A 72,089-nucleotide genomic window follows, 5' to 3' on the forward strand; every position below is an offset into this window, starting at 1 on the left:
AGCACTAGGGCCTGGAGATCCCTTGATGCCAATTGTTGAGGTCTGCACGGGGCCGTGGGCCTGGAGCGCTGTGAGTGGTCCTCCGGGAAATGCAGGGAGGAAGGGGCGGAGCTGTGTCAGAGGATGAGCCCTTCTAGAGCCATCGGATCTCGAGGGGCTGCCGCTATGGGAAGGGGCCCCCGGAATCAGAAGCAAGCACAAGCTAATCTGGGGCGAAGAAGGAGCCCAGCTGACCTCCGGCGGTAGAACCTAGGGGACGAAGGAAAGGAGGCAGGGCCTTACACCCGAACCGCAGAGCAAGCCAAGGTTTGGATATTTTGCCAGAGGAAAGGGTTAAACGGTTCCCCAGGTAACGGACCAGGAAGCGCGCAAGACGTCTGCGGGAGGTTCGTAGGTCAGCCTCGAGTTTAAAGCTCCCGTGGGCCAAGCGGACTCTGACCAATGGGAATGCCGCTGGGCGTGGTCACGTGACGCGCGCGGCCATCCGGCTGGCAGCCCCGGAGCACGTGGGAAGGCTTGTTCCTGTTCCTTCTCTCCCGTTTAAAAAGCCCACCCACTTTTTGCGCGGGCTTGGTCGCGGAGTTCTTCTCGCGAGAGGCGGGGAGTCCTCTCGCGAGAGCGAGTGGGAGGCGTGAGGACTCTCGGAGGTGTTGCGGGGTGGACCTGTGGTGGCGGAAGCCGGGGGCGGGCGGGCCGGCCGCGGGGCGGGGAGGGGGGGAGGGCTGGGGGCCGCTGCGGGAGGGGGCGCCCGCCTCCTTGGCCGCTCGCGCCGCTGGTCGTTGCGGGCGGGTGTCATGCTTGTGAGCTGCGGAGGCTGCGGCCCCCCAGGTGAGCCTTGGCGCGGGTCCGCCAGCTGAGGTGAGCGGCGCCCGTTGGCTGGGGCGGCGGCGGGGCGTGGGGCCTCGCTGGATGGAGCGGCCGGGAGCGGCCCGCAGCCCAGGCTCTGACTGCGGGGCTGCCCGGAGCTGCGCCTTCGCACGGCGGAGGGAGGAGCGGGGCGGGGAGAGGCGAGGAGAGGAAGCCCGAGGCTCTGGGCCTGAGGAAACGGGGACGGGCGACCTCGGGCTTCCTGGGGTCTGAGGGCGGCGGCGGGGCGGCAGCTCTTTGGGTGACAGACAGGCCTAGTTTCCGTCCCCTAAGGTGGTCTTCAGAGCCGGGGCCCCGCCGTGCGTGCTGCTGCGTGTGCCTCGTTGGTGTGCGTGCTGCACGCACAGAAACCTTTGCGGGAGGAATAGGAGGATGCACTTTGTCCCCCGAACCAACAGCCATCCTCTGTCAGACCTCTTTGAGCCCTGGAATCGGGCACAGCCCAAATATTGTGACAAACGGAAAGCGTCAAGCAGCTCCTCGGCGTGCTACTTGGATTTATCCGCTCCCAGATTTCCTTCAGCGCTGTTAAACGGCTCAAATGCAGGCCACCACTCCTCATCTGAATGGACTGGGTAGACTTACTCTTTTATTCCAGGCACTTAAATTGCCTTATTAAAAAAAAATACGTGGGTGTGCCCAAAGTGTTAAAAACGTTGGCAGAATAACAATGGGAGTAGAATCTGAACCGCAGTGTATGACGTGGGGACAGGCTTTCTGGTTTCCTTCCACTGAAACCCCTGGTAAACTGGAGGTAGTTTAGCTTAAGATGCTAAGGAAATATCAGGGTGAGAAATACTGCTGAGACATATCTGATGGCCTTTTTGCAGCCTGGCGTTAAACATTCTGGTTCGCTTTTCAGCCTTGTAATTCCTAAGTCCCTTGCAAAACTCATAAGCTTTCCTTACCTGTTTTCCACCTTGTTAGGGATGATATATTGATTGATACTGATTTTGGTATGTCTGGAAATAGGAAATGTACTCAGAAAATTCAGGGTTCTCAGCAGTTATTTTAATGTCTTATTATTATTTATGGTTTTAGAGGAAATGGCATCCCAGTGCCCAGCACAATCACTATCAGTCTAGATGCTACCATTTTAATGAAGCTCTTTAAACTCACAGTTTTATTTTTCAGGAAGTACACTGATTATGCATACTTCTCTATGGCTCTTGTGGCAGAACTGACCCAAAGGTTGACAGTGCATTTCACTCTTGGCTGTAACAGAAGTTTATGAGAAATCTGAGAATGTAAAGGGCAGTCAGAACAAATTCCCCAAATTGAACTGGTACCTAGTGATGAATATCTGTACCCACTTAGCTGCTCTGTTAATAACGGCCTAGTGGTTTACCTCCAGGCTGATGATATCTCCCAGTTATTGAGGAGATGGGACCTGCCGAAGACCCTGAACCACAGTAAGAAATTATCTAGCTTTTCAACTCTTCAGAGAAGTCTAGAAGCTGAAGAAGTCTTCCTTTGCCTTTCAAGGCTGGAAGAAGGATGGTGCATTTGTTTTTCTTTTTTTTTTTTAATGAAAAATTCCAGGAACTTAACTGTCTGGAAAAGTAAACCAAATCAGATGATAAATTTTAGGTTATTCTTAGGGAAATTTCCACTAATGAGTAGGCTGTGCTGTTATTTGTACTTGGAGAAAACATGAAAAACTTCAGCAGTATCTTTCTGAGAATGGGCAAAAGAGACTTTTATAGATTTAAGAAGTTCTCTGCCATTTCATCTTGGGAAGCTGATTTTCAGGGATAGAAAAACTTTTTTTTTTTTTTTTGCTGGTTTTTATCACTTGTTGGCAATATTTTCAGGTTTAGGATGTAGATACTTGTTAATGAAGTCACTTTGGGTAGGGTGATTATTTGATAAGCTAAACTGTTCTTTTTCTGGCCTGCATTTTAGTAGTAAAATCAGTGATTTAGAGGAAATGAGGAATGGGACAGGTCAGGAAAAGATCTAAGCTGGCCTGGGCTTGAGTTAAGGGTTAGTGTATAAACTGGTAAAGTAAGGAAAGAAACATACTTCTTCAATTTAGGAACAAATCAGACAGCTCCAAGTGGCTTTATTCTGTCACTTATCTTCATATATTAAAGTTTATTATAAAGTATTAGCATCAAGGCATTTGAAATGTATAGGTTAGAGCCTGGACAAGAGAAAAGAAGACATTTTTGGACTAATCAGAGAATGTTTCATGGGAAAAAATAGATAAATGGCATAGAGGATTGGAACAGATTAGATATTACTTGAGTGAAAAAGAGGTACAGTGTAAAAGAAAAAAGTAAAAAGAGTTTGTGTTTGGGAATCCAGCAGATCTGTTCGTTGATATTACAAAGCCTCTTTTTCTTCATCCCTGACAGGAGAGTTTTTAAAACCTTAGTTACTGTGAAGCACATAGTAACTGCTTACCCAGTGTTTTTTCTTTGACCTCTTTTAATGTCTTGAGGATTATTTGCCTGCAAGAAACAGAAACCGTTTGAATTAACTTAGTTAAAAAGGGCATTTGTCAGACAGAAGCGTCTGAAGTCCAGCTCAGCGTTTGGAAACCAGAACAGGCAGTTAACCAGCCTGTTTTCCCCTGGGAAGCCATGACATGGGTCTTGTGTCTCTGTTACTCTGTAATGTCTTGTTTCGACTTCTTTCAGACTGACTCTTTCAAGTTCTTGGTTTCTGTTTCCCCGTACCTTTGGTTTGTATGAGACTTTGGTTTGCTTTAGTGCCGACACAAGATGTTTTGATTTTGCAGTATGGTTCTCTAGAGATATCTTCATGTCTTAATTCCAAATTTCTGGAGAAATAGATAGTCCAGTTGGTCAGGTACCTACTTGTAGTCCTGTTGCCTGAGGGTGGGGAAAGATGGAGAAGATGTAGGTGTGCCCTACACGAAAGTCCCAAAAAAGTCCCACAGTTTGTATTTTTTCAGGCTGGGTACTATAAGTTCTCTAGTAAAGGGGGTGTGAACAGGCAGGAAAAGGTGGGTACTTCCGGTGTACTCTGACCTCCTACAGTTAGAATTTTCCCCTTAGTAATCCTCTGAACTTGTTCTCAGCAATGATCTCCTTCAGGACAGGTTCTAGGTGTATGAGGGCCAAATGTGTATGTAAATCAGGTGTCCCCAACCTCTAGGATCTAATGCCTGATGATTTGAGGAGCTGATGTAATAATAGAAATAAAGTGAACAATAAATACAATGTGCTTGAATCATCCTGAAAACATTCCCCCCCTCCCCAGCCCTGCCAGTTGGAGGAAAAATTGTCTTCCACAAGACTGGACCCTGGTGCCAGAATGGTTAGAGGACCGCTGAAGTAAATGTTTTGTGTCTCAGTTTTCTTATGTAAAAATGGGTATAAAACAGCAACTTCTGCTGTGAAAAATATGAATTCTGTTTATCAGCAATTCAGCAGTGCCTGCCTGGCAGAGTGTAAGGGATGTGGTGTGACTGTGACTGAGGGCTGTGGGTACTGCGGTGTGGCTCCTGCAGCATTTGAAGAAGAAACTCATTCCTAGCTAAGTCTAGTGCTGACCACTGCATACTTAAAACTGTTTCTTGACTTGAGTGACACCTAAATTCTCCTAAATCTCTACCTGCTTTGACTGCCACTGATTTGGGGTTCTTCGTTTACCTGCCTGGGGACTGTTCGGCATGATTGTCTTCTGTCTTGTCAGAGTCTCTAGGGTCAGCTTTCAAGCTCTCTCTATGCAGATAATTCCTAGATTAGCGTCTCTAGCTCTGACTACCACAGCTAAATGTATTTTTTAGGTGCTCTTTGGATATTACCTTGACATAAAATAACACTATCTTCCACACCCTCTATTTGGCTTCGCTTACAGCTCCCGAACCTCGAAACCTTAAAATTACCTTTCGCACTCTTTTATGCCTTGTGTATTCTGTTGGTTAATAGGCTCTGCACAGAATTTTAGAATGCTTCACATGTGCCAAGCACTGGGCCCATCTGCAAAGGAGATCTGTTCACTCATTCTTGCTGCAGTTGGGGGAAGAACGTTGTTATTATTTGCACGAGCTGCTTAAGTGCCTTTTCAGCAATGTATTAGAGCTGTGAAATCACAGATGCCACTGACATGGAGAAATACGTTCCTGAAGTAAAATTTTGAGCACACTTTTTTGTTAAAAATAATCTTGTAGGTGGGGATTATGCAGAAGGTTAAGAACATTATTACCCTACTTTCTAGGAAGCGTATTCACATTGCGCAGCCTCAGTATTTTAGGGTATTTTTTTAAAAGTTGTGTTTGTTGTTCATACACAGGAAATTATAGAGAAGCAGATATCTTAGTAGATAGTCAGATTACATTCACACTTTTTACATGAATGATTATTGTGTTGAAAGACAAAGGAGTAAGTGATAGCTGTGAAATTTTTAGATTTTATAAATCAAACTGCAGGACTGTACCCAAGGAAAAAGCTAGCATTTTTCAGTTCTTTGTGCATCAGGTATTGTTTTTAAATGTATTACTTAACTGTATCCTTATAACCGTCCTGTGAAGATGAAGCCTTGGGTTCCTTATCTGCAAAAAGAGAATAGCACCCTTTCACACCACTTTGTATTTGATGGTTGCTCTGGGGTTAACAAGATAGCTTATCAATACTGCTCCTTGTATAGTGTAGGACAGGATTTTTTTCAGTTCTTAACACACGATATGTTTTGTCATACATCATACTTATATGTATGTTGTAAACCACATAATTCATTGTTATTTTCAGTTTAAAGTTATTTTTTAAGGAATTAAAAAAGCAGAAAATATTTTTTATATTACCCTTATATTGACCCTTTGAGATATTATGCTTAGTTTAGATCCAGATTTGCATGTGATATTGTTTTTCTTTCACCTGTAGAAAAAAATTTTTTTTAACATTGATTATAATGATGGTTGGTTGGTGATGAATTCTCATAGCTTTTTTTTAGTTCAAGTAAATTTATTTTCTCTTAATTTTTGAAAGATATTTGGGAATGCGTATCTGGGTTGACACTCTTTAGATGTTTGCCCATTGTTTTATTTTGCGGTTTGGCATAGTTTCTAATAAGAAATTCGTTGCCTTTGTTCCTCTGTATGTAATGTGTAGTTTTCTGTCTGGTTGCTTTCAAGAGTTTTCTCTTTATCACACATTTTCAGAAATTTGGTTGTAGTATGTATTGGTGAAGTCCTCCTCATGTTTGTTTTCCTTAGGGTGTGTTAATCTTACATCTATCAGTTTATGGTTTTCATCAATTTTGGGACATTCTGAGCCATTTTGTCTTCGTATGTTGCTCCTTGTTCCCACACTTTTTGGGATTCCAGTTATTCATCTTTTACAGTGAGTCATTCGTTTTTAAGTTTCTCTGTACAGCATTTTGGGTAGTTTCTATTGCTATGTCTTTAAATTAACTGAGCTTCTCTCTTGCAGTGTCTAATCTGCTGTTAATTGCATCTGGGATGTACTTTATTTTTATCTCTAGAATTTCAATTTGAATCTCTTGCATCTTCTGTTCTCTTATCATAATCATGTTTTCTCTCCCTTCTTGACTATATGGAGCGCATTTGTAATATAGTTTTAATATCTTTTCTGTGCATTCCATTATCTCGGTCATTTCTGGATCTGCACTTAGTAACTTTTATCCTCCTGCTTATGGGTCTTATTTTTCTCCTCTGTATATCTGATAATTTTTGACTGTGTGCCAGCCATTAAATTTTATGTTGTTACTTGCTCAGTTTCATTGTATTCCTTAAGTGTTGGAGTTAGTTGGAGTATACAGCTAGATTATTTGTAGTCTGTTGGGTGTTTTGAGGCTTGACTTTTATCTTTGTTAGGGTAAGTCCAGAACAGACTTTAGTGCTGAATTAGTTCCTCAACTGAGGCAAATTTCCTTCTGAGGAGTCCATCCATTTCTTGGTATGTTAGAGAGTTTTCCCACTCTGGTTGGTGGGACTTATTCCAAAAGTCCTGTGTGGCTTAAGGTACTATTTGGCCTACTGCTCTCTGGAAAGTATTTCCCTATACTCAGCTACTCGGCACATATCAGCAGTAGACCAAGGACCCTAGGAAACCCACCATGCAGATCTGTAAAGTTCTGACTCTGAGCTCTTCCTCCAGTACTCTGCCCTGCAAATTCTAAGCACCTTGGCCTTCCCAGACTCTGGCCCCTGTTTCTTTGATTCGGTGAGACTGCCAGACTGCTTGGCATGCGTCTCCTTGTGTTGCGACCTGGAAGTGTTTCTCTTGGATCATAGTCTTGCATAGATCCAGTCTTGTGTTGTCTCTTGTCTGATAGTGTCTGAAACTAATGTTTCACATATTTTGTCCTATTTAGTTGGATTCATATTCAACAGAATATTTACCTTTAACACTGGATATTTCGGATTTGGCCAAAACATGTGTTTGGAGTATTTATTATAAATTGTTCAGAAATATTAAAAAATAGAAATGATTGGAGAGTTATATTTTTAGAAATAATTCTTTAAATGTAGAGGTATCCATTTAAACGTTTAAAGATCTACTTTGTACTTTAAAAATAACATTTTATTTTTCCAGCGGATGTTTGAATGCTTACTGTGCTTGAATACAAATACAATAAAACACCTTTGTCTTCAAAACTCAAAAAGGGGGAAGCATACAGTGTCAGTTTTGTACTATATAATTTTTTAAAAAATCACTGAGAGCACACTATTTACGTTCTTCTGTAGCTTTCTTTTTTCCTTAATATATTGTGAACGTTCTGGACTATCGTCAGTATATATTGCTTTCTTTCCAACACAGTCATATGAATTTATTATAACTTACTTGACTTGTTGGGCTTCTAGGTTATTTTTAGTTTTCATCCTTTTTGTCTTAGTGAATATTCTTTCACATATATCCTCGTGAATTTTGTGTGAGTATGTATATAGGATAAATTTTAAGAAGTGAAATCGCAGGATCAAGGATAGGTACAGTTTATTCAAAGTGTCTGATACCTGTTTTCTGTGCTCTTTATAATTGTTTTTCTGCTTTTCATTTGTTTTCTTTTACATTCTGTGGTATTTACTTTTCCGTTGTGATAGTTCTTAAAACTTTCTTGGTTGTTTCCGTTTCAGCAATATCTATTCTGTTTTTTTGCTGCTTCTCAGAAGATTTCATTTATTTCGTGGTATTTTATATTCTGTGGCTTTCCTGAGCTCTGACAGCTTACTTTTCAGTTGTTTGCCTTGTCCATATGTACTTTTTTTTTCTTTGAGCTGCTTAGTAAAACATTATCCAGGTTCACTCTAATATTTGACTCTAGAGAAAAACCCTTAGTGATTTCCTGTTTAGGACTCTTGTTTATTCACCCAGAATGGAACACAAAACAAAACAGCATTAAGGGAAAAGTTCTTAACATAAAGATGCTCCAGGGAAAAATGCTGTATTTTTGCACCTTTTGTGAAATCTGTTTAAAAGTAATCTTCTGTAATTATGAAAGAGTGAGGAACCCTGTCTCCCTCTATATGCCTTTGTGTCTTTTCTAAAGAAATTTTTGTTTCTTTGCTTTATCAGAAGTATGAGTCATACCATCTCTTGCTGGATTCACTTTTATGGACTGTTTCATAGATATTCTTTGATAAATTTCTTTTCTCTGCTAGGTTAATATTTTGCTTATGTTTTAAGTGAAACACAGAAGTAATACAGTAGGATTCAGTAAGTATTTTTCTTCAGTGAGTGAAGCAGAATGTAAATATGGGATTAAAACTAGTTTCTTAAATTCTAAAAATAGATAATGTGAGTTTTGGGTGTCATGAGTGTGTTTGGAGTTTTTTTTTTCCTTTCTTCAGTGTATCTCGTGTGTGTGTGTGTGTGTTTTAATGATTCTTTGTAGGTTCATACTGGATTGTTTAGTTCTCAGCTTTGAAAAGGGTGTCCTGTTTAGGTCTGCCATTCAGGAATATTTCAGGTAGTGAGCTGGGGTAGCACATGGTGTCAGATATGGATGTTGTGTCAGAGGCCCTGGCCTTCCCTGAAGGCCTTGTGACTGCTTCTTGCCTCGGGGGCTTGGCCTGTTGCAGCATCCACCTTCTAGTGAGGTAATGGGTCAGTTTCATGTTTGGTGACGCCGCCATTGAGTTCAAGTTTAATCTTTGCTCCTGTTGCCTTTATTCAGCAGCTGCAAAGGTAATTGCTGTCTCCCATCTGTTTTAGCAACTCCATCTCTTGGGGAAGATTAGGAGTCAGAGAAAGTAAAGATGCTTTGCACGCTGGTTGTCTGTCCTTGCTCATTGTGTACCATGGCCAACATCATGCCATGGTGGGAAGGCCCTCTCGGGCTCTGTTTCTGACATCTGGGGTGGTCCTTATTGCTATTACAAAGTGTGATGAACAGCTTTTCAGGCCTCTGTGCACTGTAGAGAGGAGGGTAAGCGAGTGGGTGCTAGAGTTTGAAGATCTGGATTTGCGTCTCAGCTCTCTGCTGCTCACTGTGTGGGCCTGGTGAGTGGTTAACTTTGCTCACCTCTGTTTTTCTCGCTGTAGAACTGGATTCTGCCGGTCCCAAGGATTGAATGATACGTGCAAGGAAGTCTTTTAGCACAGCTGTTGGTGTGTTTTAAGCTCTCCTGAGAACCCTGGCTGTTCCAGGGGCATTCTTTCCTTTGATGAATTCCCAGAAGTGGAGTGGCTGTGTCAGAGTGTAGGGGTGTTTTCAGGGTTTTGGCATGCATTACAAAATTGCGCTCCAGAAAGGTGCTAGTTGACTCAGGAACTGAGTTAGAGTTTCACCGTTGTGGCAGTGCTGGCCTCTTAATTGTATATGTTTTATGTGAAGTTTGAGGCAAGTCCACTTGTCTCAGGGGTTTTGGTAGCTGTAGAGAACTTGGGGTGGGGAGAGGAGGAAGGGAGAGTGTCTTGGACTGGGACGAAGAAAAGGATTATTTCTTTGCTTTGGTTACATAAACCTTTATGCCTTGTTTTGAGAATTTTGGTCCTCTTAATCATTTTGGTAGGTAAGTAAGTATTTTAGTTCTCCTTTTACCTAAGTTTTATAGTTTTTAAAGTGCCTCTTATAAATTTCTATTTGGCTCTTACAATAAATTTGTCCAGTAAGTAGGGTAGTATACATAGAGGTTAACATGCATCATATACACACAGATATATACGTAGAGGAAACAGATCCAGAGATAATGCAGTTTGCCTAGAGGGAACAGAGCTAATGAGAGTCACAAGGGGGATAGATGCTACTTTTCTGCATCCCAGTGTATTGCTCTTTTATCTTGTGCTGTCTGGACATTCCTTGTCTTTCTGACAACTCTGCTTCAATTCCAGTCATTAATCACGTTTTACTGTTAGACCAGAATAGAATAGAAATTTATTTTAATTCAGAATAGAAATTCTTTGTCTAAAAATATTAAATTCTGGGACTTCCTGGCAGTCCGGTGGTTAAGGTTGCGGTACTACTGCAGAGGGCACAGGTTTGATCCCTATTTGGGGAACTGATATCCTCCCCAAAAGTGTGGCCCCCCAAGAAATAAAAAATATAATTCTTTGTGAAAAATTAGAATCTAGGAACCCCTAAAGTGAGGTGCATGTGTGTGCAGGCACTGATACTTAAGTTTTATCTTTGTAGCAAAAGAATATAAAATTAGAACTCCACTATATAATTTAGATTTTCTTTTTTTTTTTTTGCAGTTCTGTGGGGGACTAGTTTGAAGTTTGGTTTTGTGTATAAATCTCTTCATAGTATACTATCAACCAAATGTCTTGAAAACCTCAACTAGGTAATTCTTGATAAGACCAATTTGACTGAAACTGATTAGACCTGTCTTCAATCTCTGTTCAGATATTTTTTAGTATTAAGGATTTAGAATTCAGTTCTCACTCCTGCCCTTTACAGTAATAAAGCATTTTCCTTGTAAGGCTCTGACCCAGAAGAGCTGTATATGCCCTGTTCTATACCTGTATGCATAGCATCTGGTGCCCATAGATTTTGAACGAAGGGACAAGTTACTGTGGTCAAATGTGGGTATTCAGTGGTTAATACCCAAGTTGATTTAAGCTCTCAAATGTATTACATTAAAGCATTGATAAAAAGTGACATAGCTCTAGTGTTTTCTACCAAGGAGGGTGTGTGTGTGTGTTTTAAATACTGTGGTATTAATCATTTGAATTGGATGTTTTTGTCATTGGTATGCTCCTAAGAGTCCCGTAGAAGGGATTTGTTTTTATCTGATATGTACAGATATCATATTTTCATTTGTATATTATTAAATCTTTCTCCCCAAGAAATAAGAATGTCTAGAGCATTCATGGTTGCTGTAGGAATAGAGTCACTTTAAGGAGACAAGAAGGTTGAGGTTCTTTCTGTGATATCCTATGTTTTAGGTTTTTTAAAAGTTTTTGAAATCTTTCTCATTAAGGCTTTCAGATATTATTTGTAATTAAAAAGGGCTAAGACTGACTAAATATGGGTAATTTTTAATATATAATAATTTTGAACCTAAAAATAACATTTTGTAATGATTTGATCTCATTAAGGTGCCAGTATTCATAGTTTTCATGAATATTCAAATATTCATGTTAGACTGTTGAGTACATTTTTATGTCTGAGAATCTTTGTTTTATGTTTTCATTTTTCTAAGTGACTGAATTTGAAGAAGTTATTTTAGGACAAAATGCTTGCCTGAATTACTCAGATCAATAAATTAGTTTCTTTTACTATTTTTTCTTTAGGTCTTTAGTGGATTAACTCTTCATTGATTACATACAACAGCAGTATAGTTATGGCGACCTTCCAGTCCTTCAGGAACAATCACATGAAAACTAGAGCATCTGTCAGAAAAGTAAGTTCACTATATTAGATTCCTTTTAGTGACAGTTTTAGTAAAAACGTTGATCTTTTTTGAAGTCAGAGTCTTTAAGCAGCTGTGTTATGATATTACTGTTTTTATTCACTTGATCTTAGCCAAAAGGCCAAGAAGGAATTGATATTACTGTTTTTAAATGAATCTTATTTATTGAAATCAATAATGATAAAATGCAGAGATTGGGATATATGAAAATAGTGATATGAAATCATGGAGACAATAAACTTTATTTCCCAAAGATCAAAATCTCTCCCTATTTCTTCTCAGTAAGTTTTCTTTCTTCTTCTTCACAATATAAGCATCAGGTGTGACTTTTCTTACATAAGCGTTAGCTTTACCTCAAAATATTACTGTTCACTGATTTACTCAGCAGATATAAACTTGAGTGCTGCTAGTATGCCTGGTCCTAGGCTAGGTAGCAGGTGGAAAATAAAGAGCGAGCAAATGAAATGTGATTCCTGATGCTTTCGGGTTTCTAGTCTGAGGAGGAACCCTCTCTCTTTTCCTCTCTTGTGATGATTCTGTTACCCTTTCATTCTTGACATTTTTCTTGACTAACACTGTGGGGGTGTCACTTGACAAAAGGGAGAATGAACACTGGAGGATGGTTAGCAGTCTTTGTCAAACCTTTTTTTAGCTTCATCTCCTGCATTATATGACACTGTTGACAAGTCCTTGCTTGATAAATGGTCTTTGACTTCTTGCATTGTAGCTTTTCCTCGCTGCTCTCTTATGGTAGCTCTTGTCTTCTCTGCAGATCTTCTTTCCAGCTTCTCATTGTTAGTGTTCTTAAAAGCTGCTAGGCCTGCTTTTTCATTTAGCTATTCATTTCTTCAGAGATCTAAGAAACATTTGGGTTTGACTGTAACTGGAATAGAGTGGTTGTCGAAAAAGGTGCCTGCAAAGTTGGAAAACAGAAAGTAAACTTACTTATTTTATAGTTTTTAATTGGAAGATAATTGCTTTATAATATTGTGCTAGTTTCTGTAGTAATTATATTTTTAAGTAATATGCCCCTTGTGTTTTCAGGGACCTTTAAACTTAGTAGGTCCCCTTTTTAATTTGAACAAAGAGACCTGGGTTCGATCCCTGGGTCAGGAAGATCCCCTGGAGAAGGAAATGGCAAACTCACTCCAGTACTCTTGTCTGGAAAATTCCATGGATGGAGGAGGGTGGTGGGCTACAGTTCATGGGGTCGCAAAGATTCGGACACAACTGAGCGACTTCACTTCACTTCACAGTAAAAACTATTTTCTCTGTGTTTTTACTTTTTGTAAACTATAGGTATATTATAGTTTTTTCAGATTAGCCATTGGATCCATAGCTTTAAATTAGTAATTAAATTGTACTGATTGCTTTAAATTAATATTAGAACTAAGAAAATGCACATATACAGAAAATATAATAGTGAGCTAGTGACCATGTACTCCAGGCATTGTACTACCTACCTATTTAATTTGAATTCACCAGTGTATTCAGCCACAGCCGAAACGTCATACTGTTAATTTAATATTGTTATTTAGCCCATTGTTTATATTAGACACATGATAAAGTTCTGGTTTGAATTCTCTTGACTATTTGGAAACCCTTTTAGATAGAAGTATATGAATCTAAATATTATGTACTCTTTGTATGTATGTGTGTTTTGTATGCACAGTACAACTTTGACATCTTTATTTCAAAAGGTGTATGTGTGTGTGTGTATATATGTACGTATTTATATATATTAGCTGACAGAAACTTCCCTGTTGGCTAATGTGGAAATTGGAAATGTATACTCAGATTTTATAGATTTCACCTTACTTTGCATGAAAGATAAAGAGATACTTTGAATATTATTGGGAATCAGGGACTATGAGAACCAGAAAGAACTGCACTTTCTATTCCATTAATTTTTTCTAACATTTTCTTACGAAAATTTCAAGCCTATAGAGAAACTATAGTACACCCACATGTAAACCTACATACCAGCCACCCCTATTCAGCAGTTAATATTTTTGTTTTATTTCTGTGTGTGTATTTAATTTTTGGCAGAACCATTTGAAAATTAATGGTCTTTTTTTTTTAACTATAATTGATTTATAATGTGTTAATTTGAGGTGTAGAGATTCAGATTCTTTTTCATTATAGGTTATCACAAGATGTTGAATATAGTTCCTTATGCTATACAGTAAATCCTTGTAAAAGTTAACATTCTTGATGTCTCTTCACTCCAGACATGATCACATTCAAGAAAATTAAATACATCCCCTTGTATCTAACACGCAGCCATACTCAGATTCCCTTATTACTCTGAAAATGATTTTATAGGCCCTCATCCACCCCGCTTCCATTTTGGGTTCAGTGTAGGCTCCTATTGCATTTGAGCTAATTGCATTTGATGGTCATGACTCATATTTTTGAGGAGTGGTTCTGAAAGAGCTTCTCCTCTTTTGCTTTGTTTTTAAATTCAAGACTGACTGGTTGAATGGGCCAGGCCCTTGTACAGTGTTCCACATTCTGCATTTGTCTGGTGTGTTTAACTTATTCTTCTCCCCTCTCTATATGTTTCATATAAACTAGAAGTGAGGTGTAAAGGCTTAACTTAGATTCAAGTTAAAAATTTTTAGGCAGGATACTAACGGGTAGTGAGAAGACAAAATTGCAGGTTTTCCTAATGATTAGTGATGCTAGAATCGATCAGTTGATTAGGGTAGTAACTGTTGTCCATTTTAAAAGTGTATATTCTGTTTTTTAGTTAGCAAATAATCTATGGGATGACACTTGGTGGTGTGCAAGCATCTTGTTTTTTCAACTTTCATTAACACTTTTGGCATGCCTTGATTTTCCTTTCCTGCAGCTAATTCTTGAAAGTTGCAAAATGGTGATTATCAATTTTCAGATGAATGACTTGGTGGAATAGTCACCTTAAATGGATGCAAGTAGTTTAAATTTATTTGTGTTGCTCTGGAAGCATTGATTTTAAAATAACTATGTTTTCTCATCTTTTATTTATTTGCAGTCATTTATGTATTTATTCACTCGTTTATTTAAGTTGCTCAGATTGCCCCAGACTTGGTCCCTATAAGCCCTTTCAGGCAATGCCAAAGTCCTTTTCTCAGGCTTATAATTCTTTACTTGCTTCCTTGCTTTCTCGTATAAGACTGACCCTGTTTCTGCTTTACCTTCGTCAGACCTGGAATGGACTGTTTCTCCACAGAACCTTTTGATTTAGAAATCAAGATCTGGGTACTAACTGTGACTCTTGTTCTTTTACTGTCATGAGTTTATGTTGATTGCTTATGTTCAGATATCACATTTCATATTTTTTCCTATTTTAAGTTCATGTTCATAATTTAGCCTGAAAATTTCCACTCATTAGTGAAGAGAATCATTTAAAATTTTGAATATTCAGATATTGGGGGGAAAAGCAGTACAATGAACACCACATACGCTCTTCACTTAGATTCACCCTGTTAACATTTTACCAGACCCATTCTGTGTGTACATACACACTTCCCTTTTGAAACCAAATGAGAGTAGGCTACAGACATTATTTTACTTCTCGTCTTCATATGATAGCACGCTTCTCTTAGGAACATCAGCATTATTACCATCCTTCAGAAAATCATTAATTCAGTAGCACAGTCTTAACGTGCAATCCATGCATAAATTTCCCCAGTTGTCTCAGTGTCCTTGTGATGATTTCCCCCTTGCCTCTCATCTAGGAGTCAAACAAGGTTGACATTGTCTACTTGGGTATTGTATCTTTTTGATCTCCCCACCCCCGTCGGCTCCATCTCTGGTCTAAATTCTTTTCTCCTGATGGCAAATCTTTGGAAGAGTTTGTACCACTTATCTTGTAGAACATCTTCATATTCCTAGTTGACTTGTTTTTCCCTGGGGTTAGGTTCAGGGGGCACACCTCAGGATGATGTCGTGGTCATTCTCGTGTGTCGGATCAGAAGTTGCATCTCGTTAAGGCCAGGCTTGACCAGATAGTTAGCTACCCTTAACTACCTTAACTCTGATAAACCACCAGTTATCTCCAGCATAAAGACACATAACCCCTTTATAATTAATACTGTTAATAAGTAATCCATAGGGTGATGTGGCAAAACGCTGTATCTTGTTCCCCAGTAGCTTTTAATCTGGTGGATGAGGATGCACTGATAGTCCTTTCCTGAATCAGTAGTTATATTGGGAGTTACAAATGGAATTTTTAAATTTTGTCATTCTGTTCATGTTTGTTAGCCAGCGTTCTAAGGTAAGGTAGCACAGTCCTCCAACCCCTACCCTTTTATCTGTCTCTCTTAATGGACTTGTAGTTTCTTTTAAAACTCAGCTGTTGTACTCCATTACCATCTGTATTCTTCTGATGCTTAGATTATCCCATATTTGGCCAATTGGAATTCCTTCAAGTGTTCTTCAAGCTACTGTGTTCTTTTCAGACACTTTCTTTCGTTGTGTCACAGTAAGATGTTCAGCTGCACTTCATAAGTTTCTGCCTCAGACCTGGAATTCCTTCACTCAGGGAACTTCTAGTTCTTTTAATTGGTGAATGGTATTTAGAAACCAAAATTTCTGTGCTGGATATGCTTATTGCTCTTAAGGGTCATTGATTCTATGATCTATCAATGGAAAAAATGTAGTACATACGTTTAAAGAGTCCTGAGTTCATATTGAAAGTTCAGATTTAACGTATTTTTTAAAAATTGCCTTGATTTCATATTTGCATCTTTTCTCTTTGTTGAGTTCATATTGTATGTGAGGTACTGAAATCTGGGGTAATAGATTGAGTAAATGACAATTACTTCAGTAATTTGGGTTAACAGGTAGGAAAGACATACTACAAAAGCAGTAATTATAATACATTGTGGTATAGATTAAATGATCTTAATGTGCAAACAATACAGTAGGAAGTTTGGGAGACCTTTATTACGACTAAGGGATGGGAAATCTTCACGGGTCTTGGAATATGTAGGATTTCTACAGGGAAACATTAGGGAATAAGGACATTTTTGCTAGAATAGCGATCAAATCAGAAGGGGGGAATAAGGTAGAGAGAAATTAGTGTTCTCTTTATATTCAACTATAATACTCATTTCTTTATGAAATTTTCCTCCTCCTCTGTTTCTTAGCACTTATGACATCTTTTTCTTTCAAATCTGGAGTGCCTTCCTTCTTTCATCATATTGCTGCTTTAAGAACCCTGAAAAGCCTTATTTTGGGTTATTACCGCTTTGATTTTTCCATCTCCAACTTTGCTATGAAATTAATCACATTGTTAGCATACCTTATTGTAAGCTCCCCATCATCATCTTATGAATTGTTGCTTCTGTTCTGCCAGTGGCTTGGAAATCAGGTGTGCGATCTGCTAGGTGTCAGTGCAGGGTGAAAGGGAGAGGACCTGGCTGAGGGCCTCACGTCTCTCCAGGTTGAGAGCCTGGGGTTGTTGAGTGTTGAGCATGTGGAGTTCTGCTTCAGCCATTTGTTCTTTCTTTCTCTCAGTTGATTGAGTTCTGTTACCTCAAAAGGTGCCCAGTGAATACTCTTTGGAAAGTTTGATTCTCGTTTTAATCCATCATCAGGATCTTTTTCATTGTCTTAGAATTAAGTAAATTAAGAGTATCTTGTGTTTTCAGAGCTTCAATGAAGATGTGTTCCAGTCTGTGAAGTCTTTATTGCAGAGCGAGAAGGAACTGTGCAGTGTATCAGCCGAGGACTGTTTGAAGCAGGATGAACATGCCAATTTGACTGAGGTTTGACGGATTACTCTGTGTACAGCACAGTGTATTTTCAAGTATCTTTGTAGAACTGCGTGGTCTGTTTGTAAATGCCTAAAATCTCTGCACATTAATTCATGTGTGAGAAGTACCTGTTTAAAGTACCTGCTAATATGGTGGCACTAGTGGTAAAGAACCTGCCTGCCAGTTCAAGAGACGTAAGAGATGTGAGTTCAGCCCTTGGGTCAGGAAGATCTCTGGAGGAGGGCTTGGCAACCCACTCCAGTATTCTTGCCTGGAGAATCTCAGAGGAGCCTGGCGGGCTATAGTCCATGGGGTCGCAAAGAATCCCACACACCTGAAGCAATTTAGCACGCACACACAGCATAGTCATTACTGACCACTCATCAGACACACAGCTCTGTATTAGATGATTTCTACTATGTTCAGTAATTGGGACTTAAGTTCTGAAATTTTCTACTCTGAAACAAAATATATACTTATTTCTAATACTCATTTATTGGTTGTTTAAATTCAGTGCTTTGATTCAAAAATGAAATAGTAGTGATATATTTATTTTGAAGTAAGATATTTGCCACTTAAGGATATGATATACTACTTGCTCACCTTTTTCTCTGTTGCGTCAGTGTTTCCAATCTTTGTTTGAATTTATTACTATAAAAAAGGGGTAAAGTTTTTTCCTACAATATATAACCATAGTCCATCTATACATTTATTTACCAAAGAAGAGAGACAGGGTACTGGGGTCATTGAAGCTCAAAACTGATAAATATGTTGATTAAAGATTCTTTTTTGAAATCAGGGTTCTAATAAAAATATTGGTTATTTTGTGTATGGTTTTCTTTCATATTCCTTGAGGAACTGTTTTTGAAGTAGCTGCATAGGATGGTGAGCACAGCTTTCAGGCCTGCAGTGGCTTCCGACCTGAGCCTCTTCTTTTTGTGTGAGCTCGGTTCTCTGGCTCTGGGCTGCTTTCCTGTTTGTTACCCCTTTCTGCTTTAGTCGAGCTGAGCTGCTCCTGATCTCGGCTGCTGCCAGGCATGGCAGGGCTTCTGTGTCCTCTGCTCCCAGCCGGTGTCCCGTTTACGCAGTGCCCTCTGAGCCCACATTCCTTAGGCACTGTGAAACGCAGTACTCTGCTGGCAACTTCAGACCTCCATGCCAGCTCACCTTCTCTCTTGTATTCAGTAAAAGGAAGCTTGAAAGAATAGAAGGAATTTCTGTCTCATGTTAGGGCGTATATATTTCCCAGGTATCTTTGTTGAAGAAAGGAAGCTTGTTATTTGAGTATCTCTTTGTTATTGAGTGCCTGTGATATGCTGGGCACTTTCCTCCACATTCTCATATTAATCCTCACAACTGTGGGAGAGGAGTTGTGTTGCCTTAAGATTTATATGTAGGGAGACAGGTTCCTACAGGTTAATGACTTACCTGGACACCTCGAAGTTTACTGTAACATTTCTGTGAAGGTAGTACTCATAATTAATGAGAGTAAAGATTCTACAACAACCTTAAGATTCTGACTTGCTTGTGAGTCATCAGAAATATGTCAAAAGTATATTGAGTGTTGCTTTGTGTTTTAACTATGCTGTTTTGTATTAATTCTTGAGAATTGATTATCTATATTGTTGCCACTTATTTCATATTTTTAGTCACAAAACGTACTTGGTAGACAGTTTACTAGTCTCTCTTCAAGCAGTCACAATTTCTTGTTATGATGTCAAAGACAAGGAAATACAAAATTTTTAATTAATACTATTCAGGTTATAAAACTGTACATATTCCATATAGCAAAATAAAAAATACTGAAAGTATTTTTTTAAAAAGTCATTAATCCTATAAGTGAGGAAAGAAAAAACCATAGGGGGGATAAAAGTAGAGAAAGATAAGATCACTTATAATTCCATCATTGAAAGTTAATCCCTCCTTATAATTTGGTATATTAACTTCCAGAATTATTTTCCTGGTGTATATTTTTAAAAATAAGGTTGAAATGGTATGTATAGCCTATATCATTTTTCTATAACTTGCCCTTTTTGCTTAATAATGTGACATTTCCTCAGACCATTAGATTGTCTTTAAAAATTTAATTTCTATAAACTTTTGTAGAGAAATCTCCAGGTAAAGGTATTGAAGGAAATAAATGTGATACCACAGAGAGTCAGTCAGGAGGCAGCTTGAGAGGTTCCCAGGGAAAGCCTCTCTGAGGAGGTGATGTTTAGGTTGGAACTAGAAGAACAGAAAGCAGCTAGACAGGTAAACATGGCAAGGAATAGGGGTCCAGGTTGAAGGCACCACTCTGAAGCCCTTAGGCAGGAACAATCAGGAGTTTCCTGGACCCAGAGAGGGGGCCCATGTGTTTGAATGAAGGTGAGGGAAAGTTGAAGCCACCAGCTAAGCCAGAGCCTTGGGACCTCCATTAGGACTCTGCATTGAGAAGCTTGGAAAAGTTTTGACAGGGAAATGACAGGATGATTCCTGAGGTAGGTAGGAGAGGACTGGGGTCGTGTAGGGGAGAAATGGCTGCAGAGGCTGTGGAGAGAAGAGTCGTGTGCTTTATGTTTGAGGGTGAGGATTGAACTTGCTAATGAGTGGGTGTGGGAGAGGTTCGTGTGGGAGAGGTTCGGGAACCCCAATTATGGAGCCAGACCTTTGGTGAAAAACCTTTGTGATCATCTTTGAAAAAATTAATCATCTTGCAGCAGCATTTTAATGCATTGTGTGCTTTGCTTTCTGTTTCTCAGCTCTGTCAACAATCTAAATTGAGATAAGACTTAAAAATTTTAATGGACCTTTATTCCTTTTTTATTCAGGTCACATTTCTAGGTTTTAATGAAGAAACAGATGCTGCTCATATACAGGTATGGTCGACTTATTGAACTGGAAAGGGACATGAGAGATTATTTGAAACAAATTTTGAGAGCATGGAAAATTTGCCTCATTAGCCCCAAAGTTACATTAAACTCTTCTGTTATCATTCCTATTTAAAGTTAAAAGATGACATTTTGAGGTCATTTTGAGTGTGTCCTCGACATTTTCACTTTTAGTGTTTTCACTGAGTGTTTCTGTTATGGAAAGCAGTTTTAGGTTAGGGGACCACAAAAGTCATTTATCTGAGAAGGTTGCAAACCACAGGCTAACTTTTTCTGCATCTGTCATAACGTAGAATGGAAGATTTATTTTTTATTTCAATGGTTTTTATAATCTAACTTCAACAGTCGTATTCTTATGTTTTTAATTGAGAAAAGAGTTAAAATTGTTAAAGTAAGAATAAATTTGTAAAAAATAATGAAGAACCAATGTAAAAATTTTAGCCTGTTTGATTTAGGCAGGTGTTTATAGAGGGACTGACAGTTGAGATTAGGATCAGCAAAGGAAAGCTGCACACTTACGTGAGGAGGAGTTGAAGCTCGGGTAGATGTGATAGGGGTACTTTCTTTTCACCTTGTACTGCTTCTTAAAACTTGTGCTTGTCGTGTTTCCTTTTGTGTCAGTAAAACATCTAGCAGAAGCAGCAGCACTGGCACTGCATTGTTTGTAAAGATAATGCGTGTCTGGTGATGAGAAAAGAAAACTTTGCTGTGTGTCTTGATCGTGCCCTTGCCTGCAGGAAATAGTCTAGACAAAGGGCACAGGAGAAGATATAGTTGCGAGAACGTAAGGCTGAAAAGACGTATCCAAAGTTATTTCTTTCATACTCCACTTCCTCTTTAAGAATGACTGATAAAACCAAGTTTATGAAGGAAAACTACTGTATGAATGGTCAGAGATGGTAATAATTCTTGCACTGGGCAAAACAGTTGCATAAAAGGGGCAAATGGAAAGAAAAACAGGCATTTTTCTTTACATTTTCATAAAATTTTCCCTAAAGGGAGGAAAGGCAGAAAAATAGACTTGGATTATACAGATATGTAACTTAACCGTCAAAGAAGTGTAAAAGCAAGAATCCCATTTGAGAAATTTCATGGTTAAACTTGAGGACTCCAGGTTTGACATTTGCTGCTGAAAACTATTAAATGCCTCGTTGTTGATGTGTTAGGTACCATGTAAAATCTTGCTACAGTTGGTATCATTATGTTTAAAATGCTACAAAAATTGTCAGTTTTAAAATATTTTAGTACGTTTTATTTTTGAGTTTCCAAATAATCGATGGTGGTCAATAAACTGCAAGTGTTAGCTATTATGAACTGGAAAGTTTATTAACTAGTAGACTTTAGTGTGCTGCAGTCCACGGGGCTGCAAAGGGGCGGACATGATTGAGCAGTGAACAACAATGACAAGTGGACTTTATGATTTTAGTTCAGGGCCACAATATAAGGGACTTTAAGTGTTATGCTGCAGTGTTATTTATTGTGTATTGCTTTACATTAGGATTTGGCTGCAGTTTCTTTGGAACTCCCAAATCTTCTGAATTCACTGCACTTCTGCAGTCTAAATGAAAATGAAATTATTTGTATGAAGGATATAAATAAATCATCAGATACAAACAGTGATCCTCTAAACCAGGTAACTTTTATATATTATTTCTAATGAGTTTTTGTTGGCACATTTTATAAATGACTTAATTGAGCGTTTTTGTAGTTCACTCACTCAGTCCTGTCTGAATCTTTGCAACCCTATGGATTGCAGCATGTCAGACTCCCCTGTCCTCCATGATCTCCTGGAGTTTGCTCATATTCATGTCCATTGAGTTGGTGATGCCGTCTAACCATCTAGTCCTCTGCCTCCCACTTCTTCTTTTGCCTCAAGTGTTTCCCAGCATCAGGGTCTTTTCCAGTAAGTCAGCTCTTCACATCACGTGGCCAGAGTATTAGAGCTTCAGCCTTAGCATCAGTCCTTCCAGTGAATATTCAGGGTTGATTTCCTTTAGGACTGACTGGTTTGATCTCCTTGCTGTGTGAGAGACTCTTAAGAGTCTACTCCAGCGCCAAATTAGAAAGCATCAGTTCTTCGGTGCTCAGCTTTCTTTTTGGTCCAGCTCTCACACCTGTATATGACTACTGGAAAAACCATAGCTTTAACTATATAGGCCTTTGTCAGCCAAGTACTATTTCTGCTTTTTAATATGCTGTTTAGGTTGATCATTGCTTTCCTTCCAAGGAGCAAGCGTCTTTTAGTTTGATGCCTGCAGTCACTGTCTGCAGTGATTTTGGACCCAAGAAAATAAAATCTGTCACTACTTCCCCCTTTTCCCTTTCTATTTGCCATCAAGTGATGGGACCAAATGCCAAGAGTTTTTTTTCCATTGTTGAGTTTTAAGCCAGCTTTTTCACTCTCCACTTTGACCATCTTCTGGGTTTGCCAGGTGGTGATAGTGGTAAAGAACTCTCCTGTCAACACAAGAGGCAAGTGACTCTGGTTCAACCCTGGATGGGAACCTCCCGTGGAGAAGGGCATAGCAGTCCACTCCAGTGTTCTTGCCTGGAGAATCCCATGGACAGAGGAGCCTGGCGGGCTACACTTAGCACCCACGCAAGAGATGCTTTTCTTTAGGTGCTCTTCACTTTCTGCCATTGAAGTGGTATCATCTGCACATTGAGGTTGTTGCTGTTTCTCCTAACAGTCTTAATTCCAGCTTATGGTTCATCCAGCCTGGAATTTGGCATAATGTACTATGCGTATAAGTTAAATAAGCAGGGTGTCAATGTGCTGCCTTGACGTATTCCTTTCACAGTTTTGAACCAATCACTTATTCCTTATCTGGTTCTTTTGCTTCTTGACCTGCATACAGGTTTCCCAGGAGACAAGTAAGGTGGTCTGGTGCTCCCATCTCTGTAAGAACTTTCCACAGTTTGTTGTGATCCACACAGTCAAAGGCTTTAGCGTAGTCAGTGAAGCAGAAGTAGATATTTTTCTGGAATTTCCTTGGTTTTTCCATGATCCAACAAATGTTGGCAGTTTGATCTCATGTTCCTCTGCCTTGTCTAAATCCAGCTTGTACATCTGGAAATTCTCAGTTCATGTGTTGCTGAAGCCTAGCTTGAAGGATTTTGAGCATAACCTTACTAGGATGTGAAATTAGTACAATTATCTGGTGTTTGAACATTCTTTGGCATTGCCCTTCTTTGGAATTGGAATGAAAACTGACCTTTTCCAGTCTTACGGCCACTGCTGCATTTTCCAAATTTGCTGGCATATTGAGTATAGCACTTCTATAGCATCATCTTTCAGATTTGAAACAGTTCAGCTGGAATTCCATCACTTCCACCAGTTTTATTCATAGAAATGCTACCGAAGGCCCACTTGACTTCACACTCTAGGATATCTGACTCTAGGTGAGTGATCACACCATTGTGGTTATCTGGGTCATTTAAGATCTCTTTTGTATAGTTCTTCTGTGTGTTCTTGCCACCTCTTAATATCTTCTGCTGCTATTAAGTCCATACCATTTCTGTCCTTTTTTGTGCCCTTTTGAAATGTTTGCTTAGTATCTTCAATTTTCTCGAAGAGATCTTTAGTCTTTCTGGTTCCGTTATTTTCCTCTGTTTCTTTGCATTGTTCATTTAAGGCCTTCTTATCTCTCTTGCTATGCTCTGGAACTCTGGTTTCAGTTGGGTATGTATTTCCCTTTCTTCTTTGCTTTTTGCTTCTCTTTCTTGCTCAACTATTTGTAAAGCCTCATCAGACAACCACTGTGCCTTCTTGCATTTCTTTTTCTTTGGGATGGTTTTTGTTACTACCCCCTGTATAGAGTGTTAAAAACCTCCTTCTATAGTTCTTCAGGCACTTTCTCTACCAGAGCTAATCCCTTGAATCTATTGATCACCTCTACTGTTTAATCATAAGGGATTTGATTCAGGTCATACCTTAATGGTCTAGTGGTTTTCCTTACTTTCTTCAGTTTAAGCCTGAATTTTTCAATAAGGAGCTGATGATCTGAGCCACAGTCAGCTCCATGTTTTGCTTTTGCTGACTATAGAGCTTCTCCATCTTTGGCTGCAGAGAACATAAGCAGTCTAATTTCGGTATTGACCATTTGGTGATGTCCATGTGTAGAGTTGTCTCTTGGGTTGTTGGAAAAGGGTGCTTGCTGTGACCAGCATGTTCTCTTGACAGAGCTCCGTTAGCCTTTGCCCTGCTTCATTTTGTACTCCCAAGGCCAAACTTGCCTGTTACTCTAATCTGGTTATCTCTTGACTTCCTACTTCTGTATTCCAATCCCCTATGATGAAAAGGACATCTTTTTTTTTGGTGGTAGTTCTAGAAGGTCTTGTAGGTCTTCATAGAACCAGTGAATTTCAGCTTCTTTGACATTAATGGTTGGGGCATACACTTGGATTACTGTGATGTTGAATGGTTTGCCTTGGAAGCGAACCAGAGTCATTCGATCATCTTTGAAGTTGCACCCAGTTACTGCGTTTTGAACTCTTTCATTGACTATGAGGGTTACTCCATTTCTTCTAAGGAATTCTTTCCCATAGTAGTAGATACAGTGGTCATCTGAATTAAATTCGCCAATTGCTGTCTATTTCAGCTCACTGATTCCTAAGATGTTGATGTTCAATCTTGCCGTCTCCTGTTTGACCACATCCAGTTTACCTTGATTCATACACCTACATTTCAGGTTCCTATGCAGTATTGTTCTTTATATATCTGACTTCACTTTCACCACTAGACACATCCAAAACTGAGCACGTTTCCACTTTGGCCCCTGGTCTTCATTCCTTCTGGAGCTATTTGTAATTGCCCGCTCCTGTGCCCCAGTAACATATTGGACACCTTCCGACCTGGGCAAGCTCATCTTCTGGTGTCATAACTTTTTCCTTTTTTACAGTGTTGCTGGGTTCTCTAGGCAAGATTGTTGGAGTAGCTTGCCATTCCCTCCTCCAGTGGACCACGTTTTGTCAGAACTTTCAACTATGACCTGTCTTGGGTGGCCCAGCATGGCATGGCTCATAGCGTCATTGAGTTACATAAGCCACTTTGCCACAACAGGCTGCAATCCATGAAGAGGTTAATTTAGAGCATTAAACTTTAAAATGCTTGGGTAAAGTTTCTTTTTGTTTAATACCATCTCAAGGAAATATAATTCATAAGAATCTAACTCATAAATCCTTGAACTCACTGAAGGATAAAATAATTTTGGTCATAGCTTTAAATTAGATTTTCCATGTGTGAAGCTCCATAAGTGGTATGTAAGACATATTAATTTTTTTCTGAAAATTGATTATTTCTGGATTTCTTGAATTTTTACCTATGTGTAAGTCATACAAAATTTTCCCTTTTCTTTCCACCTCCAAATTTATGTAAACATTGAGCTGTATCTTTTAAAGAATATACTTTAACTCATTTTCTGGTTTAAAAAATTTCATGTTAAATCAATACCTGAAGATGTGTTCTTTATTTATTTATAAGCAAAAATGTCACCATTTCAGTGAGGTCATTAGTTTCATTAACATTGAACATTTAGGTCTTTACTAAGTGTTAATTTCTTGATAATGCATCAAACAAAAATGCATTGCGTATTTTCCCTCCTAAAACTTGAATCAGTAGGTTTAAATTAGGTTGCTTATTCCTTCAAGTGTTATAGACTACTGTGTTTTTTACGAGATTTACAGATAACAGTAGAGCTGTACTCATTTCCTTCTTTAGATTCTTCATTTATATTTACTTTGTTTTATTTACTAGAAGAGGTGATCAGCTATTTTATCTCATTTCTAGTCTTTTGAACAAGTCATTTGTCAACATTTGTCTTTTAAAATAATATGTATGGGAAAATTCAGTTGACTTTTTATTTTTAATCAAAGCTATAAACCTTGGAAATTGAAATACTAGGAGAATTTAGGAGAAAGGAAGGGACAGTTCTTTTATAATAGAAGAGAATGTATTATGCTGAAAGCTGCAGGAAAATGGGATACAGGAAGACTAAGACCTGGTTCCTGTCCTTAAGCAGTTAATAATATAGTTGGTGAACCAGGTGAATGATTAAGAAAAAGCACAGGGCTGTATAGTAATACAGGAAAGCATCATTGCCACAGAAATGGATGGTAAGTTCTTCTGACATTTAAGGAGACGTAATAGGTAGAATTTGAATACCTGGATAAGAGAAAGGTGAGAGAAGATACTGGAAAGTGAGAAGTGTTGTGGAGAAAGAATGAAGAAAATAATTACATTACAAAATCAGGCAGCCTTTTAGGATGCATGTGTTTCTTTTTTTTTTTTCTTTTAAAATGGTATCGTGTTATTTCTGGACTTCATTTCCAGGTAATATGTCTTGTAAGTGTAGTATATTTTGAAATTAAAATTGTTACCATCTTTTATCTTTTCCCAGAGTCAACATCCTGGAATGCTTTGTGTCATGAGAGTGTCACCTACATTACCAAGACTTAAAATTGATTTTATCTTTAGTCTCCTAAGTAAATACGCTACTGGCATAAGGTACACCCTGGACACATATTTGCATCACAAGCACCAACTTGAGGCCACCAATGAAGATGATGATGATACTAACCAGTCTGTATCTTCCATCGAAGATGACTTTGTCACTGCTTTTGAGCACTTAGAGGAGGAAGAGACTTCAAAGCCATATAATGATGGTTTGTTCTTCACTAGATTTTTTTCCTTGAAATAGAGAATTAACGTTTAAAGTTCAGTTTTAAAAGTTTTAAGACAGACTTGTTCAGTTGAAATTTATTTTGAAATTTGATCAAATTTAAGTATTGATACCTTTTTTTTTTTCTGATTGAAGAATTAACTTTCTCATGTCTTTTAAGATCATTGTTACCCACATCTATTGCTAGCTGGCAGGGTCACCTAAATATTAGTGTTTCTAACATGTGGCAGCATGCTAGATATTCCTTAGACCAGGTATTTCTAGATGTGGGGTAGAATGAGAATACTTTAGTAATGGGTAAACTCCAATACTTTGGCCACCTGATGCAAAGAGTTGCCTCATTAGAAAAGACCCTGATGCTGGGAAAGGTTGAGGGCAGGAGGAGAAGGGGACGACTGGCATCACTGACCCAATGGACATGGGTTTGGGAGGACTCTGGGAGTTGGTGATGAACAGGGAGGCCTGGCATGCTACGGTTCATGGGGTCACAGAGAGTTGGACACGACTGAGCGACTGCCTTGAACTGAATAATTGTTCTTAAGTACAACATGAGATAAATCTGTTAATTCAGTGGTCCCCATCCTTTTTGGCACCAGGGGCTGGTTTCATGAAAAATAATTTTCCCATGGAACTAGGGCAGGAAGGGGATGGTTTCGGGATGATTCAAGTGCATTATATTTATTGTACACGTTATTTCTAGTATTATTACATCAGCTCCACCTCAGGTCATCAGGCATCACATCCTGGAGGTTGGGGATCCCTGTGTTAAAACGAAATAGTATAGACGATACTTATAATACAAATGAGTATTTCATGCTTCAAGTCTACTTATTCCCATTTATTTAAATCAATTAAAAAATTTTTTTCAAGAATAATCATTTTCTTTTCCTCTAGGATTAAACATAATTGCACCAAGGAGCCAGTGTGATGCTGCTTCACAGACTATTTCTGGTCACCATTTGGATACCCATGATTTCAGGGTTCTGGTTGGCTCTGAGCAGCAGAAGTCGTTGGCTAAACCTTCAGCTTCTTTAATAAACATTCTGGGACATAAAAAACTGCCTCCAGTGAGAACTTCAGTCACGACATCAGTCTCTGAACCATGGGTCCAGAGGAGTTTCTATAGGTCCTTTGCTGCTTCAGAGAAAGGTAGTGATGCCCAGAAACCGTTGTTCTCCTCTTCTCCTGCCTACTCGTCTGAATCAGAGTGCTCAAGTCCAAGTCCTGTTATTTTCTTGGATGAAGAAAGTTATCAAAAAAGTTTGAAAGCAAAACTTGAGTTACCTAAAATTCCTGTGACGAAAGATGATATTGAGGATTCAGACTCAGAAGTGAGTGAATTTTTTGATAGTTTTGATCAGTTTGATGAACTAGGACAAACTTTAGAGGCTGCTTGTCCGTTTCTGAAAGATCTTGCTATAGGGAAATCATCGCAAAAGAAAGGGCACAAACATGAAAAATTGTGCTCTGTAACCACTACTATGAATCCTCAAAAATTCAAGTTTGATCGGCCAGCTCTCCCAGCTAACATTAGGAAGCCAACACCTCGTAAACCAGAATCCCCTTATAGTAACCTGTGTGACACCCCAGATTCTCCCCGCCCCGTGAAGGCCTCAGGGGAAGACAGTGGTTTGTTTAGTCCTATTCGATCCTCTGCTTTCAGTCCTCTTGGAGGCTGTACTCCAGCTGAATGCTTTTGCCAAACAGATACTGGTGGAGATAGGAGTCATGAAAATCCTGATTCTCTTTATTACACCTATGAAGATTATGCAAATAGCATTTCCTGTGAAGTTCTGGGCTCAGTTCTTCATAGCCATCATACAAATGCAACATCCAACACTAATAGTATTAAAAAGGGAGAAAATAAAATGGTAGCTCTTCAGCATGGAAGCCTTGATCAAAAAAGTAAATCTAAAAATAAACCCTTAATGATTGATAGCATTCAGAAGTTTGCAGCAGATCTCGTGGAAAAAAGTTTTGGCAGTGCATTTAAAGACTTACAGAAGGGGGTCTCTTCATGTACCAATGCCTTATGCCAGTTAGCCATCAAGTTGACGTCATCCGTTTTTCAAATGGCATTTAACGAACTGAGAAGGCAGCGTGCTTTTTCATTGAAAGAACAAGCCATTGGTGGCCTGGCTAGTTTTTTGGTGAGTGAGGCATTCTCAAATGCTTTAAAAGATCTACAGTATGTAAAGAAACAGATCTTCACTAACACCGTCACTAGATTTGCTGCGGATCTCGCCGAAGAGCTTATTTTTGAAGGCATCATGGAAGTGTGTCAGTTCTCGTATCCTCCAACACCTGCGTCTCTGCAGGGTCGGTCATTTCACTATGAAGACAGAGTGGTGAAGTCCTATGCAAGAGATCTGTCTGAATCTGTAATACAGGAAGCGTTCATTGAGCTGTCTCAGGTTGATGTTACCTTCACCACAAAGGCAGCAGTTAGCGTTTCCCCAGAAAACATCAAGTTCGTGAGCACAGAAGATGTAGTGTCAGCGACACAGACTTCTGTGTGTTCCCCTACTTCTAACAGTCAAACAGTTGTGGTAACAAAACCAGTGCAGGAGTATAAAAAGGAATACACGGTGCAGCAGGCCTTGTTCTGTACTTCAGGAATTGTTACTTCAATCCCAGTGCCCTTGGCAGGAAGTGCCCTTCTCCCATACCGTATTTCTTCTAATAGGTATCAGACAAAGTCTTATCCATCATGTGATGATAGTCATTTGAATGGTGGTCCTACCCTAGCAGGTGTTGCCACAAAAAGCAAAGAAGAGGAGCTAGCTTGTCTCAGGAATATTTGTTTACCTTCAGACCACAACTCCGGTAGCCAGAATGAGGTGAAACCAACTAGTGATGTTGTTGAAACAAAAAGCTCTTCAACGTTAACAAATGATCCTGTCATTATTAGCGATTTTTCTGCTGCAATGGTGCATACGATAGTAAATGAAACTATAGATTCAGTGACATCTTCCAAAGTTGCAAAAACAGAAGAACACACAGATTGTTTAACTCAAACAGGAAAGGGAAAAACCCCTTCTTCGATCCCCTACTGGGATCAAGCAACACTGCCACAGAGTGAGGCTAGCAAGAAGGACATGTTCGCCGATCAGTTATCTAAATCTATTATCAAACATTCCATAGATGAAAGCAAGTTAGTGATCCTAAATGTAGATAAAAATGTCCTCCACAAGAAAGACTTGCCTGTTCCTGGAGACGAGTCACAGACCTTGGAAGAGTTCCCCAAGTTTCTTGAAGCTGAAGATCATTTAACTCACTGTTCACTTTCAGAAGGAAAGGATTGTGTTCCAGAAGGTAAAGGTTCTGTGGCTTCTGGATTTTCTTTGGAGACACTACCACCTTGTCTACCAGCAGCAGACCAGAAAGCCGACCTGAAGGAAATTGCTAAGGACAAATCTGTGAAAAAGCAGAATTTGCATAATTCAGCCCTTGAGCCCTTGGCTTTTGGGCAGGAAAACTCTTTTCCCCATTCACATGCTTTCTCATCCACAGTGCTCACCTGTGCAGATGGTTTGCACGTGGAAGAGAAACAGAAAATGAGAGATGGGAACGTAATACCTGACACCCCTCCATCAACTCCTCTGGTTCCATCCCAGGCTCCTTCTGAGTGGGATATCAAGAAGTTAACCAAAAAGCTTAAGGGGGAGTTAGCAAAAGAGTTTGCACCGGCCACACCACCGTCCACACCTCACAACTCGTCTGTAAGCAGTTTGTCTGAAAATGAACAAAATGCAATAGAAAAAGAAGAGTTCATGTTGAAGCTCATGCGGTCTCTCTCAGAAGAAGTTGAAAGTAGTGAAGGCGAAGAGCAGCCAGAGGTGGACGTGAAGTTGGAGCCAGCAGGGAAGAAAGTTCAGTTTGCAGACACGTTAGCGACACACATCGTTTCTCTTGCAACCGAAATGGCGGCTTCCCATTTGGATAATAAAGTGATTCAAGAAGCCAGGGTGAAAAGCCCTTGCTTAAATGTGCAGAGTCAAAGAAGCCTGTCACCTGCTTTTTTAAATTGCTCAGATGAAAGCTTACAAGCATTATGTAGTTTTGCAGGGGATATGGCAGCAGAAGTCATTACGGAAGCTGAAAAAATAGCAAAAGTTAGGAGCTGTATGTTTTTCAGGAGGAAGAGGAACAGTTGTGTTGATGGTGACCAAGATTATAGATCAGAAGAGAAGTCGGATGTAGAGGCTGTAGCACACCCGGGAGGAGTAGATCCGTTTGTTCTTCCTTTACCACCAAGTTCTTGTCTGTCAGGTCTAACGTACAAGTATCCCAGCTGTGAAAGTGTGACAGATGAGTATGCAGGTCACATTATCCAAATACTAAAACAGGAAGGTGGTAATAGTGACTTAATAATGGACCAGTACGCCAACAGACTTGCCTATCGGTCTGTTAAGTCAGGATTGCAAGAAGCAGCTAAAACAGCCAAAGTGAAGTGCAGCTCCAAAATATTCCCTGTGCAGAGCTCACAGATGAAAACCAACGATGAACTGTTACTGTTTTTAAATAAAGAACACCAGCAAGAAGCAGATAAAAAAAGACAAAGCAGAAGTGGTGGAAGTTACCTTCATAAAAACCAGACTTGTGAGTGGACACGGGACATGTGCAGACATGAGTGCTCAGAACTACATAGTTTTTCAACCTGTCTTGCTCACAGCATCACAAGAGATGTTACAAAAGAGCTGATGGCATCAACAGGTGGCTTGCCAAAATCGTTAACAGATTCTTGCCTTTATGAAAAAAACGCATGTGACGAAGATACTGAGACTCATGTCGGGCCAGAGTTTCCCAAGTCTCTTCAGCCTTCTTCACAGAATCACAGATTTTCTCAGAGTACAGGCAGCTTGAGTGGGTGTGGCTATGGAGAGACTGTCGTTCAAGCTATAGAGCAGTATGCTAACAAAGTCGTGGGCGACACTTTAGAGGTGGGTTTAGGATCTGCCGTCTTCCACGTGTCTGAAGCCACAAAAGCAGTTGATAGGATCACTTACGCAGAAAAGCTGTCGCATCTGGTGGGTCAGGCTTGCCGATACTGTGACCGTAAAGAGCTCCATGACTGCACTGGAAATTCGTCTCCTTGCTTTCCCAGACCGGATTCACTTGCTGGTAGTAAGCCAGTTTCTCATTCACAGCTTAGCAGCTTCTATCAGAAATCTAGGATTTTTCATCTTGATGTCCCTCAAATTCACATTAATCTCGATAAGAAGACAGTGCTTGCTGAGAAGATAGTTGCTGAAGCGATTGAAAAGGCAGAGAGAGAGCTGAGTAGTACCAGCCAGGCAGCCGACAGTGGGATCGGACAGGAAGGCGCCAGCTTTGCCGAAAGCCTCAGCACAGAGATACTGGCGTCAGCAGTGGTCAGTGCTGGACAGGCCGTCAGCAGGTAAGCTTCTGATTTCTTTTGGGTTTTGCAGTAAAGAGTTAACTTGATTATTTATGTCTTAGAAAGATGTTCAGAAAGATGTGATTCTTTTTAATCCTAAATGAACAAAAAGAAATACTCCCTATTACATTTGCCTGTCGTTGCTATCCTACCTGTTACTTTTCGTAGACACTGTCTCATTATCCCCCAGCAGCCCTTTGGGGGAAGGAAGGTATGAGCCATTTCCTCAATTGGAAGGTGAGGCTTAGAGTAGATACTCACCTTGCCCAAGTTTACACAGCTGTAGCGTAGGTAAGGTTGAATCAAGGAAACAGCTGGAGAAGTTCATACAGCAAATACTGAGTATCACCATATTAATGTACCACTCTGAGATGATGTTTTTATTTCTGTTCACAAAGGTAAGTTTTCTTACAAAGAGCATAATTGAACGTGCCAGGCATCTCTGTCCATGGGATGTCCCAGGCAAGAATACTGAAGTGGGTTGCCATTTCCTTCTCCAGAGGGTCTTACCCACCTAGGGTTCTGTGTTGCAGGTGGATTCTTGACCAGTTGAGCCACCAAGGAAGCCCCGTGAAGAAAGCAAGCATTCTCTAACTAGTTCCCTCCTGCCACCACTCCTCTGGATAAGCCGCCGTCTAAGGGACAGCTCTCTGTGATAGTCCTACAGTGTTCTGTGTTTTAGAGGCTGTGCCTTGTGCTCAGTGGTCCTAACAGCTTAGTTCAGATGTTCACTTTTAGCCTTCTCTCTCCCTGGGAAAACATCAGGACTGACTGGTGTTATTAGTTTGTAGGATTATTTTTGTTAGTCTCATGGAAAGAGAAAATTTCTTGAGTTGAGGAGGAATTTCATTGAGCCACATGGTAACCCAGGATATTTTAGTATCTTTTGTCAGTGCTGTGACATGCACTGCCTCTTTTCTTGGCCATCTTAAGATAGGGATATGCAGGGAGCTAGTGCTGGGGGTGGTGTGCAGTTTTGAAGAGGTAGCAGGAAGCAACTCTGACAAAGTGACATTGGAGCAGTGAGCCAAAGGTGAAGAGACAATAGCTAAGTGGAAATCAGGGAAATGGAGTTCCCAGCCAAGGTTAGTGGGACTGCGTATTGGGGAAACAGCAGAGAGGCTTGTGTGGCTAAGGTGGGTGAGCCAGGGAGAGCAGGAGCCCGGTGGAGGTCATGAGAGGTCATCATACCAGAGGCATGTTAAAAGGGTTTGGACTCTTATTCTGATTTGATGAGAAGCCACTGGAAGGTTTTGATCAGAAGACTAACACTTCCCCTCTTCATGTTTGAAAATATGGGGCAAGATTGGGGTATAGGGTTAAGAGGCACAAACTACTATGTGTAAAATAAGCAACAAGGGTAAGTTTTATAGCATTGGGAAATAAAAATAAGCCATTATTTTTTAATAACTTTAAATGGAATATAATCCTTAAACATACTTACTGTGTTGTACACCTGAAACTAATAAAATAATGTAAATCAGTTCAGTTCAGTTGCTCAGTCGTGTCCAACTCATGAATCGCAGCACGCCAGGCCTCCCTGTCCATCACCAGCTCCTGGAGTTCACTCAAACTCACGTCCATCGAATTGGTGATGCCATCCAGCCATCTCATCCTCTGTCGTCCCCTTCTCCTCCTGCCCCCAACCCCTCCCAGCATCAGAGTCTTTTCCAGTGAGTCAACTCTTCACGTGAGGTGGCCAAAGTACTGGAGTTTCAACTTTAGCATCATTCCTTCCAAAGATCACCCAGGACTGGTCTCCTTGAGGATGGACTGGTTGGATCTTCTTGCAGTCCAAGGGACTCTCAAGAGTCTTCTCCAACACCACAGTTCAAAAGCATCAATTCTTCGGCACTCAGCTTTCTTCACAGTCCAACTCTCACAGCCATTACATGACTACTGGAAAAACCATAGCCTTGACTAGACGGACCTTTGTTGGCAAAGTAATATCTCTGCTTTTGAATATGCTGTCTAGGTTGGTCATAACTTTCCTTCCAAGGAGTAAGCGTCTTTTAATTTCATGGCTGCAATCACCATCTGCAGTGATTTTGGAGCCCCCAAAAATAAAGTCTGACACTGTTTCCACTGTTTCCCCATCTATTTGCCATGAAGTGATGGGACCAGATGCCATGATCTTTGTTTTCTGAATGTTGAGCTTTAAGCCAACTTTTTCACTCTCCTCTTTCACTTTCATCAAGAGGCTTTTTAGTTCTTCACTTTCTGCCATAAGGGTGGTGTCATCTGCATATCTGTAAATCAACTGTACTTCAACAAAAAGTTAAAACATCACTTTAAACTGTGAGTCAAGAATAAAATGTAGAAGGGGCATACACAGTAATTGAACAGAAAATGGAATTTCTTGTGAAGATAGAATAAAACTATAAGTGTTTTTTCATTGAGGAAAAAAAATGAGAGGGATTATGATCCGTGCTCAGAATCTTGAAGAGATTTGGCTAGTCTGACTGTAGCCTCGATTGATAGTCCATAATTCCTTGAACTACTTTTTTTTTTGTTCTTAAAGCCAGAAAAGGGGTAATTTTTGGTACAAATAAAAATACTGTTTACAAAGCAGATGTGGCAGACTTAGGAACTTGTGCTCCGTCATAGTGTCCCAGCTGAAAATATGAACTGCTTTGAAGAGAATCTAAATAAGTGCTGTGCTTGGGATGGCCCCGTAATAGATGAACAGAGTAGGTTAGGGATATCAGTGGGTATCTCAGTTAATTTTGAAATTAATAAGCTCTCCTGCCAAGTCTCTTTATTAGCAGACCCAAACAAAGGGTTAGATCGACCACTGGTCTAACTCTGAAGGTCCCATTTCTTGTTTTTGTCATCGTTATCATCAAATGGATAGTCCTATTAATAATACAATTCAGAACCTGATGCTTTTGGACTTATTTTCTTTCTTTTTTCTAGTCCAAAAGAAACAGAAGACTTTCAGTTGGCTGAGTCTCTTGGTAGCCAGCAGATGCATCTCAGTATTGGTGAGGACAGTACTGGAAGCTGGTCCAACTTAAGTTTTGAAGATGAACACCAGGATGAAAGCAGTAGTTTTCACCATCTAAGTGAAAGGTAACTGTGATTTTGAATGTAATTGCATAGTTTAGGTACTCGGACTCCTCAGAAATAAGTTCCAAATTTATACTGAATTTGATTTTAAAATTCTGAATTTGAAAACCTAACCATTATTATCAAAGTGTATTTTGTTCCAACATTATTTCTAATGGTTTGACATTTATTAAATATAGTAATTAGCTGGACTAATTTCTTTGTGCCAATAATTGAAAAATATGTCATACATTTGATTTTACATGCTTCATGCTGTTCTTGACTTTCTCATGAACTTTGAGAAAAAAATTTTCTTTCTCACTTTAAAGGACAGGAAAAAGAATAATTATCTGTAAAAGGCATCAAAATGGTCCTGTAATTTTTTTGATATTATAGTAGTATTTTTCTAGGGGAAGGATTCCTTATTTGTCCATTCAGGATCACTGTAACTTGAGCAGTTATACTTGAATGACTGAAAATACGTAAACTCATTACAAAAATACAGTATGATAAAACAGAAGGCACTTCGTGTATCATTCTCTCAGTTAACCTTGTTCCTAAAACCAGTTTTAGAATATTTTATTAATTATAATAGAATTATTTCTTTTATTCCTAATGCTGTACAGGCCTTCCTGAGTAACCTATAAAATGTTACAAAATCTTTATTCACATTAAGTGATACTTGGAAATAGTAAACACTGACCATAGCTGAGCCTAGGGAGAGGAAGGGGTTTTGGGCACTTGTAGAAAGGACCCTGTGAAGCTTCTGCAGAACAGGCCCTTGGAATGGACTTACCAGGAGAAGGAGGGAAGAGGGGATGACGAAGCAGAAGGAAAGGAAATGGCTTTTCAACTGTTAGAACACATCATCTCAAAGTACTTGGTTTGATCCTTGGATTAACCAGTGAGTGTTAATATTTTTATATTTTTATTGTCATAGTTTTTAAAATGTGACACAAGCCACCAATATTTTACAAAATTTAAATCCAGAAAAGGCAGTCTTTAAAACTAGTAGTAGGAAGTGGGGTAATATCACAGATTATCATTTGCCCCTCTCCATACCTTTAGAATGTTTACACTTAAATTCTTCTCTCACTTTGAGAAACAGGCTTCTAGAATTTCAGTGGAGTTAACATTGTTGCTTATGAAATCCTGGTGTTAAAATGGGAGAACTTAGAGGCTAGTGGCCATAAAAGGGCTGTAGCTGGTTGAATGACTCAATATGGAATGCTGTCCAGTATGATGAAAAGAAGGGAAGTGCCTACCAGGGTCAGCCGTTGGTTCTTCCTCTTTAGCATTATTTTATCAGTGGTGTAGAACACTCATTATTTGTGAGTGACTCAAAACAGAGATGAAAAGGTAATCCTGTTAACAGAACCAGAGTTCAGAAAGACCAAATCAGGCTGAGGCTAAACCAGTTGTGTTTAACATGAGTAAATATCTTTAGGTTCAGAAAATTAATTACTTGAATGGGAAAAACCTGACCTGATAGCATTTTGTCCAGGGGAAAAAAAAACACACACACAAAAACCTGTGGTTTAATTGACCATAGAATTAATAAGAACTAACAGTACTGTGTGAATTTAAGTTTCCGGCACAAAGAAAAACTTAGTGGGGCTCATCCAGGGTTGGTGGTGTGCTTGCCTCCTAGAGATTAAGATTCGCTGGGTCATTGGCAGTCCCAAGATTCTGCATGCTTGATAAGTGCCTCAGATGATTTTAAAGCAGGTGTATCAGAGACCACACTTAAGATACATGACTTTAGTGTAGAAATGGGTAAAACTTTTAATTTTGTAATTTTTTTCTGTGCTTAGTTAACCATTCTATTAATAGAAGTAAATTATGGTGTTAGAGATCATTTATTTTCTCTCTCTTTGGCTCACAGCTGTCTAACCATTCTGTATTTCCATATTTTCTCGTTTTTGGTTTGTCTGTCACCAGACTATGTAGGCAAAACTGGCTGGTTTCATGGTTTTACACTAGGGCTATATTTGTTTGAATGTAATGTTGAAAAGACATTGATCAATTTAATTTTTATGTAATGCATTACGGTTTGTGACAGTTGAATAGTGCTAATATGTACCTGTTAATTATTGAAATAGCCTGGAAACTCTTTAGAACCTTTAAATAATCAGCCCCTTTTCGGTAACCATATCAACATTTACTGATGCATAAAAGATGATTTTATGTTAATTCATTTTTAGAACCCAAATTTTATATTGTGTAAATATTTTTATAATTGTCTAGCCTACTGTGGGAAAATACAGCTGCTTATCACTGCAAACTAATGTGCTTACTAATTATTTTAATGATAGAATTTTTAAAAATTGCATGTTTAGATTTTAATCTGAAAAACTGAATTTAGTTTTGTTTCCGAACACAGTTGCTTTTGTGTCGTGTCGCTTTGCTGCACTTGTAGAACGTAGTTGCTTTCTTCTTTTGATTAGGCAGTGTAAGAAGGTATCGGTGAGGTGTTAGTGACTGGCTGATCTGTCAAGTGTAATGCTTGATTAGACCTTGGCTATGCAATATTCTGAAGAAAATGTATATTATTTGCCACCTGCTGAATTATACATAATGTATGAAATAAAGATAATTGACATAATAATGAGTATCTTAAAATCAGAAGATGTGTTTTCTCCCCGTAGTTAGACAAGGTCTTTTGGGACTATGTTTCAGTGTTTTCCTTCTCATCCTTTCCCCATCCTCCTTCCCTGCCCTGGCCGTCAACTTTGTGCAGTCTCTAAACACTCAGGGAAAAAGACTCGGGAGAATGTTAACCTGTGTAAACTTTATCCAAACTGGATACCATTGGCTTTTTACAAATTATGTCCTAAGTTTTGCCATAGACATTAATTTCATTGTGAAACTTTTTGTTCTTCCATTCATTTACTGTCCTAAAAGTCACTGTCTGAATCTGTAAAATAAATATAAATTTAGGATAATTTTCATGAACTGCTGAGGACAAGTAAGAAAACTCCCTAATCTCTGAAGCTGTTGAACACCTCATATAGTAGCAACGATGGTCTTCAAATAGCTCCACGGATGCTGTGCCCACTGAGGCAGCTTCAGAACATCCTCCGTTATCAGTGATGGACGCCGTTCCAAAGAAAACCAGGGTTGTTTTTACCATTCATTTTCTAGTTCAGCTCTGTTCTTTTCTTCCTCTGGCAGTAATGGTAACAGCAGTAGCTGGAGCAGTCTTGGTTTAGAAGGAGATTTGTGTGAGGACAATTTATCCTTTCCAACATCAGACAGGTTGGTCCAGTCCAGAAATCTAAACACTGATGAGTCTTTCACCACTAATGCATGATATCATAGTCTTAAAAGAATGTGGGTTAAAGTGCCAACATGTATCAACCTGCTTTTCTCCTGTATTTGACATGATTCTGCTTGATAAATTTACATCTAATGAAAAAATTCAACTCTGCTAAGATACGACTGACACCTAATTGCAAAATGTGTTACTTTTATGCATGTGTTGCACTGCTTGCTATTTTTCATTCTACCAATTACTGTTTCATTAAAAAGAGCTTGCTTCCTACAGGATTTCTGTTGCTTTGTTTTTTTTGTTTGTTTGTTTCTGTATATAGTTTTATTCCATTTATAAGAAAAGTATAGGAAAAAATGTGTTTTTAACTGTTAAAAATATACAAATGGCATCAACTGAAGTACTAATAAATAATTATTCATGGCATTCTGTGATATTCAAATGCTGTGTTATCTAAAACCAAATTAGCATATTTTGGCTTTAAATTATTTTAAATTTTATTATGTAATTACTTGACACTGTATATCATGGTCAGGTGGAAATTCTGTTACTGATAACTTCCTTTTAGGCATCATTGGCACTTAAGGTTTTAACATGAAATGGTGTGAGAAGCAAAGCTTCCTTTTTTTTTTTGTCATTTCTCCCCCTTTTAAATGTCATATGTCATATTGTAACATTCATTTTTTTGGTCACATTTTAAAAATTGGCTTTAATACCATTATTAATTAAAGCTTTTTTTTTTTAACTGCTTTTGCTTCATTTGGTAAGTGATGGGCCAGATGATGAAGAAGAGGAGCATCAGACTGATGAAGAAGGTAACTGGCTGTTTGTTTTTTAAAGTGTTTGCCTGTTTTTTGTATAAGGTATAAAGTTCTTTAGGAAAGTCTTTAATGTTTGTGCATTTTCATCAAATAGACACTGTATTATTGCTGAGTTATCAGGGTTTTACATTACAAAACATTCTTTTTTGTTTAAATTCATTAATTTATTTGCCATTTTACTAGACTTGGAACATTCAAACAATACAGACATACCAAAAAAAAGACATTTATAAGAATCTATATGGAGCCCTATCAGATGGGAAATACTAACTGAAGGCTGTTAATAATAACAAAAAAATCATTTTATAATTCCATAATGGTGTTTTTTCCCCTTCCCTTTTGGTTATTAATGTCTTTTGAGATCCCTTCAACACATTATTACTCATTTAAACTATTCAGTGTAACTTGAAATTATTTATTAGGACAAACGTTGATTTATTTTTAAATTGTTTTCTATTAAAATTACAGAAGTTTGCAATTAGAGTAGACCCAGGAGAAGTTCTTGTCTACATTTCTTATTACACAGATAATAAAGAAACTGAAGAAATATTCCAAATCAGAGTATTCTTGAACTAATCTATCCAGTGTCAGATCTTTTGCTGAGCAGCTTGTGCTATTTGATTGTTAAACTAAAAGGAAGGGTACTCATCAGTATAAAGACCAAACTACTTTAAAAGAAGTATTCAGTTATTTGAGGGAGAAATTTATAATAGTCTCTTCATATAATTATTTTGTTTAAAATATAAAATTCTTAATGTTATGAGATATAATTATTATAATTATCACGTCAGTTTGTTTTCCTTTCAAACTAGTTATTTCTAGAATTAGTGCTTGATGTCAGTCTTATAAAAATCAATAAATAGAAGATATTTTTAAACCAGTTCTCCATTTCATTAATTCCAGTCTTACACTCACACATATATTTGAAGAAAATACTCATTCCTTCCTTTAATGATCATGGTTGCAAATGTGTAAATACTAGAGTTCTGGAATGTGATTTGTAATTCTTAATTAAATATATTAGAATGTCTTAAGCGAATCTCAAAAACTTCTCACGTTGAAATTGAGTTTTCATTATATTTAGATGGGTGTTGAGTTTTTTTCCGAAAATCTTAATTTTCCTTTATTTCTGAAAATACCAATAATGTCTTCTATAGAGTGGCATGTAAGAATATTCATGTTTAGACATTAGTTTTTGAACCAGTGATTCTTTAATCATCTCTTCAGAAATAGGCAAACAGAAAATTGTAGGAACAAATTTCTTAAAATGTACTTTCCACCTGGGTTTCCAGTAAGTTTTATTACCAATTGTATTTTTTTAATTTAGAAAGGTCATGTATCAATTTTGAGTCCAAATCCTCAAACCTAAGATTATTATTATTTCAGTTCTAAAACCACTCCTTAGTAGCCATTTTTCATACAGGGTTTCTGGAAGTAAGTTTTTTTTTTTTCTGATGAGTTATACTTCTGATAAAAAGTAGGTGTGAAAAGGGAAAGTAACAGTGAAAGTCACTCAGTCGAGTCCAACTGTTTGAGACCGCATGGATTATACAGTCCATGGAATTCTCCAGGCTCGAATACTGAAGTGGGTAGCCTTTCTTCTCCAGGGGGATTGGGCAATATTTTTAGTTTTTGTTAGAGTATTTGTTTGTTTATACTTAGTTGCTCAGTCATGCCCAGCTCTTTGCGACCCCATGAACTGTTGCACACTAGGCTCCTCTGTCCATGGGGTTCTCCAGGCAACAATAGTGGAGTGGGTTCCATGCCCTCCTCTGGGGATCTTCTCAACCCAGGGATCGAACCCGAGTTTCCCACATTGCAGGCAGATCCTTTACCATCTGAGTGAGCCAGGGAAGAATATTTGCTTTATTTTTTGCTGAGTGAAAACAGTTCAGAATTATAGAAATCCTAAGGCAGCAAGCTTGCTTTATTTATTGTTTTTGTTTGTAGTTGCAGGATGTCAGTTCTCTCTCTTTTCACTAGAGTTGAATGACCTCTCTTAGAGATCACTCTTAGGCAGCCAGACACCCTGAACTGGAAAATCAAGTGGTACAGAGAACCTTTCAACTCCATGACCTCTGCAGAGTTTATAGAATGGTCCAAAGACTGTGATACTATTGTGTGCCAGACCCATTTTTGATTGAGAATCAGAGTGCGGAAAGGAAGGAAATGATAATACATTTATTTTAAGAGAATAGCAGGAACCAATTTTTTTAAATGAAAAATCTTACAGGTCAGTAGGAGCCCTAAAAATTAGTAGTGGTCTAAAATGCCCTGCCAACTGTAAAAAAAAAAAAAAAAAAGGGACATTCACCAGCAAATGTCCATTACTGGTGCAAATTGGTACGGTGTATGCCTGCATGCCCCCCTGCCTGCCTCTTGTGGGGGAGGCCCGGGCCTCAGCACTGCTGGTTGCTCAGCCACCATTAAGCAGCGGTATTCAACACAGGATATTGGTTTAGTTTTATAGTCAACAGAGATTCATCTTTTTTAATGTTGAAAACATAGTTTTTATTAAAAACAAAACAAAACAAAACTTGAGAACAGTGTCTTCTACCACTGTTCCTGGTTTGGTTTTGTGGATGTAAGTGGTTGTATATGACTCCCCCCCCCCCCCCCATATTTTGCCTGAAAAGTGAAGTGATTAAGAGCATGGAACCAGATTGCCAATGTTAATATCCTGACTCAGCTGTGTCCCAGCTGTGAGACTCTTGGTCTGTCTCTACCCCTGATCCCTAACCTGTAAAATGGGATGGTCGTGGTTCCCTCCTCCTAGGGTGTTTGTGAGGGGTGAGGGAGTTAGTGTGTCTAAAGAGCTTAGATCAGCACTTAGGCTATACTATGTGTGATCCAAGTATTCACTCCTGCTGCTGTTTCTCTTAGTTCAAAAAGCTTTCTGAAAGTCCATTTAATATATTTATTTGTGTTTTGATTGTAATTGTAGCATTTTAGTTTTATTTGCTATACCTGTGGATTATACTTTGACATAAAGTATGGCATTTGTGAATTGCCAGTTGAATTCAGTGCCTCAGAATAGAGTTTTGCATTATGTTGTCACAGATGATCAAACTTTTTTTATTTTAGCATTATTTTGCTCTTTCAAAGTAATGCTTTAGTTGGTGTTACGGTGCAGTTAAGAAAAGATTATTTTTTGGAAAATTCCTTGGAATCTTAAGAAATGGAAAATGCTTATATATCCTTAGAAACCAGAGTACTGAGAATTGAATTGATGGATTTCTTTGCATATTGCTTAAAAATTTAAATTTTAGGTTTGGAGCAAGATGGAAAGACTCTGCTAATTACAAATATTGACATGGAGCCATGCACAGTAGACCCCCAGCTAAGAATTATTCTTCAGTGGCTTGTTGCTTCTGAGGCAGAAGTTGCAGAACTTTATTTTCATGACTCTGCAAAGAAGGAGTTTATGCAAGTAAGTACCTGCCTTGTAGGGTGGGTGTGAGGGCACAGTGTGTGCTGCTCTGTGTCACAGTTGATCTGATAAGATGCCCACTGATAGCAAATGGGCAGATGCCCGGGCATTAGAGTCCAGTGCTTGGGCTCAGATATCAGCTCTGCCGCACTCTTGCAGTGTGACCTTGGGCAGGTTCACTAGTCGCAGGCTTTTTATCTGGGCTGTGGAAATGAGCATAGAATTTACCTGGCAGAGATTTGTGAGGATTAACTATAACACTGTTAAAAGTTGCTTAATCCAGTGCCTGGCACATCCTAAATTCTCAAAGCTGGGTGTCTTTAATAAGCAAAAAGATCGAGTTATTCTTTGTACTTGGGAAGTGAAGTCAGTCGTGTCCAACTCTTTGCGACCCCATAGACTGTAGCCTACCAGGCTCCTCTGTCCATGGGATTTTCCAGGCAGTAGTACTGGAGTGGATTGCCATTTCCTTCTCTAGGAGATCTTCCCAACCCAGGGCTCGAACCTGGGTCTCCCGCATTGTAGACAGACGCTTTACCTTCTGAGCCACCAGGGAAGTCCATTCTTTGTCCTTAATTGATGCATAATTATGCCTAGTAATGAGTATGTCTCTTCTGTTAATCCAGTGTCATTAGTATGAGAAGCTAGCATAAGCAAAAGCCAGTAAAAGTTTATAAACATTTAATAAGGGACAGTAATTCACTTTGAGCATTTAGTAGGGTTCTAATACTAAAGCATTCAGTTTAGGTGCATTAATTAAATATTTTTATTGATAATTTACTGTGTACCAGGTATGTTATTAGCCAGAATTTTTAGTTTGCAGCCTTAAGGTTTTTGTCTAGGACTTTTCTTTATCAGAACTTTCATTTAATCTTACTGTATAATGTAGAATAGTTCAAAGAATAACCAGTATAAAATGATTAATAATGACAAAAAAGGAATTGTCTTGATTTCCGGTTCAGAATTTACAAAAATACTATTGAAAGAAGTATGTGAAAAAGATATAAAACAATTGTTTTTTGTATTTTGTTGTTTTTATTTAGACTTCTTGAATTTTTCCAGCATAGATTTCTGTTTAGAGGCAGAGGGAGGAAATAAGACAGAAAGGGGATGTTCAGGAAATGAATTGTCAAGGGGAAAGAATGGGTAGGGAAAGTATTAGAACTGACTATGGAAGCAAGCGTTTTCAAGTCGTTTAGTCTTGGATAAATTGAGGGCTAAGGAAGGCCTTAGGCAGAGCTGAGTGTAATGGTGCTGAGGTAAGGGAACCGCATCCCCATATAACCTAAGAAAACATTCTTGCAGTTCCTCAAAAAGTCAAACACAGCATTATTATATAACCCAGCAATTCTCCACCTAGGTCTGTACCCAAGAGGAATGAAAACATATGTCCAAGGCAGTGTTATTCATAATAGGCCAAAAGTGGAAACATCCTAAATGTCCATTAACTGATGAATAAAACGTGGTCTGTCCATGCAGTGGAATATTGGCTGTCAGTAAAAAGGAATGAAGTAGAGACATGCCACACCCTGGAGGTAGAGGACCCTTGAAGTCATTATGCTAAGTGAAAGGAGCCAGGTCACAGAAGGCCATATATTTTGTGATTCCATTAAAATGAAATGGCCAAAATAGGCAGATCTGTAAACTGAAAGTAGCTTAGTGATTGCCTCAAGTTGACGGGGTTGGGAGGAATGGGCAGTGATTAACAGGTAGACTTTTCTTTGGTAATAAAGGTATCCTAATGTTTGTGGTGATGTTGCATTCAACTCTGTGAATACACTAAAAACCATTGGCTGGTCTATTTTAAATGGGTGAATTGTGTGGTATGTGAATTATATCACAGTAAAACTATTTTTGAAAAGGTTAAGTATATTTATATTACAAACAGTTTTTATAGAACTAAATAGGAAAAAATCTGAGTTGAAGACATGTTCAGATTGGTGATGATAGTTTATTTAAACCTGTATTTCTATACTTAAAAAAAGGTATAATTGATACATAATACCATATTAGTTTCAGGTGAACAACATAATGATATTTGTACATACTACAAAATGATTGCCACAGTGTTTGATATTTATTTACTTTTTTCTGAAATATGAACATTTCTTGTATGTTTTTGTTGAGCCTGGAGTGCGTATTCCAGGGGAGAAAGCCACACTGTACGTTGTAGAAGGAAAATCCACATCCTTTTATTAAGCTTGACATTGTCTTTATTATTTTATGTTCCCGGTTGAGGGTGTGGCAGATGTATTTAGTTCAGTTCAGAGTTTCCTGTAGAGATGGAGTCTCTCCACGCCCACACAGACACTATGCTGGGTGAGGTTTGTGGGGTTCTGGCTCCCGCAATCCCAAAGTGTCACTCTGTGGAGGAGAGTATTTATAAAAGCCAGGAAGGAAAAACGTTTAATTTGTGTAAAGAGTGGTGGTTTAGGGGAGAATACCTTGTTATAACTGGGAAACAGTATTTTGCTGCAAACAGCAGTTTCATCCAGGGTTATAAATAAAAATGAAAACTTTATTGTTAAAAAATTGCTTTCGGTTAATGTTTGGCTTATCTTCCTTTTTTACTAGCTTTCAAAACGGCTACAGGAAAAAGGCTGGAAAGTGGGAGACCTCCTGCAGGCTGTGCTTAAATACTATGAGGTGATGGAGAAGACGTCCAGTGAGGAGAGATGCAAGTCCCTGTTTGACTGGCTCTTGGAAAATGCATAGAACAAACTCCAAACCAGTGTATTTTATTATTTGTTTTGGGAGAGGAAGAAACAGATAAAGACGCATAGGGTAAAATTTGAGTAGTGAATATTAACATTTAAAGTGAATTGGGGGGAAGGTAAATAGCTATTAATGTGTTGTGTCATCATATGGTGTATATAGCTCATACTTTCGTCACCTGTCAAATATTATCTTTACTTATTCTTCTGTACACATGTGCAGTGTGTTACGTAAGACCCTAAGAACATGTATTTGAAGAAAGGTCTGACTATGAGGCTTTCAGGAACATTGACTGATGGCGTTCTTTTCGCATCCAAATAGTGCTGCTAGAAATTGCACTGAGGTGGCTGAAGGGGGGTTCCAGGGATAAAGAGTTATAATTTTGCTCCTTTTCAAGCAAACGGTTTCCTGTTAATAACAAGTCTGACATCAAAAAAACAGCATTGAGGCTAATTTATTTTTCTGACATCTTTTTCTATTTTTAAGGGTCAGTTTTATTTTCATGGTTCAGCTATTGGTATTTTTTTGAATCCCCCAAGTTATTTAATTTCTTATAAACAGTAGTTTAGGTTTCTATAAATACTATAAATGATAGTTTCCCCAGCCTTTCATTAAATGATCTTATTTGCTAATGTTTCCAATTGTTCTGGCTTGAGAGTGAGTGAGTGAGAGAGAGAGAGAGAGAGAGAGAGTGTGTGTGTGTGTGTGTGTGTGCGTGTGTGTGTGTATGTAAAGGAGAACTTTAACCTTGCTAGTGGTGGGTACCCTCTTTTATTTTACTCTTTTCTGGTTACAAACCCACTGTTAACATTAAAAAGGTGCTTTAAAATAAAATGTCTATAAAGATTGTGCAGTAAGAATTTTTCTTTTTTGACTATTTTGAGTCCCCAACTTATTCTTTAAATGAAAATAAAGGTGCAAAACATATTGAAATTTTAAAACTTAATGTTCATTTGGAAATGTATTTAGAGAAGCCCAATAATTGTTTTCTCTGTTGGGATTTTGAAAAAATCCTTTAGCAAGGATTTTTAAATTAAAACTCCACTTTAGCTTTTTCTAGAAAAATCGGGACCTTCCCACCAACCCCTTCCCCGGTAAAATGTATCTGTACTGTTTTGTAAAGTCCTCTGACACAGTCTTTCTGGGCTCTGTATTTTGTTCCACTCGTCTTTAGTAACTGCGAGTTGATTTGAATAGAGGACCAGGATTGTGTTTTGTATGAGGGTATATGCGTGTGAATTTTTGATTCTTCCATTAGCAGATTTTTAAATGAGGAAGTCATTTTTTGTTGGAGGCTTTTGGTTTTGCTCTCACTTTTTTTCCTGAGAACTGACTCTTCTGGAAGCTGCACAAAGTATCGAGGACAGTAGCACCTGCCGGGGACAAGGAACAGGGCACTTGCATTGATTTGAATTACAGTTATGGCAGGGAAATCATTGCTTCTTAAGAAAAATGGCAAAATCTATTTAAATGTTTTGAGGTTACACTTACAGAAGCTTCTATTTTTCCCAATTTAAGATGAAGAAATTGAGCAGGCCTTAAAGATAAAGTTAAAGATAAAGATAAAGTTGCGAAAGTTTCTTCAGGTGTTTTTTAAGGTTGGAGAGATGTAGGAAATGTATGTAAGCAGAATTGATTCTGTCTTTAGCTTCTTAGAATTTGACCTGCAGCAGCACTGGACTAGGTTCTTAATTGTTAGGAAGCAGGTTGTTTTAACATAGATTAATTGATTATTAAGCTTAGGTTGAATTTTTACAAGTGTATAGCTATCAAATTGTATTTGGTATTTTCAGTGTATGTACGGGTGTTATTAACAGCAAAACTGAGTTCTGAATTTCTTTTAAGCTAAAGTGACAATATGTTAGTTCTGTAAAACTCTGTACTTGAAAATGTTGATTTCCTGTATGGTAAGGTTTTCCTCCTGTCTTTGTTTTTGTTCGTTTTCTGGAGCTGTGCTGAATTCCGAGTTCCCTATTCAGCCACTGTGGCCCAACAGACCAGTCCTTGGACTCTAGCATGTATAGTACTGATCACAGTGGAGCTCCACACACAGCGGTTCAGTGCAGGGATGTAGAGAAAATGTTAAACGTTGGCAAATGTGAAAAGAAGTGGGAGTTAAGCTTCCTTATATATAGAGAGAACATTGAAGTTTAGAACAGTATCTTTTAATCAAGAACAGTCTAAACTTACTTTGTTTAAAGGCACTTTGTGATTTTTCCAAAGATGTAGAATCTATTTGGTTGCTTAGCCTTCAGAACAGATCTGTTTGTTGAGGAAGACTCTGTCATATTTTGTTAAAAATCTATTTGATGTAATTTTATTATGATACTGTAATATTGCTATTCTGCATACTTTGGCCCTTATGAAATATCATGTCTTATTCAGAACTGTTAAAGTTGTGATGTGCTTTGGGTTGAATTTTCTGTTTTATCAGTTTCAGAACCATTGGAGAACTGTGAAAAAAAAGTGAAGGAGGCCTTGGATGGGGTTTTTAGAACATTGTTTCAGACGGAACTTCTTTTTCCAAGCCAAGTTTAAAATTCCATTTATATTTGGGGTATTAACTCATTTTGATTTTGATTTATTTCCTGATTTTCACAAAAGGAATGATTCATTTATAAATCACAGAAGAAAATTACAGTATCTCTGGGATGGTTTAACACAGTTTAATGGTTTAATGGAGTTTTAAAATCTTTGAGAACATTTACTCAGTGAATATATGTGATAACATCTTCATAGTTTGACAACCATTCTATTTACCCTTTTAGATATTTGATATGAATTAATTCAACTCATAATACTTTCATTTTGCTTAATTAAAGGTTTTATTTTGCTGGTAGGAGAAATTAGTTACTTATTAAATGCACCAGTTATAAAGTAAAAGATGGGTTACCCATGTGGTTTTGATATGATGCACATTCCCCAGATGCAGTGTTTAACCTTAACTCATCACTAGGGTCTAGACTCAGAGTAGTAAATACTACTCTCTCACAACTAAAATGATCGATTTCCCATCAGTCTGTTGCTTTAAATTTTGTTTTTTCAAGAGAAACTTTCCATAGAATTAAGAAAAATAATAATGCATCCATATTCAGGGTGTAGGGAAAATCCTTTCCATTTCGAACTCTGTCCACCCGTCACCAGCACAAGAGAAGTAGAGCTTCCGTGGGAATTATGAAGCTGTGCTCAAGTGAAATGCTTTTCTTCTCACTCTTGTTTGAGGCCCTGCACACGTTGGCTCACTCACCGTATTCCTGCTCTGGAGATGCAGACGCAGTGTTGGTCACGCTTGTCACTTTATTTATTTATTTTTTTTTCTACCATCCGTGTACATTCCTTTCACAGGGGTAGAATCATAGGTCTAGAAGTTCATTGTTTTGTTTTTTTGTTGTAATGTTTGAACACTATTTAATACAGGTTTTAATATTGCTGGATTTGCTACCTTTTGTTACTTGTGCAGTGTTAATAGTAATAATTCACATTCTTGTTTAATATACCAGCTGTAGAGCAAAAGCAGCTTTGAATAATTATAGCTGTTTATTTGACTGTGCTGAATTATTCCGTTAAGATCTTGTATAACAGTAACTTTTTTCTTTTGCTTTTTCAGTAATTTAATATGTTCATTTACCAAAATATGAACTTCAGGATGCACTAAAATTTTGTTTTTGCAGTGGCTCAAAAATAAACATTTCAGAAATTACTTTTGTAATAATTTGCAATCAGTTGTTCTTTTATTTTTTCCAATTGTTTAAGTCTGTGATCTTTCTCTCCCAATTAAGAATTTCCCAATAAACTTAAGAGATGCCTGACTTTGGTTTTCAATCTGTAGTATCGTGTTAACACACTCAATATTGAACTAAAACAAACGCATAGAAGGCACATAAAACAACCTCTATGTTTCTCACATTATTTTAAAGAAGAACGGAAGCTAGAATATTTTAATTGGACACTGAATCCTAAGTTCTTATTCGAGTGCCTCTGAATGCTGACAAGATGACTTGACAGGCTGTTTGCCTTTTGGATTTTAGTGCAAAGTGGAATATTGTGATTGCCTTTGAATATAAGTGTGTTAGGGAATTCTCCAGCCTGGACTGAGCACTTCTTCCATAGGATATACAGATCAGACCTTTGTCATGCTGTATAGCATCAGGCACTTCAAAGCTAGGTGCTTGATTATTTATTACTAATGGAATTTGACTTTAAGTGTCTTCAGCCTTGGAATTAGTGATTTTCTAGCTTTTCATGAATGTTTCAAAATGTTAGGAAATAATGATCACATATAATGGCTTGGGTATGAGTACATCTCAGGAACCAAGAAAACAAAATGCTCTGAAACCATAAGATTCTTTTGACTGTAATTCCAAAGAGGAAAAACATTTCAAAAGGAATGGGACCTTGTGACAAATGACATTTGAATAACTTTGCAGCATCATTTATTTACAGCAGAAACAGAGTTTAGGAAGTTGCATTTTGGGAGTGCAGTGGTGGTTGCATTTTTTCCTCTTATCGTTTGAGATCTGTGTTTCATCTGGGATAAGGAGGGAGGATGAGAGACAAGTCTTGAAGAATTACCACACATTTAAAGTGTGAAAGATGGAAGAGCCACATATCCCAGGGTAAATATACTCTTGGTGCTATTATGCAAAGGGTAGGAGTGAAAACCTCAGAGCCTTTAGCAGCAGCATTTACAGCAGAAACGAGTTCAGGAAGGCTGCCCCTTGGGAGTGGAGTGGTGGTGGTTTTTTTCTCTGTCCTTTGTAGTTTTGTAATCACCTCACCCTCATTTTACTTTTGTGCTCTGGAGCAAGAAGGGTAATATTTTAGATTGGATAGAGATGAAAAGAGACATTTCAAGAGGATTGAAGCTTCAAATTTGACATTTTAGGTCTTTCCCACCCTGCCTTTCCCCATCCCCTACCCCATGTCATCTTTTAAACAGACACTTCAATTTTTTAGTTTAGAGCAAGGGATTAAAACTGGACTCCTGTGTGCTGGATTCAGCCCACTGTTAAACTTCTGCTTTGGTCCAACGTGAGATCTGATTTTTAAAATAATTGCCAACACTTAAAAATAAGGAAATTTCACATTTAAATAGGTTTTGTGTTTCAGCATCTCTTGAAGCGTTGGATGCCGTGGAGTACTGATTGGGGGCTTCCCAGGTGGTGCTAGTGGTAAAGAAACCCGCCTGCCAGTGCACAAGACATGAGAAACACTGGTTTGAACCCTGGGTCAGGAAGGTCCCCTGGAGGAGGGCTTGGCAACCCACTCCAGTATTCCTGCCTGGAGAATCGCATGGACAGAGGAATCTGGTGGGCTACAGTCCATTGGCTCGCAGAGAGGTGAAACAGTCGACTGAAGCAACTTTGCATGCACGCACGCGCTGATTGGATTCCTGTGTAGCAGCAGCTTGACAGGAGCTGCATAATGGTTGCTCCTGTAGTCCAGCCTTGTGTTTCTCTTGGCCTGTGGCCTGACATGCTTCACTTTGCTCGCTTGTGTTGCCTGCTGGGGCCCTATAGGTATTTGAGATGCAAACTGACTTAAAGCAGATGAGTTACATGATGTGTTTAGGAAATCTGAATGATTCTCTAGCAGCTCTTCGCTTCTCTAGGATTGTGCAGAGTTGGGAAGGAGAGTCTAGAAATTACAGACTTGGTGAGTTTATTGCTCTTGAACAGGGAACAGATACTAATTATTAAGAGCAATATAGAAATGAAAGAAGGGAAAGCCAGCCTGGGTTTACCAAGAGCAGCTTCAATTTACATTTCCTTTTTCAACAGAACTACCCAGCGGGCATGAAGGAATACCAGAGATACAGTATCTATTTTAATGAGGCATTTTATATGGATAAAGGAATGACAAATTGTGGCTTCCTGACTTTTTGAGAAGGCACAACAGTTCGATGAGCAGTCTGCTCAACAGTGTGCTGAAAGAGAATAGCTTCAAAGTGCTGGTTAACCATCAGATCTAGAAATTCATATTTTTCTAAGCTATTTTTCAAGAGTGATCATAAAAATTAAGGTAATTTCTGATAGACTGAAAGTTTATGTTTACCTCTGCTGAGAAGAAAAACTACTGAAGTGGATACTATTTTTCTAAGAAGGAAATTGAACTCTAAAGGCACAGGGTTATTAGCAGCATTAAAAAAAAATAAGAGAAAGTGAAAGGAGCCACCCAAATGCAACACTTGTTCACACAATAATCCTATTTACCATTATGGCAAGCATTCCATGTTATTGGATCCAGACATCAATCATTTTTCCTGTGAGAAAACTCAGGCTCAGGTTGAAATTTTTTACAGCAGGCATAGTGGTGATGCCGTGATCTCCCAGGCTCCAGAGCCTAAGTTCTGCTCGTCACACAACATTGTTTCACCATAACTAAAACCCCAAATACAAAAACATGAAACCACCTGCAAGAATACATGTTGCTAAATTGTCTCTGACTCCTTTGCCACCCCTAGACTAGCTCACCAGGCTTCTCTGTCTATGGGGTGCATTTACATCTAGTTCCGGAAAAACATCTATTTCTGCTTCATTGACTATGCCAAAGCCTTTGTGTGGATCACAATAAACTGTGGAGAATTCTGAAAGAGATGGGAATACCAGACCACCTGACATGCCTCTTAAGAAACCTATATGCAGGCCAGGAATCAACAGAACTGGACATGGAACAATAAGACTGGTTCCAAATAGGAAAAGGAGTACGTCAAAGCTGTATATTGTCGCCCTGCTTGTTTAACTTCTATGCAGAGTACATCATGAGAAATGCTGGGCTGGAGGAAGCACAAGCTGGAATCAAGATTGCTGGGAGAAATATCAATAACCTCAGATATGCAGATGACACCACCCTTATGGCAGAAAATGAAGAGGAACTCAAGAGCCTCTTGATGAAGGTGAAAGAGGAGAGTGAAAAAGTTGGCTTAAAGCTCAACATTCAGAAAACGAAGATCATGGCATCTGGTCCCATCATTTAATGGCAAATAGATGGGGACACAGTGGAAACATTGTCAGACTTTTATTTTGGGGGGCTCCAAAATCACTGCAGATGGTGATTGCAGCCATGAAATTAAAAGATGCTTACTCCTTGGAAGGAAAGTTATGACCAACCTAGACAGCATATTCAAAAGCAGAGATATTACTTTGCCAACAAAGGTCCGTCTAGTCAAGGCTATGGTTTTTCCAGTGGTCATGTATGGGTGTGAGAGTTGGACTGTGAAGAAAGCTGAGTGCCGAAGAATTGATGCTTTTGGACTGTGGTGTTTGGGAAGACTTGAGAGTCCCTTGGACTGCAAGGAGATCCAACCAGTCCATCCTAAAGGAGACCAGTCCTGGGTGTTCATTGGAAGGACTGATGCTGAAGCTGAAACTCCAGTACTTTGGCCACCTCATGCGAAGAGTTAACTCACTGGAAAAGACCCTGATGCTGGGAGAGATTGGGGGCAGGAGGAGAAGGGGACGACAGAGGATGAGATGGCTGGATGGCATCACTGACTCGATGGACATGAGTTTGGGTGAACTCCAGGAGTTGGTGCTGGACAGGGAGGCCTGGCGTGCTGCAGTGCATGGGATCGAAAAGAGTCGGACACGACTGAGCAACTGAACTGAACTCATATTATCTATTGATATCTATTGATACTTGTCTATTTATATCTATCCATATCTATCGATACCTATTTATCTTCTATTGAGAAAGATTTATTTTAAAGCATTAATTCACATGATTGTGAAGGCTGGCAAGTCCAAAATCTGAGCAGGCAGCAGGCTGGAGACCCAGGGAAGAGTTGATGATGTAGCTCTAGTCCAGAGGCAGCCTGCTGGAAGAATTCCGTTTTTTAGGGGGAGGGGACTTCAGTCTGTTTTCTTGTAAGATCAACTGGCTGGATGAAGCCCACCCACACAATGTAGTGTCATCTGCTTTACTCAGAATCTACTGATTTGAATGTTCATCTCATTAAAAAGAATTCCTTTTCAGGTAAATATATCTGCACTCCAGATGTGTGTGACCAAGTATCTGGCCCTGTGGCCTAGCCAAACTGAAGCATTTTTCCTTAACCATCACACCAAACTTTGGGGCATGACCAGAGTGAAGACCTCAGATGACTACACCCACAGTATCAAAGTGAAGTTGGGGTTGGGGGAACAGCTTTCGCACTCTGAGGCTTGGAAGAAAACTTCTCTCAAACTTTGGCAGTGACTCAAGTTAAAAATCTTTCGTGAGACTTGATAGGCTCTCATGTGAGCAGTTCCTCAAAAAGTAAAAGTTATATAATTCAACAATTCTATTCCTAAGGAGATTCTCAAGGGAAGTGAAAATACAGATTTCTATAAAAACTTGTGCATGAATATTTATAGAACTATTCATAACAGTCCCAAAGTAGAAACAACTTAACTGTCAATCAGTTGATGAATAGATAAACAAAATGTTTATCCATAAAATATTCGGTCATTAAAAGGAATAAAATAGTGATACGCATCACAACATGGATGAAGCTTAGAAATGCTATGCTAAGAAGGCAGACAAGTGGCCACATGTTGGGTGATGCAATTTATATATAATGTCCAGAATAAGCAAATCCATAGTGACAGTTAATTGTTTCCAGGGTCTGGAGAAAGAAGGGAACGTAGAATGACTGTTAATGGGTACAGGGTTTCCTTTGGGTGATGAAAATATTCTGGAATTATATAGATTGAGAAGGCGATGGCACCCCACTCCAGTACTCTTGCCTGGAAAATCCCACAAACAGAGGAGCCTGGTAGGCTGCAGTCCATGGGGTCGCAAAGAGACATGACTGAGCGATTTCACTTTCACTTTTCACTTCCATGCATTGGAGAAGGAAATGGCAACCCACTCCAGTGTTCTTGCCTGGGGAATCCCAGGGATAGAGGAGCCTGGTGGGCTGCTGTCTATGGGGTCGCACAGAGTTGGACATGACTGAAGCGACTAAGCAGCAGCAGCAGTGATTGAAGAAATCAATCATCAATATTCATTGGAAGGATGTTGAAGCTGAAGGTCCAATACTTTGTTTGGACCCCTGATGTGAAGAGCCGACTCATTTGAAAAGACCATGATGCTGGGAAAGATTGAAGGTAGGAGGAGAAGGGGACAACAGAGGATGAGATGGTTGGATGGCATCACCAGCTCAATGGACATGAGTTCGCGAAAACTCGGAGATAGTGAAGGACAGAGAAGCCTGGTGTGCTGCAGTCCATGGGGTCGCAAAGAGCTGGACTTTTGCGACTTAGTGACTGAAAGTCTGACAGGTCTTAGCAACTGAAAAACCATAACAAGTGGTTACGCCACTCTGAATAAAGATGACTGAATTTTATATTTAAAAGGATGGATTTTGTGTGATAAAAGTTATATATCAGTAAATTGAATTAAAAACAGCAGAAAGCAAGGAAATAGTTTTAAAAAACAAGTAAAAACTTCTAAAATTAAAAAAATAATGGAGCAAAAAAACAAGAGTTTAATAGCAGATTAGTTATGGCTTAGAATATTGAGTTGAAAAAAAATATCCAGAATGCAATGTAGAAAGACAAAGATGTGATATATTACAGTTTAGGTGAACTTGAGGGAAAGGAGAACTAATAAAAGGAGAATAGGGCATGAACAGGATCAATAGCTGAAAAGATGAGTGTTGGGAATTTCCTAGAAGTGATGGATGGACCACTTACAGTTTCAAAAAACCTAACAATTCTTAAGTAAAAACAATATACATATTAGATTTCCTGGGGAAAGCTATACACATACTTGTCTACTTTTTCAGATTATTCAATAAGCAAGCTAAAATTTCTAGGATTGCCAGTAAAAGAATATAAATTTTATATATATTTAAAACTAGTGGAGAAAAAAGATTAGAAGCCAAGAAAAAATAGAAAAACAACTGGGGCAAAAAGTGAAAAGCACAAAGTAAGATGGCAGATCTCAATCTCACTTCCCTCATCCTCGCAGATGTTCCTGAGAGCACCCCCTCCCAATAAACTTCCTTCCAGGAACATCCTGGTCTGTTTGCCGGGCAACCTCATCTGTGAAATGAGGACAACTGCTTTGGAAAAGGATGAGGGAGGGAGTGAAGTCACTCAGTCGTGTTCGACTCTTTGCGACCCCATGGACTGTAGCCCACCAGGCTCCTCTATCCATGGAATTTTCTAGGCAAGAGTACTGGCGTGGGTTGCCATTTCCTTCTCCAGGGAATTTTCCTGACCCGGGGATCGATCTTCCCGACCCAGGGATCGAACCTGGGTCTCCCGCATTGCAGGCAGACACTTTACCATCTGAGCTACCAGGGAATCCCTGGAAAAGGATGATTACTTAGTTAAGGTGGATTTGTGTGTGCCCTGTGACACGTCTACCCTTAGATGGAAACTCTAGAGAAAATCTTGCTTATGAAGACCAGGAGATGTGTACAGTGTTTACCAATAGCGTAAGTTATGATAGGTTCATTCAATGGAAGAGTCCACAGTGGTAAAGAAGGATGACAGATACATGCTTCAACATAGACACGCTGCAAAAACAGCCAAAGAAGCAAGTCACAGAAGAATATAAAAGAGTGAGTCCATCTAGATAAGGTTCAAAAACAGGCAAAACTATGTTCAGTTGACCCTCTATATCTGTGGGTTACGTGCCCCTGGATTCCAACCAACTGTAGACTGAAAATACCGTTTCAAAAACCCAAAAAGTTCCCCAAAGCAAAACTTAAATTTGCCGCACGTCTACAACAATGTACATAGTATTTACATTGTGTTTACAGCAATTTGCTTTGTATTTATATTGTATTAGGTATTATAAGTGATCTAGAGTTGATTTAAAGTATACAGGAAGACGTGCATAGATAAGTGCAAATATTAGGCTACACTATTTTATATAAGGGATGTTAGCATCTGCAGATTTTGGCATACAAGGGAGTTATGGAATCAGTCCTCTATGATGACTGAGTTATGTTGTAATATATACATCTACACATACATGTATGGGCTTCCCAGGTGGCTCAGTGGTGTAGAACCCACCCACCAATGCGGGAGGTGCAGGACGTGCGGGTTCGGTCCCTGGGTTGGGAAGATCCCCTGGAGGAGGAAATGGCTACCCACTCCGGTATTTTTGCGTGGGAAATCCCATGGTCAGAGGAGCCTGTCACAAAGAGTCTGACATGGCAACTGAGCATGCGTGCACACATGTATTATATATACCATGCATTCATTAGAAATGTCACTGTCTCTTTGGCTGTGCTGGGTCTTCGTCGCGGCAAGCCGGCTTTCTCTGTCTGTGGTGAGTAGAGGCTACTCCCCTGTTGAGGTGCAGGCTTCTCACTGCGGCGGCTTCTCTCCTTGAGCACGGCTCTCGGGCTCTTGGAGTAGCTGTGCAAGGGCTTAGTTGCTCCACAACATGTGGCATCTTCCAGACCTGGGACTGAACCCGTGTTCTCTGCATTGGCGGGTTCAGGGAAGTCCAGGGACTCCTAGGAAGTCCCATACAACCACTTAATAGTCAAATGTGTGTGTGTGTGCAAAACTGTAAGGGAATAATTAATACAAAGCTTAGGGTAGTGAATTACCGTGGAGATGGGAGACCGATAGGGAGAGGATGTAACAGAGAGTTCTGAGGTACCAGTGATGTTCTGTTTATGAGAGGTAGGTCCCTGGATGTTCACTTTATTATTTTTCTTCAAATTATACACATTCTTTATGTAACACTCTTAAAATTTCACACCCAAAATATTCATTCAAAACAGATTACTCAACAGAATTTGTTCAAAGAGGTTGTGGGGCATATTAATTAGGCGTTTTCTCAAATGTTTGTAAAAACAACTTTGAAGAAAAATTCATTTTTTAAGCACAACTGAAGATTAAGGGAAAAAAGCTGAAACCTTCTCTGTTTCCCAAGTTGTGCCCTGAAAAGGTACGCATTACCAAGGCTTTCTGCTTGTCAGCCTGTTCGAGTTGGAGTGGGTGGCAGTGAGGGAGGATGGGAGAGAAGCCGGGGCTGCCTCCTCTCTACGTCTGTCCTGCATTTCCTGGTCTGTATTCCACACCTGGACTCCACCCCAGCTCCTGACACAAGCTGGGTTTATCCACTCTTGTTGTTTAGCCACTAAGTTGTGTCTGACTCTTTTACTACCTTGTGGCCGCCTGCAATGCAGGAGAGGCAGATGACGCGGGTTCCATCCGTGGGTCAGGAAGATCCCCTGGAGGAGGCAATGGCAACCCCCTCCTGTATTCTTGGGCTACAGTCCATGAAGTCACAAATAGTCGGATGTCTGAGGGACTGAGCAGAGAGTGTAGCCCACCAGGCTCCTCTGTCCATGGGATTCTCCGGGCAAGAACACTGGAGTGGGTTGCCATTGCCTCCTCCAGGGGATCTTCCTGACCCAGGGATCAAACCTGTGTCTCCTGCACTGGCAGGTGGATTCTTCACCACTGTGCCTCCCGGGAAGCCCTATCCACTCTTCTCTGAGGTTGTAGCAAGAAGTGCCTGTGGCCCTGCAAAGGGACTGGATCTGAGGGAGAGGATGGAGGGCGGTGGGGTCAGGCAGGGAAGGACACGGGGAGGCTTTAAGCCAGAGCTAGCACGGTCAACAGGCGGCAGTGCCGGATGAAAGGACACCATTCAGCCAGGGGATATTGAAGAAGGGCGCAGCGCCCCGGCCAAGAGTGGGGAAATGCTGAACAACCCCCGCCTCCCCCGGCCCGGGAAGCTGCCTCGTGATCCAGCCTGCAGAAACAGGAGCCTGAGATGCCTGAGCTCCGGGCTGAGGCGATCATTTTGGCAGCTTGCTCTCCACAGTGGTACTCTGCACGCCCCAGCCAGGCTGGACCCGCCATAGAACAGGCGGGCTGGAGGCCCTGCCCTTCTGCAGGTATCCTGCAGCCTCTCCCACGGGGTTCACAGCAGGGAAACCCCATAGCCAGCCCCGGGACATAGGGCACTTTATTACAACAAGAGGCCGTCTCTGGGAAGGGGCCGCAGAAGCCCAGCTGAGGGACTTCGGGGAGGCCGCTGTCCTAAAGCTGCAGTCTCACTTTGAGCCGCTAGGTGGTACAGCAGCCCAGCCTACGGCTTAACAAAAAGAATTAATACAGCTTTGCACAACGCTTTGTTGTTCAGTCACTAAGTCGTATCCGACTCTTTGCGACCCCTGAGATGCTTCCTGAGGCACAATCCCCACCCCCCGGCTTGAACCATATCTCGGGCACTTGCGGGCATTCTTTATTTCAAAGAACCTGGCTCCTACTCCAGCCCGGATTTTAGGGTCTTTTCTTGCGGACTTCCCCTCTTCCATCCCTGGTCCAAATCTGGTTCATCTCAAGTGTTCAGGCTTCTGTTCAGGTTCACCCGTCAGTTTCAGAGGGCTGAGCTGCTGCCCTGTGACCACGGCCCCTGTCTTCATGCCCTGCCCCCACCGCCCCGCCCCAGACAGTGCCAGGCACACGGGACAGGTAAGTGCCATTCCTTGTGAAGTCACGGGGAAGCCCCGGTGAGCAGCCTGTCACCACCAGCATTCCTTGGGTGTCCAAGCCACCTCCTTCCTTCTTATCTTACCTGTTCCCACCTGCCTCCCTTCCACATGCATCCTCAGTCACTCCTCAGGCGCTTTGCTAAAATTTTTCTGGCATTTTCTGTTAGCGTTTCATTATGTCCCTGCCATTCATGATCAGCTTTTATTCTGCGTGTACTGTAAATTGTAATTCAAATTTATTCTCTGCTCAGTGTCACCTTATGAGTATGGTTGTCCCTGAGCTTGCATGGGAAACAGCAACCACCTTGCAGCACTCTATCCCCTTGTTTAGTTGCCAAGTCATGTCCAACTCTTTTGTGACCCCGTGGACTCTAGCCCACTGGGCTCCTCTGTCAGTGGGGTTTCCCGGGCATGAATACTGGAGTGGGTTGCCATTTCCTGCTCCAGGGGATCTTCCTAACCCAGGGATCAAACCTGTGTCTCCTGCATTAGCAGGGCAGATTCTTTACCACAGAGCCACCAGGGAGGCCCCTCTTTATCCCCTTACATTGCTTTATTTTCCTTCTTAGCCTCTTTTCCACCTGAGATAAGTATGTATTTGTACTCTCTTCATTCCCTAGAGTGGAAGCTCCCTAAGCACTGGAACTTGGCTGGTTTTGTTCTCTGTTGTGGCCTCAACGCTAGAACAGTGTCTGGCATGTGGTGGGCACTCAGCAAATGTTTCTTGAATGAAAGGGTGGATGGATGGATGGATGGATGGAAGGATGAATGAGTAGATGGAGGGATGCATGGATGCGTGGGTGGAAGAGTGGAAGGATGGATGAGTAGATGGAGGGATGGATGGATTGATGGATGGATGGATTGATGGATGGATGGAGGGATGGAGGGATGGATAGAGAGATCTGCCTCTCCCCAATAGGCCAGAGGGGAAAACAGTGTCCTGGGGGTTTGGAGTCTAAGGTTTTTGGCTCCAATTGAGCCACTATTGGACTTTGAGCAAGTAATAAATCTCCCAGTGTGGCCTATTTCCTATTTTGTAAAATGAGTGGGCTGGACTTTGTGATCTGGTGTTTGTTCCTGCCCTGACCAGTTTTGGTTTTATAATTATTTCCAAAGGTGCTGAGGTTTTTTGGCAGACAACAAGCTTTTTTGGCAGGAAGCTGTTGCAAGTAATAACTTAGAATCAAAAGATGCATTCATATACGTGGATAAAAACATAATTGCTTCACAATATTGTCTTTAAAAAAAACATTTTCCTATGAAAATATTGGATGCGTTGGTCCTTGCTTTTATTTCCACCTTGACCTCTGACTCCATGTAGTAATGATTCTGATTATTCTGACAAAGGGATTTTTATTTTATTTTTTTTTTATTTTTTTTCAAAGGGATTTTTAAAAAAGTCATTGTTCTTCATTTGGAATTTTCCTTGGTTATTTCTTTTCATTACTAATTTATGATTATTTAAAGAGTTGAAAATATTCTATAGGAGACACACCTACAGGCTTTGGAAAATTAGTAACATTGTTTTCAAAAAGATATCATGTTTCTAGTGCACTTCCAGGATTGTAAGCAGATTTTAAAATAAAATACTACTGATAATGTAAAAATTCTTAACCTTGAAGAATGATCACCCAATGTTATGATTTTCCTTTTGCTATTTGGTTGTGATTATTTTGTAGGATTGGCTTGTGTCTGGTATCTAGAAAACCTTCAGATGTTTTTTGAGTGCATGACCAGTGGCCGGTGAGAGAAGACTCATCCCGCGATATAGGTAGAATTTCATGAAAGTAGTTCTCTCTTTCTTTTCCAAGAGCAGAAATCTAAATGAGCTTGGGAACAGAAGGAAGGACTCTCTCCTAAATCCTCAATTCTATTTAATCAGTTTGTTAATTTTTAATCAAGGCTGTCTTTTTTTTTTTTGAAAGAAACTATATTTATTTAAGATTTTTTTAATGTGGGCCATTTTTAAAAGCCTTTATTGAATTTGTTACAATATTGATTCTGTTTTATGTTTTTTTTTTTTTTGCCTCATGTGGGATCCTATGTTCCCCATCAGGGGTAGAACTCATGACCTTTGCTTTGGAAGGCAAAGTCTTAACGACTGGACTACCAGGGGAAGTCCCAGTCCTCAATTTTAAATGTTTACTCTTCTCTGTAATAAGGGGTAACAAAACTTGATACCTGTGGTTAAGTAGAGCAGTGGCCCCTCAAGTCCAAATCCTTCTCCCCAGGAGCTGTGACTATGCCACCTCATCTGGCCAAAGGGACTTTGCAGATGTGGTGAAGTTGAGATGGAGACAGTATCTTGGAATATCCGACAAGGCCAACTTCACCTTGAATTGGAAGACTCTTTCTTGGCTGCTGTTGGGGGAAGATATGGTTAGAGAGGAGGAGTGAGAGGTGGGTGGCTGGCTTTGAAGATGAAGGAAGATGTCAAGGGCCAACGGGTGCAGGCTGTCTCCAGAAGCTGGAAAAGGCAGAGATGTGGGTTCCCCCTCAGAGCTTCTAAAAGAAACGCCTCTCTGATGACGCTTTGATTTTAGCCTTGTGAAACCCAAATCAGACTTCTGATCTACAGACCTGTGACAGGGTGCAATTTGTGCTAAGCCACTAAATTTATGGTAATTTGTTACAGCAGCAACAGGAGACTAATACAGTCCCTTTTCTTCTTTTTCACTTAATTTTTATCGGTGTATAGTGTTTAGTTGCTTTACAAAGTTGTGTTAGTTTCTACTGCACAGCAAACTGAATCAGACATACGTCTACACATATCCTCTCCCTTTTGGATTTCCATCCCATTCGAGTCACCGCGGAGCACTGAGTGGAGGTTCTGAGCCATACAATATGTTCTCATTAGCTGTCTGTTTTATACAGAGTATCCATAGTAACAATATATTGCATGTCAGTCCCGTCTCCCAGCGTCTCCCACCCTCCCTGTCCCCCTTGGTATCCATCTATTTGCTCTCTACGTCCGTGTCTGTTTCTGCTTTGTAAATAAGATCACCTATACCATTTTCCTGGTTCCCCTGGTGGCTCAGACGGTAAAGAATACACCTGCAATGCAGGAGACGTGGATTTGATCCCTGGGTCGGGAAGATCCCCTGGAGTGGGGGATGGCAACCCACTCTAGTATTCTTGCCTGAACAATTCCATGGACAGAGGAGGCTGGCGGGCTACAGTCCGTGGGACTGCCAAGGGTTGGTCACGAGTGGGCAACTAACACACACACACACATATACCATTTTTCTAGATTCCACATATATGTGTGAATATACATTTGTTTTTCTCTTTCTGACTGACTTCACTCTGTATGACAGATGCTAGGTCCATCCATGTCTCTACATGCCTTACCTTCTTGTTTGAACAAATGCTTTGAGCTCCCCAGAGTGAAAGAGAGAGGCCAGGCAGAGAGCTAGACCTGGGCTAAACAACGTGGTAGCCGCTAGAAAAGCAGCTGGTCTAAATTCAGTGCTATGTGAGGAATATACATAGATTTCAAAGAGTCAGTATGAAAAAGAACTTACAAATCTTTTATTTTTATTGATCAGATGTTGATACTACTTTTAGACATACTGATTTAGATTAAAAAATTATTCAAAAGCATTTCACCTTTTTTAAAAAATAACTTTTAAAACCTGTGACTGTTAGAAAATTTAAACCACACACATGGCTTGCATTTGTGCTTCTGAGTTAACTCTTCCCCTGTCATCTGAAGGATAAGAGGTGGTCATTCCCAGGGCAGACAGTTCTCCAGCTAGGCAGTGATCTGGGACGTGCAGGTACAGGTTTTCAAGAGGATGGGTCAGACTTCCCTGTATCTTCTTGTACTGGACTTCCTGGAAGAGAAGGTGTCTCGTGGGTCTTTATATCCTCAGCACATAATACGGTGGCCAGCTCATGTGGAGACTGTTTGCAGAGCACACACAGACGCCGCTGACCCTAGAAGGTGCTTTGACAAGGCACAACAAGGTGATAAATTTGTCTCGAGCAATTGTTCCGAAAGACCTAGACACTGTGGTCTAACAGAAAGCAGGATGCAACGGCTGAGCCTTTCTCCCTTTTAGCCAGTATTTGTTCCCCTATCTTTCCCATCCCGGAGAAGCTCTGTTAGCATTTCCAGGAAAGAGAGATGTCAAAAAGAGAAACCAAGAGGCAGCCTCAGATGTCTGCGAGCCTAAATACCAAGATCCATTCCATATAGTGATTTCTGCTTGGCCTGTTTCTTGTCTCTGTGGCAGCTTCTCAGTAACGCTGAGAAAAGGGGCTTGAGCTGAGAACCAAGAGACACACTCTTCATTTGAAATTTTGGTTCTCTCACTGATGCGCCCCATGCTGAATTTACTTCCCTGTAGTTCCCTTCATCATGCCTGCATGAAGAGGCCAGTGTTTACATTGATCAGTACCGAGCGCCATGAGGATTAATTAATGACTGTGATTAGAAGCGTTCTTTAAATATCAGGAATAATTTGTGTCCTGGGAACAGGATTGGGGATCTGATTGGTTGCTTAGCTGCAACCTTGAATTTGGCATTTGCAGAATATTTTGGGATTCAAAGCTGAAGCTATGAAAGTCAGGACTGCCTATATATACAAATATGTGCTGTCCATGCACAAAACAGTGAGCTTTCTTTGGGATCCTGGAAGAATAGAAAGCACGCCCCAAAACCATTTGTCATTATTTAGTTGCTCAGTCACATCTGACTTTTTGCCACCCCATGGACTGGAGCCCACTGGGCTCCTCTGTCCGTGGGATTTTGGAGGTTCAAAAGTTATTAGAGGTCCAAAATGCCATATTGGAAAGTGTCTACCATGGTTACATGCAGCTAAATGTTGCTGTTCTCCCCTTCCCCACCGTGTGATAGCATTTACTTAACTCAAATGAACTTTGTGCCATTAAAAATGGGGAAATGCAATTGATTGCAATGCCGTTTGAGTCTGTTTTGAGGTCTTGTGGACGGAAATATCCTGGTTACTTGGTTCTGATGATTCATGTCATAAACTTTATCTTGTCTTTATTTTTGTTTTCTATATGGAAACTCATCATTTGAGGTTGGCAACGTGGATGTGGACTGAAGTTCTTCAATGAATTTTTTTCCGTGGTTCTCTGTTTCAGACCCCAAATCTCCAATTCTAGGCTGTTTTCCAAAAGCAAACATAATCATGGGCCCTCTGAAAGATGGCTGGCCTGTCGGATATTACAGTTAGCCCTCCTCTGAGGTTGGTTAGGCTCAGAATTTATTGCGTTTTAGTCACAAAGAGAGAGTGTTACAATTCATTCCCAGGAGGGAGGAAGCAAATTAGTCATGAAAACGTCGTCTGGGAGACTGTTGCTGGTACACAGGACAGGCTCATTAGTCTGATCACCATACTGGGGCAGGGGCTGACTGACAAGGAAGGAAGTGCTGATGACCAGGGAATAGAAGACGTATGAAAGCGTATGTTCATATTCATTGCCCTGCTCGCAGAGCTGTCTTCAGCAAGCGATATGGCTGTTTGGGTTAAACACACACACATACACACACAGAGTTATGCCTTTCCTGATGCTTCAGCAAAGTCTGTAAGTTAAGGCAAATGATACGGGCTGGGAGTAACTAACCATCCTGTCAATATGGAAATGTTGTATTTGCCGAACGTGAATAATTTGCCCAGTAAGAAAACAAACTATATGAAGAAAGAGGTCAAGGCATTACCTGTCCACAGAGGGATAACAGACAGATAATCCAACCATACCGTAGCAGACACTAACAATCTCTTCTAACGTTACAGTAATATTTCTAATAGCCGTGTATGTTTATCCTCTCTAACTTGTTCAGTCACTAAGTTGTGTCTGACTCTCTGCACCCCTGTGGACTGCAGCACGCCAGCCCTCGCTGTCCTTTACCATCTGACTAAACGTATGTAATAGTCTCCAGGCTCCTATTTAAAATTGAAGACCACTCCTTAGATAAAACTGTATTTCTCCGAATTGACCGCATGTAGAGTAAATATCCTAGGGCTTTGAAGTATATCACGAGACCACGTCCGAGTAAGCCCTGGTAGATCAAGCTTTGGGGATATACACAGCACAACCCTGCCCTTGCTCCCCACCTCGTGAACACATAACTTTGTCCATGTGATGTTGTGTTCAGTTTGAGGGCTGCTGGAAGCAATGTCTTTTATTTCCTCTTTAATTTTCTTTGTCTTGCTAGCTCGCAGGGCTGGAGGCCTCAGGACAGTGTGTTATCACCATCGCAGTTTAAAGCTTAACACGCTGAATGTGATCACACGTGGGGGTTGTCAAAACCTGAGGAAATGTGTCCTTTGGTGAATGGCCCTGGGGTAACAGGACAACATTTTCAGGGTGGCCGGGCACTTGGAATGCAACTCATGGGCCAGGCAGGCATGAATTCATCATTTTCAACCTTGGAGCCTCAGGTCCTCAAGTGTGGAGGGAGGTAGACATTTTGTTGGCCATTTGTCTGTCTCTTCAAACAAATATGGGGGCTTCCCTGGTGGCTCAGATGGTAAAGAATCTGCCTGCAATGCTGGAGACCTGGGATCAGTCCCTGAGTCGGGAAGATCCCCTGGAGCAGGGAATGGCTACCCACTCCAGTATCCTCCAGTATCCGGAAATCCCGTGGACTGGCGGGCTACAGTCCTTGGGGTCGCAAAGAGCCAGATATGACTGAGTGACCAACACTGACATGCTTTCAAGCACGGGTATCTGGACGGTAGCCTTTAAAAGACGGCATAGGTGCCTGCTGTGGCTTGACCTGGTTCCCTCTCTGTACTTGTCCGTGGGTGAGCCCTGCACCAGACCTCCTGAACCACCACCTTTGGAGATGGGGTCCCCAGGAATCCTAATTTCTTGAAGCTTTTAATTTTAGAAGAGTTTTAGGTTAACAGAGAAGTTGCAAAGATAACACAGAAAGGTCCCATTTGTACTATTCCCAGTTCTTTATTAAACTCTTACACTAATATGTTATAATTTTAATGAGCCAATATTGATGTGTGATTATTAACTAACATCCACATTTTGTTCACATTATGCCGTTTTTCCATGACAGGACCCTGTCTGAGATAACCACATTACGTTTGATTGTCAGATAAATGTCTCCTTTGGCTTCTCTTGGCTGTGATGGTTTCTCAGACTTTCCTTATTTCTGATGACCTTTCAGAGTTTTGAAGAGTCCTGGAGACAGTTTTGTAGACTGTTTCTCGACTGGGATCTGTTTGATGTTTTGCTCATGGCGAGACTGGGGTTATGGGTTTGGGGAGGGAAGACCACAGAGGTGAAGTGCCCTTCCCATCACATCCCATCAGGGGTTCGTAGCCCCAACATGACTCACGCTTGATGTTCACCTTGATCATCCGGCTGAGCTGGTTTTGACGAGTTTCTCCACTATAAAGTTTTCTTTTCCCCCACCTTTTCATACTGTATTTTTTGAAAGGAAGTCATTGTGGGTAGCCCACACTGAGAAAGTGGGGAGTTATATATAGTCCACCTCCTCATGGGGGGAGTAGCATTGGGATTCTTCTGCTTAGGGGATTTGTCTATTCTCCCCCGTTGATCTGTTCAATCATTTTATTATATCAGCATGGACTCATAGATATTGGGTTATAACCCAATAGTAGTTTGTTGATCAAATTCCTCCTGCTTTGCATATTGGGGATCTAAGTTGGCTCCTGTATCCTTTCAACAGAGCCCCGTTATTGTGGTTTAGTGGGTGTACTTCTGGGACTTTGAGCCACCAAAGGCTGCTCCAAGAATCCACATTTTAAAATGTTTTAAATTTTATTTATATATATATGTATGAATCCACATTAAAAACAATATCCACATTTAAAATATCCATATCAAAAATAGGCTCTAACACAGTCTAAAATTCAAGATTTATCATTTCCAGCCATGGAAACCAGACATTTCCAAATGGTCTGCTTATTGATAAATGTGGGACCAAGTGGTTAAAAAGAAGTTACAGAATAATTTGTATCTTGGCGAGAGGCAGGTATTCAAATCCAATCAAGAGACTAGGGATCCCCCCACACATCATCAGGGAAGCGTATTGCTGAGCCTGGCAGGGCTTCTGGGTGACAGGCAAGTCCGAGGGAGGGCAGAAGCTGCTCTGAGTTGTCTCAGTCACTAGCAATGAGGAGCCAGAGCCATCTCAGCTGCTTCCTAGGGACTTCCTGGTGACTCCTCTGAGAAAGGGTCAGAGAAGACCTCTGGACAGCAAAGCTGAGGGCTAGCAGGGTTGGGTTAGGTGTCCTTCTGGTGGAGTTGTAAAGAGAAGACCAGGATTGTAGGAATGGGAAGGAAGTGACTCTGTTTGCACAGGGTACTGAGTGTGTGTTGCTGTGTGTGTGTCCACGCAGACTTGCAGAGGGGTAAACACTTCTTCCATCTTCCTTAGTTATGGCCATCTACACTTTATAACTGGATTAGACTGAGAGCCTGTTTCTTTTTGTTGTTTGTTTTTTGCCAAACCTCAGTGCATGCAGGATCGTAATTCCCAAACCAGGACTGGAGCCCATGCCTCCTGCCCTGGTCGGTGGAGTCTTCCTTCCAAGTGCCAGGTGAGTCCCTAGACCAAGAACTTGTTCCCGAAGCCTTGGATGCTGTGTCAGTACGCCGACTCCACAGAGACACACCTGGTGCAGTTTCTGATTCTTGCTGAACAGTCTACGGTGATGTCGCAAATGCAACCACCATACCCAGAACCACCCCAGCAGGAAGGCCACCGGCTCCTGCTCCTCTCGGCTCTTCCCTGGTTTCCGTATTTGCTTGGCTCCTCCACCATCTCTGAACATCTGTTTACCTTCACAGAATGCATCTGGTAGCGTTCCTAATTAGTGATCACAACAAATTATATGTACTCCTAGACCTCACGGCACGTTTAAGCTGCTGCGTGCCTAGTCTCACGGCCAGGAATCACTAGTTATTATTAGGTGTAGCCCCACATTATCCATTTTGTGATTCTTCCTCCTCTCTACACCATGTCACTCTCCCTGCCCCCATCCTCTCCTCCCCCAGCACACGTATCCTCTCTCAGTTCTGCCAAAGATGCAGAAGAACTTCCTCCAGGTAACCTTCCCCTGCAGGCTGGCATGTCAGCAGCAGCTGTCCCTGGTATGATTCCTGGCACCCTGTAGCAAAAAAAAGAACTCCTTTTTTTTTTTTTTTTCAGTGCTTTAGCCTTATTGATCATTTTTTCTTATTGGGGATTAGGGGTGTTGTGTTTTGTCTCACGGGACTTTTATTCCATCTGTTGCTGGGCTGGAGTTTATGGCAGAGATTCATTTGAAATGAGCTTGCTGTCTTTTTTTTTTTTTCTTTTCCATTTGAGGCGAGAGTGCAGATGGGCTGTACTTCTAATTCTCTTGCTGCCACCTGGGAGGAATTTGTCATTTCATTCCCAAATTAAAGAAGGAAAAAAAAACCCACATCTGAAATTATATGATGCCGGTGTGTGCCAACCGATCCAGCAACTGCACCACAGCAATTCTAACAACTTGCGTGATTATCTATGTCTAGAAAGATCTGTCAGTGGGAAGACGACTTCTGAATTTCCACTCAAGTCTGTAATAATGATGATAAAAGTAATGTGAACAGCGGCAATAAAGTAACTTCTGTTCGCTGAAATCTGTTTAATTGGATTAAAAACCCTTTTACCTAGTTTGGCTTTCACAATAACTTTATGAGTTAGACATATCACCTCCATTTTATGGCTGAGAAAACTGATGCTGAAGAGTTTATTTTTTCTCCTTTAAACTCATCAAACTCTTAAAAGCACGTAAGGATAATTTGACTGGAGGATCTAGGTAAATTAACCCAGGCAACCAAATTATCAGAGGGCTGGTGTCGGGACTTCCTGGGTGGCTCAGTGGTAAAGAATCTGCCTGCCAGTGCAGGAGACGCAGGTTTGATCCCTGATCCAGGAAGATCCTATGTGCTGAGAAGCAGCTACACCCGCGCGCCACAGCTGTTGACCCTGTGCTCAACAACAGGAGAAGGCAACACAATGAGGAGTCATCACGCCACAGCGAGAGCAGCCCTCACTCACTGCAGCCAGAGACAGTCTGCACTGCAGTGAAGACCCAACACAGCCAAGGTAAATAAAATTATATTAAAAAAGAGGGCTGGTGTCAAAGGATGGATCCAGAAATAGGGAAGAAGGGTCCTTGCTTATCTTCCTGGATTGAACAAAGCATCTTGCCCCTAGGGTGCCGGTCCAGGGCTCCCGCACAGTGCCTGCCTCTCTGTTTCTCCTGGGGCTTCCATCTCTTCTGGCCTCAGCTACTCTGCACGTCTGGCCAATTCCTCTCCAGCTCTAACCCCAACTGAGGAGGTACTTTCCTGTCTATCCCCCAAGGATGCTCCTCTGGGCTTCCAGCCACCCAGCATTGACCTTGCAGTCACCTCCTTCCTTCTCTTCCTCTGAGGGAATCTCAGTGGGATTCCATGCTAACCCCTCACCCACTTCTTCCCAGACTGACTGAAAGCAGCTAGAATACTATTAAGCGTTAAATGCTGAGACCTGGCTCTTGGATCCTATCCTGCAGTGGTTGCCAAGGCTCACGGGCAGGCTTGATTGATCATCACAGTGTCCATTCTCCCCCATGACCAGTTAGGAGCACTGCCAGGGGCAGAGTGTGGCACATGTGTTTCTTTTGGAGATATCTTCTCGAGTTTTCTTTGGACAAGGGAAGCTGACCTTGTACAGGCTTCAAGAAGCCCCCCTTTCTCTTGACTTTTTTTGTTTGGCTGTGCTGGGTGTTCATTGCTTTGTGCGGGCTTTCTCTATTAGCAGTGAGCTGCTACAGTGTATGGGCCTCTCTTGCTGTGCAGCACGGACTCTAGGGCACACAGGCTGCAGCACACAGGCCCAGCGGTTGCGAGCCCCGGGCTCTCGAGCACTGGCTCAGTAGTTGTGGCTCAGGGGCACAGTTGCTCCGTGGCATGTGGAATCTTCACAGACCAGGAACAGAATCTGTGTTCATCCACTAGGCCACCAGGGAAGTTCCCCTCTTGACTTTTTGCCCCCTTGCTCTTTCTGCATCTCTCCTTCAGGGTTCTGCTTCATCCTGCAGCGAGGGGAGCATCTCTTCTTATTTAGATATAGATCGACTCTGTTAACTCTGGATCCTTAATGTACTTCAGAGCCAAGTACCCCTAAAGCTAAAACAACAGCAACCACCAACACTCCTCTTGCTAATATCAAGTGGATATGTATTCTGCCAAGCCCTTCCCATCCTGAAAACACACCACACAAAACCAGCAGTGAGGTTGAGAGAGTAAGGGTGAACAGAAGCTCGGTTTGTGCCATTAGCAATTCTCCAGGTCTATTTGGAATTGAGGAATTCTCTGGTCTATTTAATTTTGGAAAAGGAAAGGAAAGTGAAGTTGCCCAGTCATGTCCGACCCTTTGTGACCTCATGGAATGTAGCATCCCAGGCTCCTCTGTCCATGGGATTTTCCAGGAAAGGGTCCTGGAATGGGTTTCCATTTACTTCTCCAGAGGATCTTCCCGACCCAGGGATCGAACTGGGGTCTCCTACATTGCAGGCAGACACTTTACCACCTGAGCCACCAGGGAAGCCAGCATTATATCAGTTGCCCTAAAGCAGGATGCAGGGGCTTCCCAGGTGGCGCTAGTGGTAAAGAATCTGCCTGCCAATGCAAGAGACACAAGAGACATGAGTTCGATCCCTGGGTGGGGACGATCCCCTGGAGGAGGGCATGGCAACCCACTCCAGTATTCTTGCCTGGGAAATCCTATGGACAGAGGAGCCTGGCGGGCTACAGTCCACAGGACCATGAAGAGTTGGACAGAACTGAACATACACAAAGCAGGATGTCACCTCTGTTTCTTTCCAAATGTGCACTTGCTTGGAAAACAAGTCCCTGCTTCTCACGTGAGGGATCCCTCCATCTCACAGTCAAGCAAAGATGACTAACATCCCAGAGTCCATGGGCGACTGCTCATACTTCCCACACAGTGCCATCGACTTCAGGTTTTCTTAATGACTCATGCCATCCCCTGTGCGCCATCCCTTGCAAACCTTCATTGAGTTGCTGTTCAAATATTGTGCCAGACAGGGTGAGGCGGGGGTAGTGCAATCAAGGGAAATGCTTTATTCTTGCTCTTCTGAGACCCACGGTGCAAGGCAGAGGGGGCCATTGGGTAGGCATTTTCGTAATCTACACTTCCTCCCAGTCACAGATTGTGTTTGCGTGTCTAGTGAACTGAGTGTTAAGAGAGGGCTCCAGAGGAGGGAAGGGGGAGCTTTAATGCAGATGGTCAGGAACATTTCCTGTGGGAGGTGGCATGTGGTCGTGACCTTGAAGGATGTCTAGGCCCGTGACGGGCAGGAAGACACCACTGAAAGAGTGATTCAGGCACAGCGGAGCTCAGGAGTGGGCCTTGCAAGGCTTGTCCTCAGGATCCCGTGTGGATCCAGATGACTGCCTCTGTGCCCAGCATGGCACCTGTGAAAAGACATGGGAAAAGCACTGGGAAGGCACAGAGGAGTGCCGCTGTTGCGGGGTTTCACAAATGAGCGTTTTCCTCGTTATACAAGTGATGACAATAGAGAAAGTACTTCACATACGCATTTCCATCCACCTTCAGTCACTCAGTCGTGTCTGACTCTTTGCCATCCCGTGGACTGTAGCCCGCCAGGCTCCTCCGTCCATGGGATTCTGTAAGAGAGAATATTGGAGTGGCTTGCCATTTCCTTCTCCAGGGGATCTTCCTGACCTAGGGATCGAACCTGGGTCTCTTGCGTCTCCTACATTGGCAGGTGGATTCTTTACCGCTGAGCCACCTGGGAAACTCCCTATATATACATTGCTGCTGCTGCTGCTGCTAAGTCACTTCAGTTGTGTACGACTCTGTGCGACCCCATAGACGGCAGCCCACCAGGCTCCCCCATCCCTGGGATTCTCTAGGCAAGAACACTGGAGTGGGTTGCCATTTCCTTCTCCAGTGCATGAAAGTGAAAAGTGAAAGTGAAGTCGC

General features: G+C 40.6%; 1 protein-coding gene across 7 annotated transcripts; it reads left to right on the top strand.

Annotated features, from left to right (window-relative positions):
* The first annotated feature begins 538 nt into the window (after positions 1-538).
* Positions 539-49,442, top strand: AKAP11 (A-kinase anchoring protein 11). Of its 7 annotated transcripts, XM_069602198.1 has the most exons (13): positions 539-647; positions 10,494-10,582; positions 11,535-11,644; positions 17,293-17,409; positions 20,208-20,255; positions 21,766-21,900; positions 26,666-26,930; positions 27,842-32,348; positions 35,265-35,420; positions 38,571-38,654; positions 39,436-39,482; positions 42,758-42,918; positions 45,493-49,442. In XM_069602198.1, the coding sequence occupies exons 3-13, from the start codon at positions 11,585-11,587 to the stop codon at positions 45,631-45,633; spliced, it is 5,721 nt and encodes a 1,906-aa protein (XP_069458299.1). In that variant the 5' UTR covers positions 539-647; positions 10,494-10,582; positions 11,535-11,584; the 3' UTR covers positions 45,634-49,442. The 7 variants fall into 7 exon arrangements, with proteins under 7 accessions (XP_069458299.1, XP_069458297.1, XP_069458302.1 ...); XM_069602196.1 differs by lacking the exon at positions 10,494-10,582 and having other exon boundaries at positions 613-858; XM_069602197.1 differs by lacking the exon at positions 10,494-10,582 and having other exon boundaries at positions 621-828.
* Positions 49,443-72,089: the final 22,647 nt, after the last annotated feature.

This window comes from Ovis canadensis, chromosome 10 (assembly GCF_042477335.2).
Source record: "Ovis canadensis isolate MfBH-ARS-UI-01 breed Bighorn chromosome 10, ARS-UI_OviCan_v2, whole genome shotgun sequence".
NCBI classification, from domain to species: Eukaryota; Metazoa; Chordata; class Mammalia; order Artiodactyla; family Bovidae; genus Ovis; species Ovis canadensis.

Coding starts and splice junctions, on each gene's coding strand:
- AKAP11 (XM_069602198.1), top strand. CDS start 11,585: ATGGCGACCTTCCAGTCCTTCAGGAACAATCACATGAAAACTAGAGCA. Junction 20,256..21,765: donor CAGATGCTGCTCATATACAG/GTATGGTCGACT, acceptor GCTTTACATTAG/GATTTGGCTGCAGTTTCTTT. Junction 26,931..27,841: donor TTCAAAGCCATATAATGATG/GTTTGTTCTTCA, acceptor CTTTTCCTCTAG/GATTAAACATAATTGCACCA.